The sequence below is a fragment of the Mixophyes fleayi genome, chromosome 4 (genome assembly GCF_038048845.1).
Source record: "Mixophyes fleayi isolate aMixFle1 chromosome 4, aMixFle1.hap1, whole genome shotgun sequence".
Classification (NCBI taxonomy): domain Eukaryota; kingdom Metazoa; phylum Chordata; class Amphibia; order Anura; family Limnodynastidae; genus Mixophyes; species Mixophyes fleayi.
In genome coordinates this window covers 20,472,950-20,545,038 of record NC_134405.1, presented here as the reverse complement: position 1 = coordinate 20,545,038, position 72,089 = coordinate 20,472,950, and the positions used below count along the sequence as shown (strand labels likewise).

The window sequence follows — 72,089 nt, the reverse complement described above, 5'->3', positions numbered from 1 at the left end:
TGAAATGTTTAATTACATTGCCCGGAGTGCTCCTAGAAATGCACTTCCAAGGAGAAGCACAAGACACAGGTGCAAAACATTAACGGGTAAATGTATTAACCTGCGATTGTAGAAAATCGCCAATATTCAGAGAGTTTGCCGGCCAAATTTAAAATGGCAATGTGTTTAAAACTAAAACAGGAAAAGCAGGAATATTCTGGCAAGGAAGAGAGGAACAGGCAAGGCTTATATAGGAAGTCAGAGGGTAGAGCTAGTACATGCTGTCCAGCAGCCAGAATAGCTTGGTCACAAGACTCCAGAAGCAGAAGTTCTGGCTTTGTATCCTGACAGTTGCAAGAAAAAAAAAAGTATTTACTTGTATATGTTGAGTCAGATGCATCTCCAGCTAAAAACCAGTAGCATCTGTTACGATCATCATCATTTATTTCATCATCATCATCACCATTTATTTATATAGTGCCACTGATTCCACAGCGCTGTACAGAGAACTAATTCACATCAGTCCCCTGCTCCATTGGAGCTTACAGTCTAAATTCCCTAACATACACACACACACACGGGTCAAATTTTGATAGCAGCCAATTAACCTACTAGTATATTTTGGCAGTGTGGGAGGAAACCAGAGCACCCGGAGGAAACCCACGCAAACACAGGGAGAACATACAAACACCACACAGATAAGGCCATGGTCGGGAATTGAACTCATGACCCCACATCGCCACCGTGTTGCCAATCTATTTGCAAAGTGCCACAAATTCCGCAACGTCTGACAGTCATCAAACAAATCACACAAATGCAAAATAAACGAGAGAGAGAGAGAGAGAGATGATCTTGACAGCTTACAGTGTAGAAGGAGGAGAAAGTAGAGACATTAGAAGCTAATTGGAGAGGTAGAGTGAGTAGTCTAGGCAAGGATATGGTGGTGAGGTGGGATTTCAACGAGTACTTGAAAGGTTGGGGGAGAGTCTGGTCAGGAGAAGCAGTGAATTTCATAAGTTGGGAGCAGCATGGGAGGAGTCTTGGAGGTGGGAGTGAGATGTGGTTATTACACATGAGAGAGGGAGATTAATTGATGCTGCAAGGGGTGGTAAGAGAGAAGATGGGATATTAGAGGAATGAGAGTAGCTGAATCACGGTACAGGGCAGAGGAAGTTGGTAGTAAATTAAGGAGAAAGCTAAGCTGGAGTGACAGAGGGAGTAATTGGTAACCGGGAGTATGAATGAGAAAGTGTAAAGGTTATTACGGTATTGTGGTGAAAAAATAATGAACACTTATGAGAGGTAAGTAACAAGTGTGGTTTGTAGGTGAAAAACAAACAGCAGCAAAGTAAGAGGTACAATATCATTGTGATAAAGCAGTTGTAACAAGCATTGATTGCAAACAGTTCAGTAGAGAGTGTCCAGGACATGCAGGATAACTGAAGCTCATAGAATAGTGTTCAATGTTGTCCTCCTGTTTTCAGGTGATGGGGTGGAGGACACTATAAATGCCCTGACTCCATCTTGGCACTCACACACTATGGGGCACCTCTTTCAAATTCTGTGGTCCCTTAGTAGTTATTGTCTGGAGATCACCAAACAATAAACACCCTACATTATAAATCTAATGCCAATGTGGGGGTTTATTAGGATAAGGGACATGTATTCTCACTGTAAATTCCTCAATAAACATAGGACAAACTATATACTTTACACAACTTATATTACCTCCTATGTAACTAAGTAAAACAATCAAATATATTCTAATGAACATACACTATATGGACAAAAGTATTTGGCCACACCTGTTAATTATTGAATTGAGGTGTTTCAACCAGACCCGTTGCCAGAGGTGTGTAAAATCAAGCACATAGCCATGCAGTCTCCATTTGCAAATATTTGTGATACAAAATGGGTCGTGGGACTTCAAGCGTGGTACTGTGATAAGATGCTACCTTTGCAATAAGACGGTTCGTGAAATTTCACTCCTGCTGGATATTCCACAGTCAACTGTAAGTGATATTATTAAAAAGTGGAAGCGTTTAGGAACAACAGCAACCAGACACGAAGCAGAAGACCACGTAAAGTCACAGAGCAGGGTCAATGACTGCTAAGGCGCATGAAAAGTCATCAATGCTCTGCTGATTCCATAGCTGAAGAGTTCTGAACTTCCACTGGCATTAATGTAAGCACAAAAACTGTGCAGCGGGAGCTTAATGGAATGGATTTCCATGTTCGAGCAGCTGCATGCAAGCCTCACATCACCAAGACCAATGACAAGCGTCGGATGTAGTAGTATAAAGCACACCGACACTGGACTGTGGAGCAGTGGAAACGTGTTCTGTGGTGTGACGAATCAGATGGGAGATTCTGTGTTTCACGGATGCCGGGAGAATGTTAACTGTCTAACTGCATTATGCCAAGTGTGAAGTTTGGTGAAGGAGGGATAATGGTATGGGACAGTTTTTCAGGGTTTGGCCTAGGCCCCTTTTCTCCAGTGAAGGGCAATCTTAATGCTTCAGCATACCTGTTATGATTCCTAGTGCATTCACTAAGCAGCAACAGAAGTATGAAACCAAATGTCTTTATTCAGGCAAAATATAGGACAAGGATTCTGTTCTGAGAATATGCAGATTTCGGAAACAGGATTAACAGGTGTACTCCAAACACAGTTATGAACAGGTGTGATTAATTGCAGGAAATGTCCACAGAAATAACAGGTTCCACAGAATGCAAATACAGTTATAATGCAGGGATAAGAATGGTGAGTTACCCAATGCCAGGATGCAAGAGTCTGGCCAGGGAAGCAAACAGAGGAGTACAGTCCAATGACCAGGGAGACACAAGCAGCAGCCAGGTATACACAATGAACTGCACAGAGCACAGCTTGAGGCAGGTATTTCAAGCTGTGGGACAGGTGCAGTTCTAATCAGGCATCAGGCAAGGAGATTTAACTCCTACAGGCATGGTGAATATTTCAGGAACAGAACAGCAGCACCTCTGGAGGATTTGAGGTACTGCTGCTAAATATATAGAATAGGCAGAGTCGTAACAATAGCAAGTCATTTTGGACAATGCTATGCTTCCAACTTTGTGGCCACAGTTAGAGGAGGTCCTTTTCTATTCCAACATGATGTAACCCAGTGCACAAAGCAAGGACTACATGATGTAGTCATCAAACCATGAAAACATGGTTTGATGAGTTTGGTGTGGATGAACTTGACTGGCCCGCAAAGAGTCCTGACCTCAACCTCAATGAACATCTTTAGGATGAACTGGAATGGAGATTGAGAGCCAGGCCTTCTCGTCCAACATCACTTCCGGACCTCATAAATGCTCTACAGAATGAATGGGCCCAAATTCCCACAGAAACACTCCATCTTGTGGAAAGCATTACAAGAAGAGTGGAAGCTGTTGTCTCTGCAAAAGGGGGACCTACTATTAAAGTATATGTATTTGAATACAATATCATTACAGTCCCTGTTGGTGTAATGGTCAAGTGTCCGAATACTTTTGTCCATATAGTGTACATTATAAAACACTATTGGACTTTAGGCTATATGTGTCTCTAATTTCACTCTATTTATTATGAGTTCTCTGTGAATAACCTTTGCTGTCACCAATTACATTTCTTTGGAAACTATGTTAATGATTTTTGCTATTGTAGTTAAAATCTCTCTGAAATGTAGTCTTCTCAGGTAAATGTTCAACTGGCAAAGAATTGGTTGTAATGTTGGTAACTATAGGTGAGCTCTATGTGAGTTTTGTGCAAGTACCATTTATCTGTTTTAATGAGTAGAGGTGGCTGTGGCTGGATCACGTAGAAATATTTTATTACAGAAATTATTTCAATTAGTGGCGCAGGCGCCAATTTATGTAATTGCAAATGTACTGATTTTTGATACTGTGTTATATTTCTGTATCAGAAATGTACTGATGCTTGACACAATAGGCAAATGTTGGAGGAAATTTGATTTGTAACTTCTGAGACAGTATGTCATGATTTGGTTTTGTAACGTTTCTATAGGAAATCCTCATTAATTAGACCTTTTTCATGTGAAGTGGCAAACACTTGTTTTAGCCTAAATGCACGGCAAGAGGTTGTTACCTTCCTTTCATGTGTAGTTTTCATCCTGTATCTTAGAACCTGTCTGAATAATGCAACCAACAAGTTTTAGGATATAACAAAATAGTGTAAATAGTGTTAACTTTACATTGCATTTAAAAATCGAAGTTAAAAGAACATCTCATATCCTGATGTTAATCTTTGAATGAAATATTTCATACTTCTTGGGCCTGGTTGGAAAAGTGGGCTGGTTTACCCCATGTCAGGCTGTGTCCAAAACTGTATAAAAACGAGCACTCTCTTACCATGAAATGCATTATACCATCTGTACTTCTGGAGATCACTAGTACCATAAACTAATGTATGTAACTGTCCTTATTAGGACTACTTGAGCTAATAAAACATCACTGCTTCAAGATCCTGTTTTGACGCCTACTTACCTGCGACAATTACTGTGACCTACAGATTAGACCAATGTAATCCGCTATCCGGCTGTTCTGAGGTTGGGACCCAACATTCCAGTACCAACGCTCTGCCCGCTACCTTGCAGCTCTGGCCAGTGTGATAGGACAGGGGGAACCATCCACAGCAACCCTAATCTAAAGGAAGAGGTCAGAGGTGCCCATCAAGGGGGTACACCGACAGCGAAAGTTACTCAGAAGGAACCGGTTCTAGGCACCTGTGTAAGGGCCTAGTGGTGACAGCAGACTTCTCCTACTGTGACAGAAGGGGTGCGATTTGGGATAAAGAAAGGGGACGGTGGCAAGGTAAACCCAGCCAGTCCCCAACAACAACGGAGAGGGTGGCATAGGAGGTCCAACCTGTCACAAAGCTCAACAGCCTCTTTTATCTCTTGAACGAGGTAAACAAACTGGCAACCTGTAAGTCTGCCAACGGATCTCAAGGTTCCCCGTGCTACTCAACATAAAGGTTGTGTCCCATTTCAAAATACACCCATAGTCAACAAGCAACGGATCTTGAGGGCAGCACGATGGCTTAGTGGTTAGCACTTCTGTCTCACAGCGCTGGGGTCATGAGTTTGATTCCTGAACAGGGCCTTATCTGTGTGAAGTTTGTATGTTCTCCCCTTATTTGCGTGGGTTTCCTCTGGGTGCTCCGGTTTCCTCCCACACTCCAAATAAATTCTAGTAGGTTAATTGGCTGCTGACAAAATTAACCCTAGTCTGTGTGTATGCGTTAGGGAATTTAGACTGTAAGCTCCAATGGGGACAGGGACTGATGTGAATGCCAAACATTAACTGTACAGCACTGTGGAATTGGTGACGCTATATAAACAAATGGTTATGATGATAATTTATAGTAAACAGAAAGGTGTCCTACCTTTGACACCAATCAGAAGATCAAGAAGCCCAGAAAGAGAGTCTGTGGCACCTGTAAAAGAGAAGTTCACCCCAAAACGCAGCCACCCTCCAGCCATATGGGCAAGTATAGGTGGCCTGTATCCATGACCTGCTATCTAATACCGATGAAAACCCATTGACACATATAAACAGGGGTAAACCCCATAAAGGACCAAATCATACTTGCATCTCTGCCGGTTCTGCAACTATTGCTGGTGCTTCACTTGTACTGAAACCATCAGACCTCTTCTGGCCTATGCCATTTTAATAGAAAATATCTGAGGCACCAATTTACAGAAGAAGAGTAAGATATCAGTGGAGGCATTCTCAGTCACTGTAATCAACTCCACATAATATCCACCAGTCTATGACCTGGTGCTTAAGCTGCAGTTTTGTGGGCCTAGAAATCAGCATCAGAATAAATAACCCAGCATACCTCTGTGAACTGTATATTCCCCATAGAACATTGAAAGAGGGATGTTCATCCCAGTCATTACTTTGCTGATAACAGAGTGACTTCTCTTCATCACCAACAACACTAACTACAGATAACCGATCGAACTCTGATTTGTATTTCTGTGCTTTTCCCATAAAAGGGGGGCTCGCGTGTGGTCCTATTTTAATATTTCAGTGCTGAATAACACTACCTTAAGGGTAACCTCAGTGCACTGTAGACCGAAATACAATGGGATACAAGGAATACTACTGGAAGCTGTCCGTGACTCCTACAACACCACATCAAGAGGGGTGGCCATCCTGCTAAAGAGAAGAATATAAACAATCTATACCCAGAGCGACGATACATAATTATTGATGTGACACTGTGATAGGATGGACTGCCTGTTGCTGCTGGGAACCGGCTGAGCTCACTTTGCCACCGTTCCCTTTCGTTATCCCAAATGCGCCCTCTAACCGCAGTAGGAGTGGCTTACAAATACTGCCAACACTGGACTCCTTACCGGCATCAGGAACCAATGTAGAAATCCTGCATCTTGTTTTAGACAAAGAGGAAATCTAACAGCAAGTCTAATTAAACCTTCCTGTACCTGCAGGTGTTGGACCCTCATACATCAAAAAGTCTAATTAACATGAGATTACCATGGGTCCTTCCTTTCTACAGACAGTTGCAGAATACACATTTCCTAACTTATGAATTCCCAAAGAAAAGTTTTTTTAAAAAAAAAACAAGTCATTTCCCTACACCAAAATACACAAAAGTCTTCCTCAACAAATGCTTATTGCATCAGGTATATACCTCAGAAATAATGCATTTCCTTTAGCAAAGTTAAAACAAAAACGAATTTCCTCCCCTAGTCTTAGAAATAAAGCTATTTACTTAACCAAAATACTCACAATATCAAAAATAACTACATTTGAAATTATATAAATAAGCGTCCTGCACTATTTCCTTTAAATATATTTATACCATAAGTTACTTATAAGTGATCCAGTCACAGACGCTGAATACAATCAGGCTTTGTAATCGATATGCAATACAAACAAACAAACCATTTTTTCTATGTTGTAGCTAAACTTTATGGTGCTGATAAAGATACATCAGTCCAACTCATAAGTGCAAAATGCATTTTTCCATACTGTGCAGGCACAGTAAAATAGCATACGTCTAAGTCTGATGATCAGCAGGGATCCTGCACCACTATTAAATAAATCAAGAGCATGCTTGTGTTGTAGAACTACATGTGCCAACATGCCCTGGAATCGAGAGTCCACTGGGACTTGTAGTGCATCTTTAAATGGTTAATAAAAAAAATAACAGACACACACACACACACACACATAAAGGACCAATACACCATTCAAAAAAAGCATTTACGGTTTGTATGGGGGTATATCCATTTAATTTCCTCACCTAATTTCAGGGCGGCAGACTGGCATCTTCTGGAACACCAGCAGACATTCCATTGGTTAAAAAATTAGAAACCTCTTATTGCACACAGATTAAAATAAAACTTTTTTCTTTTTTATTAAAATAAAGTTATTTTTTTTTTCCTATATTTTTTTTGTAATTGAGTCTGGAGGCCCAAGTGCTGGATTCCATCTCCAGTGCACATGTGTGAGTCAGAAAGTCAGCTCACACATGTGCAGTTGGACCCCAAAATGACCTGACGAGTAGAAAACCAGTGATTTCCCTATAACTAACATAACTGATGCACCAGATATAGGTCTATTCAAGCCAGATATATCCAAATGCAACAAATTATTCTCAAAATGTTTAGGACACAAAACCCAGAATAAATCAAGAAGCAAAGAGTAGGAATCGTTTTGCGACGTTGCAGGATTTGCGTGCCAAGCATTATTTCAGGTTGGCGGTCACACTCAGAGGAGCCGCCACCACCACGCTGTATGTGTGAACAAACACTTCACAAGTCAGTTATCCGGCTAACTGGGATGATTTTATTGTAATTCAACACACAAGTAAGTGTCAGGGTGGTGGTGACCCAGTGACTGGAGAATGAACACAGTGATAATGGTGCACAGTATAACAATCCGATATGCAAACAGCAGTAACTGCAGATTGTTCAAATGTCCATGTAACAGAACAGCCAGAGTGCAGACTGTGGGTACAGCAGGTAACTCACATAAACCCAGAAATAGCCAGGAATCCAAAACAGAGTCACCAGAGCATAGAATTTAACAGGATCTCCCTAGAAGACTAAGAAAATGCTGATAGAGGCTGTGACTCAAAGCTTGTGTCCATGATAGACTACAGTGATCTGGTCCAGACTGCAGCCAGGACCAGGGGAATTAAAAAATCAGGTTCCTTCTGGGTAACTGTCGCTGCTAGTGTACCCCGCTGCTGGTGAACCTGGGCTGGTACTCCTGACCTCTTACTATGAATCTGGGTTGCTGTGCATGGATCCCCCTGGCCTATCACACTGGCCAGAGCTGCTGGGTAGCGGGCAGAGCGGTGGTACCAGAAAGCTGGGTCCAAACCTCAGAACAGCCGGGAACGGATTAGAGTTGGGTCTAATCTGTAGGTCAAAGGAATTTCAGCATGGAGAAGTTTCCAAGCAGGTCTTTGAAGCAAAAGATGGTTTATTAGCTCAAGTAGTTCTAAAAAGGACAGTTCACACACCAGTCTGTGATACTAGCGATCTTTCCAAAAGTATAGATGTTACAAGAATGATACATTACATGCTCAAACAGCTCACTTTTTATACAGTTCTGACATAACTCCTGGCAGGGGGTGAGCCAGCCAGCTGATCCGAGACTGTTTCGCAACGTCTGAGCTATTTTTAGTATCAGGATATGATATGACTTCCCAAACATGGATTTACATGCAATGCAAAGCTAACAATATTTACACTACTCTGTTATGTGTTAAAACTTGATGCTTGCATTATCTGAGATACATTCAAGCCAGACAGAAAGGCAGCGGCCCCTTGCTGGGTATACAGGCTAAAGAGGTGTTTGTCACTTCACATAAAAAGACTTACTTAGCATTTCTTGCTATCAGCAAACAGACTTGCTCTAGCAAAGTTACAAACCCAAATAATGACACTTCCATACAAAACACATCCCAATGTAACACGATAAGTGCATTTGCAATTATATACATTGGTGCCTGCACCACTAGTTGAAATACATTTCTACAATAAATTATTTCTACATGATCCAGCCACAAATAAGTTATTTATAAGTGATTCAGCCACACTCACAATGTGGAATATTTTCTAGAAAGCAGAGAAGAGTGTACACTATCATAAATAGAGGCTACACAGCGACAACTGAAGATACAGCACCACCTATTGTCCCTCTAGTATAGTCACCAAAATAATACTTAGCCTATAGCTGTTGTTATACTCCAACAAAGATCGTTCCTTCCTAGAACTGCACGACAGAATGTTCTCTTTGCATACACATATAATACATGGGTAAAAATAAACAGGAAATGAAAATTTACCTGAACAGCTACTAAATATATCAAGATCTGGGGTAACCCTGTGTTTACACAGGGGTTAGAGAATAAAAGATTCATAGAGTAAAGGGGCAAGGGCATAGCATCAATTAGGGATGCAACAATTTACGCATTTCAGCAACCAAAATGAAAATGTTTTCTAAGAGACTCTTTTTTAAGTATGTACTTGCAACTCCACCACTATGTAATAATGCACAAACAAACCAACCTGGCCACGTCTTAGAAAATTTACTCCACTTTCTAAAATGTAACAAATTCACAATTAAATATTTATTCAAGGACTTACATCATTCCAATATTGAAAAAAAAAAAAACTTGGCAATATACTTATGAAGTTGGATAGAATATCCCAAACCTGGGGGGCCCCAGAAAAATTATTAAAATATTTTGAGATGAAACAGCACCATTCAGCAAAGCTACAAGCGCTATATATTAATATAATCAACAGAGCCTATATTTCCTGAGCTCAAAGAAAACACTTGTTTGATAAAACAGACACACACCTGAAGTACAAGAGGGAACACTCTTCCTTCAATTGTAATTTTGGGCAATTTTGGAAAATATATAGATTTTGGAATATTAAATTAACATTTATAAAACACAACCCTAGGGCTTGGGTTAAAGAAAGACGCCGTTTTGAGAATTGGAGCTTGAGTCTCCGACCCGGAAAGATTAAAGACATTAAACCTAGTTTGGTTTGCTGAAGGTAGAGTTCTATACTTGTAAAAGACCTTGACCCAATTTATAATACAATCTCGGCCTCCCACTCGTCTCCTCACCCTTCCTGTTACAGCAACTTCTACGCAGGTAACCAGGACTGACAAATGGAACTTTCTATGACTTGTACTAAATGGACTGTTTTTGATTATTTTAAGCTTTTGGTTTTTTCTAACTTCTAGTACAATATAAAATAGGAAGGGAGCTGGGAGCTCATCCAATTAAAGATAAAAATCTACCAAATATCCTTTCTATACATTACGATGTTTCGCTGTGGCAGAAATATTCAACACCGAAAGGTGGTCTAACACAAACAGAACGCCACGAAAAATAAAAAATAAACATTCATGCAAAGTAAAAAATATTTTTTAAAATAATATTCTTTAGCAATGTCCAGAGATAATACAATACATCTATATAAAGATTCACTGCAGCACGTAACAATGTACACCTTTAGTAGCATCGACAGTAATGAACTTGCATACATATGTATTATGCCTATGGATGAGACAAATAAATAATAAAGCATTGTTTCATATATCAGATGTTGGTCTCCTTATAATTAGGAGTAACAAGATTTAAATAAAGTAGTATAAAATAATCCCCACTAAGAAAATAATGGGCTAATAACGCAATTGCCCTGATCCTTGTATCACTACTATCTGTGACACATAAAGTAGTAATATTTTAGTTATCAGACAGTGGCCACCATAAACTCTGGTCCTCTTAGAAAGTCATCCTCCGGCTTGCAATAGACAATATGAAGCCAATCTTTTGTGTAAAAATAGATAATATTTAAAGTATAGTGAGCTACTTTATTCAGGCTGCAAAATGGCGAATAAAAGTCACCATATCTATTTAGGATCCAATATGGGTACAATTGATATTGAGGTTATTCCACATAACAAGAAACTATGATCATTTTATTCTTCTAAAATGTAATTAAATCAGAATTATTTTGCCCTCTTCAAGACACGAATATGGTGATAACCACAACAAATCCTTTCCCATCACCCCAAAATAGAACCTTAAATAGTCCTCCACTCTTCACAATCGTCCTGTTTCATCTTCCAATAACCATTTGTACCTTCCTCAGCTGAGTGTGATGAACAGAACACTTAAAATTATAATTTTTTCTTCATTATAGACACTGATTTACTAAGGAACGCAAAACAAACGTGTTGTTCGTTTTTGTTTTTTCTTTAAATGCACGCAATTCGGGCATACGCACGTACATACTCAACTAAAAGTGGATCTGAAGATACTTCTCTTGTTGTACGAATCTAGGGGGTGTATTTACTAAACTGCGTGTTTGAAAAAGTGGAGATGTTGCCTATAGCAACCAATCAGATTCTAGCTGTCATTTATTTTGTACATTCTACAAAATGACAGCTAGAATCTGATTGGTTGCTATAACAACATCTCCACTTTTTCAAACCCGCAGAGTAGTAAATATACCCCTAGATCTATTCTGCTTCGACAGACAATAGACTGTATATGTACAGTACATATGTGGAATATAAAGTCCCAAGCGCACAGGGGAAAAAAAGTATTCAGTTACTGTCACTTGTTAATTATATAGACATTAATGAAAAAACATTAAAAAAAAGTTGCGTTTTTTCCATGAAATACATTTATCAGGATGTTACTAATGTCTTCTGTACATAAAATTCATATTTATACAGATAACATATTTTATTTTACAGTTATAATAGATGTATATCATTGATAAATTTGATATATCAGACAGCTATTGCCGGTTGTATGAGAAGTATAGTGTCATTTATTATAGCTTTTTATCACATAATAACATTATTTGTTACATTAGTTATATAGATAGCTATCGCAGGTAGTAGGACAAGTGTAAAGTGAGATCAGATTGATATTAGTTATAGTCAGAGTTATTGCAGCTTGTAGGAGAAATAGATAGTAATATATTAATGTACATAAGATAAATTTTGGTTTAATAAAGGACATGTTTTTGTATTTTTCTAGATTTTAGATTACATTTTACTTATGTGATATGTTTCCAACGTTTTTACAAGCAATTTTTGATCAATAAAACGTTTATTCCAAAGTATTAAACTATGTTAATGCTTTTTTTGACCACCCTCAGAGGTGCGAGCTAAAACTGTCAAATAAACGTTATTATATTGTAGTCAGAGAGGCGGTACAACTGAATAACCTTTTATAATTCCTGCCTTTCTTATGACTTTCTGCGAAGTGCGTTTCATTTGGTCATCGACACGAGAGAACAAGTGGAATAGAATAGCGGGATTTAAAAATATCCGCGTTAACCTGTTAAAAAACCGAGAGGTAGCGCAAAGTCGCCTGTAATTGCATAACCCCCAGTATTGAGTAGAGTCAACAGTTATTTCAGTCACAGTGAGTGTCTGAAAATATGAAATGTCCTAATTACATTGTGACCTGGATTCACTGTATATCTGGCTGCTATTATATATCATGTATTGCTCCCTATAATGACTGTGATGTTAGAGAAAGACTGAACACTGTATGTATCAAACATCTCTATCTCCTATAAATAACATAAGTAGTCAGGAAGAGGTAACCATTCCATAAGCATTACATACAGCATATCTGCAGTTGGTAAACATTCTAAAAGTTAGAGCTGAGCTTCTCTCCTGCTAACAAAACTGACCTGCAGCTCTGCCCTCCAATGCACTGACTGACCAGTGTCAGATCCTCACAGGCACCAGACTAGGGAGGAACTGCTGGTACTGGGCATGTGCAGCAGCTGTGTCCTGCCCCTTTCACATGCTGGACTGAATGCAGATCTTGTGGAACAGTGTTATTTACTACTGCTATCCTAGTAGTCATTCAGCCTGCTGGTTCTGGATCTGTGCTGCATAAAACCATTTATCAGGATGTTAATACTGACTACTGTACACAAAATGCATTGTTACAGTTGCTTTTAATTACACATGTACCGGCAGGCATCCGTGACCGTCATCAGTATCCCTCGGCACTTACATCTGACCTGTAGCTGGTGCAAGCGATACGACAGAAAAATACGGAACTTTGAGATGTCCAAAGCTTGAATCTGATGCTGCTGCGTGCGCACGAGCGTGATAGGCCCATACTGGTACATTGACTATGTGCATACGCCCAGTCCCCTCCCTGTTCCACTCATGAAACCGTAGGCTGTAGTAAGGTTCCTTTGCACTCGAAGATGATTTGGATGTTGCTGCGTTCACTCACTGGCGTATAGTCCGGTTGTGGACGGGCGCAGAGCGATTTTATGCAAAATACGGCACGAATTATGTCTGACTGTATATGACAAATGGTTTACTGCATAAATCGTGTACTATGAAAAATACCATAGACAGGATCCCATTCAATTTGTATCTGTGTATTATTTGTCTAATCATTATGTCTGGTCTATTATTTTGTTTTTCATGTATTACGTAATGTGTTATTGATAGCTGCTGTCTGTTTATTGTATACAGCAGTGGATCCCAAACTTTTTCAGTTCAAGGCACCCTTAGGGGGGAATTCAATTCCCCCCGAAGTACCGCAGCGCTAAAACTATTACCGTTATTACGGTAATAGTGCGCATAATTACCGTTTGCCAGGTTAATATTACCGTAATAACGGTAATATCTATAACGCGGCAGTACTTCGGGTGGAATTCCCCCCTTAGGGTATCCATATTTTTTTCAAGGCACCCCTAAGCAAAAATAATTACCAATTTGTCCCCCACCTTGCTTACAAATGGCCTTGGCCGAGGCACCCCTGTGAGGTCTCCGAGGAACCCCCGGGAGCCTAGTCACACAGTTTGGGAACCACTGGTATACAGTAAATGTCTGGCACTGAAAACCTTTTGTGGAACCTTTTAAATAAAAGAAAATAATAATTTAATGGACATATCTGTATAATATGATCCACGTGCTTTATTATGAAAGTCTCGCATATATTGTGTCATTTTATAGTACACAAGGATTTAAGGAGCAAAAAAAGTTGTTTAAAACAACCACAGGAGAAGCTGTTGAATAATCAGAAAAAAATACAAATCTTAAGAAGTCAGGACTCACTTGCTATGACCAGCAGCATGGAGAAGCTGTGAGCTAAATGGAAGTGTTTAGTTTCATTTTCTCTTTCAGCAGATTATGTATAAGGGGAGATGCTAGAAGGAATCATCATCATCACCACCATTTATTTATATAGCTCCACTAATTCGGCAGCGCTGTTCAGAGAACTCATTCACATCAGTCCCTGCCCCATTGGAGCTTACAGTGAATGCCAGCTACAGTCTGCAAAAAGGTATTCCTATTAACTATAATAATAGCAAATTAACTTTTATGTATGTTTTAAAAATATCTAACACTTATGAATTATTCCACACACCTATTGCTAAGAACCCTGGGGGTACATTTATCAAGCTGCAGATTTGAAAATGTGGAGATGTTGCTGATAGCAACCAATCAGATTCTAGCTGTCATTTTGTAGAATGTACTATATAAATGACAGCTATAATCTGATTGGTTGCTATAGGCAACATCTCCACTTTTTCAAACCCGCAGCTTGATAAATTTACCCCTGGTCATGTTTTACATGTTCAATAACATGAATGATGGCTGTTGGCTTTGGAATGACAGCGGTCTTATACACCACGTCAATGCAGAAATGTCAATAATACTGCTGGTGTTTCATGGAAAATGCCCCTGTTTCTCTCAAATCCCTTAATCCCAACACTAAGGGGTATATTTACTAAACTGCGGGTTTGAAAAAGTGGAGATGTTGCCTATAGCAACCAAACAGATTCAAGTTATTTATTTAGAACAATCTACACAATGACAGCTAGAATCTGATTGGTTGCTATAGGCAACATCTCCACTTTCTCAAACCCACAGTTTAGTAAATCTATCCCTAAATCCTTTGCGTTACCTCCTACCTGTACACCACTACGCAAGTGTCATACTGTGGAATGTCAATCCAGAAATATCAATAAAACAGCTTGTTTCATGAAAAACAACCCATCTTTTTGCATCAGTGGGCAGGGCCTGATGATGTATGTCATGTCATTAAGCCCCACCTCCATCGATATTTGGGAGTATGCCTGGTCTTCCTGGAGTCCAGGAGAGTAGGCAAGTATATTTATGAAACACCATGCAAAATGGCTTAGTTTAGTACCAGTTCACTTCAATGGTCAGTCTAGTGCAAACTGAGTTGCACACCTCCTTTCCATCTCCTTTCCACACTCGGGGCATCCTCTGTAAACTAAAAGAGCCTTGCATATTGCACCAGGCTGGTTCATGACATTGAGAGACGTATCCCTACTTAGCAAAAGCTAGAGCTGTCTCAGCACACTAGAAAACTGGTGCTCTACTAACAGCAATGCTGGAGTCCCTGGTAGCCTTCATTTTAATACCTTGGATGTTTTACTAGGCTGAATGATAACACTGAGCAAAGTCTACCAACTTCATAGTAGTTTCATATGTGACATACATGAAAACAATAAGCATAATAACAGGTACATGGGAACAATTGTGCAGATAAGAAATGCATGGATACAATTACAACAAATCTTATAGCATACAGAAAATATCAGCCTCAGACATGACAAGGGACATATGAGGTAGAAGGAGAGTGGACAGACATGAGACAAAAAGTAGAGTGGACCCTGCCTGTGAGAGCTTACATTCTAAAGGGGGTGAAGATCACAGTAGAATCAAGTGGGACAGTTTAGTCTAGGGTATGGACCAGTTAAGAGAGGCATGGAAAGCAATCAACCAAGAAGAGGTACATAATGGAGTAGTACTGAGGGACTAAGGACATGATGGCATGCTGGCAGTCGGTTTTAAGGGAGTTGATGCAAGACATCATTAGGGAGTGAATTGTTTCAAGAATGACCGGACCCTCATGGTGTGGGTCCCGATGGAGTAGGGACTTCAATGGAGCAGTTGCCAAGGTGGACAAAAGGCCTAAATGGTGGTGAGGCCAATCTGAATGGAAGTGGAAGCAGGGCAAATGTAACAAGGAGCACTGTTATGGAAATAATGTCTAAATTTAACTGAGATAGATGGAAGAGGCAGATAATGATGGGGAGAGGGTCTGATGAGGGAGAACCACTAGCAGGTAAGTCTGTGTGTGTGTGTGTGTGTGTGTGTGTGTGTGTGTGTGTGTGTGTGTGTGTGTGTGAGAGAGAGAGAGAGAGTATTGTCAGGCCTGGTGTAAAAGAGTATGCTGAGAGAGAGCCAGCTGGGTATTCATGCGGAAGGTGTGCAAAAGCAAGTGGGTCTGGTGTAGAAGACACTTATTATAGCAAGCCAGGTTCCACGTTAGGGGCAGTCCCCAGTAGTCACAGAATGCATTAAGCTGCAGAAGTGGACCACAGGGATAAGCAGGGAGGCAGTAGAAGTAAGCCACGGGGGTCAGCAGCAGGAGGGCCTCCTAAACAGCTCAAGGGGTCTCAGTTAAAAGATTTGGATCAGGTGGGGAAGCAGGTTCCAGGCTCCAGCAAACTGGAATCAAAAGCAAATCAACATTGTCTGGATAGTAGCTTCTGGTGAATTGCTGGAGCCAGTGCTGTCTGAGCCTCTAACCTGATAAGTTGTTCAGTTGTGCATAGGTCAGTGAGACCTGGTCCAAACTGGAGGATGATGGAGTTGGTGGATCTGGGAAGGTCAGACAGGCCAACAGACTAAAGCCACGGTCTAAAGTAGTAGTGTTGAGCCGGGTTGGGATCTGGACTGCAGCAGACACCAAAAGGCACTACTAAGGCTGGCAGGCAGTCTGCAGAGATAGTGTACAGAGCAGGGCCTGAGCTACGATAGATAAATGTGGGGCCCACAGGATGAAAAATTGTGTGGCCCAACAGAAAGCTTACCCAGGGCAACTTACTTAAAGCATGTGGAGGCCCCAGTTAAAATCCTCACACAGGCCTCTTTCTAAAACCTTGGGTGTTGTATGAAACTAATTGATGACTTGAGAAAAGTCTTCCTTCTAACTTAAAATATAAGCAGCCAGGTGCTCTACTGGCAATGATGGTTCAGTTTCCCAGGGATATTTCCTTTCAGTACCATGGTTATTGCACTCAGTTCATGACAATGGGAAAAGTCTCTCTACTTATTTCACGCATGAGCTGGCTAAGTGGTATAGTAGACAAGTGCTTGGTTACAGTGATGAGGGAGACCCTGTTTTGAATCCCATGGCAGATTAACTTTTAGAGCCTTGCATGCTACACCAGGCTGGTTGATGACATTGTGAAAAGTCTTCCACCTACTTAAAGCAGACGTTGTCTCAGTCAACTAGCAGCCAAGTGCTCTACTGGTAATGATGGAGGACTGACTTGAATGATAACTAGGACGGTTGAAAACATTGAGAAGTATCACCATTGACTTAAAGCATTAGCTGGCTTAATGGAATAGAATCCTGGTTATCCACTGGCAGTGATGGGGATGGCTTTGACTTGAGTCCCCAGGCAGAATTTATTTCAATAGTTTGGATGCTGCACCAGGCTGATTAATTACATTGAGAAAAGTCCCAACCCCCTCATAAATAAAAATTATTTCTCAGTCAACTAGCAGCCAGGTGCTCTACTGGCAATGAATGACCAGGCAGGCTACCCAGTTTCTATGATTGGTTGATACAAGTTTAGATCTACGCTTGCATCACTGGTTAATACTCGTTCCCATGTCAGACAGCTCAATTTGGTTCCTTTCGGTATATCTATCGTTGACTGTGGATAACTTCATGGCCGTATACAGCTTTTATGCAGTATTGGTATGCGGCACAGCCAAGAGGGATAGTTGTTTTCATATTGCTACACACCGCAATGGCTAAGTATGGGAGATAACTAGGCTACGCTTCAGAGTATATTCTTATTTTATGAGACTTTGAATTATAAATCAATCCATACACTAGTAGGCATAAGCTATACCCCCCTGTTGGTGCTATATAATTTGTGATACGCATTTCGCTCTTGGCTGATGTGATTCAAATTGGTTAATTATAGCAACTTATCTCAATGAATAGCGGAACTTGCGGCTATTCAACACTTTCGGGGTTGCAGAATTTAGCTAGGATCTTTGATCAGTGATTGCTAAGGCTCTTATTTCCGTTATCTAATCTACACCGATTTCTAATTTGGGGTCAGGCTCATCTCAATTTTGCTTACACTACAATGACTTCCATTTTGAAGATATAAGATTACATACATGCTAGACAAATACTATTACAATGGGACTGTTCCAAGGTCCAATTTTGACCTACTGCACTTTACACATTTTTATAACTTGGCTGGACCGCCATATTCAGTGGGTTGCTATAGTCTCACCTTACTGGAGATGACTGCTTAGGGTTTATCTCATTGTAAGTTTACATGACTGCATTCAAGCTCTTTCGTGGACCACATGGCAGCACTTGCATTCCAACCCAACCATAGGTTCAGTCGACTTAGAGAGGCATGCAGCTTTAGTCCACTAGGAGATGTTATATATTTTGGTGCACATGGAATTTTCTTCCATGACTTCAATTTAGGACACAATTTTAAGAGGACCATTGAGTAAATCGGCTTTGACCTCTGGAACCCTTTCACATAGGTTTGGGGCAGCTACCGCTGCGCCCTCCGAAGAATCTTCCATTAAGGCGATAAATCATTGAGGAAGAAGGGAGTCCGATAGTTACAGGGAATCGTAGCGAGGACTAACCACACTACACAGTATGGGTAGCTTGCTACACAAATGTTGATCGGAAGCACACAGATTAGAACACATTCATAAGTACACGAACAACCAATCGGGAATTTGAGAAAGGGTCACAGGCCCGACGTTGGCTGATCTGATCATTTCTCTTGTCAACTATTTACGGTTCTTAGTTGACAGACCGCAGAGGACTGTCGTTGCTACTCAAGGATGCTTCCCTCCAACGAATGGTCAATGTGATGCTATGGGACAAATTTAAGGGGGTTCATGGACTGTATCAGTTTGGACCTGCGTTACAATAACACCCAGACACTAGGTTTGTGGCGGATTATGCCGCGGCATTAGACGGGTCTTCCATCACAGCGTTACTACACATGAGGTGATGGAAGTCCAATACCTCCCAGACATGGATCGCACCTATTGGTTTTTGGACACCCTATTGCTGGGATTAGACCCTAAAGGGGTGAACTGGTTTAAGGCCAATGGGTACCCCCCTACATTTCAGTTGAATCCACTATGCAAGTGGTTTTTTAATTGTCGTGGGTCTTGACCCGGCTCTCTATTGCACCCATTCCTATAGGATTGTGGTGGCTACCACTGCAGCTGAAGAGGGCTCCTCCATCGCAGCGATTAAGTCTTTAGGGCAATGGAAGTCAGGTACCTATGCCAACTACAACAGGCCAGGAGTTTAGGGCTCCAAACGAACCGGCCATCCGCCCAGTCGCACTGTTTTCTCAATTGGATGGGACTCGGCCCCACAGGGGGACAAATGGTTGGTTTAGGCTGACGAGTTCTCCCTCACCAAATTTCAACTTAACACGTTGTTTCAGCACTCTTTGGAGTTCGTGGTTCTAGACCCAAGCTTCTAAGGCTAATGCTGCGACTGAAAGGGGCGCCTCTATCGCAGCCATTCATACTCTAGGGGACGATGGAATGTGGATGCCTACAAGAAGTACATTAGGCCCAAGTCCTAGGACACTGATCTGGCAGGGGCCTACTTATATTGTGTCTGACCCCCACCACTGTTGCCCCACTGCTCAGGCACGAGAGATTCCCCACTGCTCTGGCAATGGTCTGTTTATTCTGTGTGCGGCCCACTGTTTGGCAGGGGTCTGTTTGTGAAGTGTGGAGCCCACTGGTCTGCCAGAGGCTTCCTTATTGGTGTGTGGCCCACTGCCCTGGCAGGGGCCTGTTTATTCTGTGTGCGGCCCACTGCTTTGGCAGGGGTCTGTTTGTGAAGTGTGGAGCCCACTGGTCTGCCAGGGGCTTTCTTATCGGTGTGTGGCCCACTGCTCTGGCAGGGGCCTGTTTATTCTGTGTGCGGCCCACTGCTTTGGCAGGGGCCTGCTTATTATGCATGTGGACCACTGCTCCGGCAAGTAGAGCATTGCAGCCAGCGACTATTGCATATATGGTGCTTCCGCTGATTGGCCACAGGTCACTAGCTCTTTCGATGAAACCTGACTCTTGGCCCTTTTGTGTGGAGGGCCCCTTGACCTGCTTTGTGTGAGCACGTCATTGTCGAGTCCAGAAGGGGTGTAGTCACTCTATGTCAGAATTTAGCACCCGCCAATTGTAAAGGATTATATCCTGGGACCAGTGGTGTAATGGCAATCTGATCTTCCACTATTTGGTTTTGCAAGTAGTTTTTAGCCGACTGCTCTGCTCTCAACACCACCATATATATATTTTATGTTTAAATAAAACTGTGACCTTTTGCCAAATTTAAACTTGTGTCCGTGTGGTTATTTATGATAACAATACAGTAATATAAAGATATAAAGATGAACATACAAAGGAGGTTGGATGCATGAAAAGAGGGACATCAACACTATGCAGATTGTTAATTTTACAAGATGCAAATTTACAAATACAGCACAGTATAGTATTTCTTTAAAAATTATTGAAAAAAAACAAATAATTAAAACAACAATAGATAATAAATATTAAATTGTATATGAAGCTGAAAGTGCTACAACCCATTCTAGTTAGTATGCACAATGACTATGTTAAAGGACCTGTGATAGCGCCTCACATGCGCACGCTATCCTCTTATTCTGTTCTCAGATACACTCGCTATAAAACTCACACTTTTATGCACTTTTCCTTACACAGTGTTGCCGAACTCATTCTTTTGACCACACTAAATAACACTTAAACTTTACAGAATTATTTATCCAATAACCGCTGTATCTCAGCACTACTTCACACTATATATTCGTTATAAATAACCAAAACTCACAACATATGTATGTATTTAAATCAAAGTATTTTACTGTTAGCACAGAAAAGCTTGTATACACAGTTCACACATACATCATAACGTTGTTCAACAAAACATAGTATATCAATATAATATTAACCCTAAGTTCACCACCTTTTTCCTAACAATATCTTTGCTTTACATATGTATCCTTGATAAGAATTAGTATTTATATTATTGATTTAACTATCACAGATATCAGGCAATAGCTACACAGTCATATGTATACAAATAGTTACATCCACATTACAAACATGCATATAGCTTTATATGTATATACAAGTTAACCTGTGCATGATACTCATGCATTCTAGTCAAATCAAGCTACTTAAGGTGTTAAAAAGGTTCTTGTCATGCATTTGGGGCTAGGCCAGGCCTCCTCAGGGAAAGAGCGTTACTTCCCGACGTAAGCACCTTTTTTTAACGTGGTTTTGTCCACATGTCACCACCTCATCATTCTTCTCCATCACCACATCTTCATCGCCACATCCTTAATCTCCATCGTCTTACTGTTCTAAAACCTCTCGATACACAACGTTTCTGCTAAACACCTTATCGCTGTGCTCAATCAGTCTTCCTTGAAGGGCAGTATTTATAACCTGCACTTTCACATCACTGCTTCTCCGTACTCGTGAAAATGCGACATACAATTGTCCATGACCAAACACAGGCTCTGGTAAATAAATACCCACACGGTCAAGAGTTTGAGCCCTCAACTGGTAAATTTAGCCTTTACTACCCCTCCCACGGGGAAAGGGGGGATGATGGAAGTTAACTGACTTCACTATTATAATTTTTTTGTCAAATAATGTCAGTATACCAAATTTCAGGTCAATTGGATGAGCCCTTTCTGAGAAAATAGTTTTTTACACTAACACACGCCGTTACGCTTATATATATTAGATTATCAATGATGATTATCAAATCCTAGTATCCTGGATCCACTTCTTAGTCTGCAGTGTACGGAACGTTCCTGTAGTATAGAATCCTTTCCTGTAGCTTAGTGTAGGTTTTCTGTAGTATAATGTATCTTCTGTAGTAAAGTGTACCTATATAATATATATTTTCTGTAGTGTAGTGTCCCTAGTGTAGTGTGTAGTTCAATGCTCGTTGTTCCAGGGGGCAGGCAGGCAGCAAGAGAGAGGGGGAGTCCCAGGTCTGGCTTTTTATAGTCCAGACCCGAAAACTCCCAGCCTCCTCAGCAGCAATATGTGGTGATTCACCCACACAAACGTGGAACTTGTGGGAGTCCAGGGGTGAAGAAATCATCACCCCTGGTGATTTTCCCCACTGTGTATGTGCTGACTTGAGTCGGCACACTCAGTGGGGATTCTGCTATGCAACTGCGCATGCGCGACTCTGTACGTGTGCGCCCGTTGTGCGCCCTCACCGGGTCCCCATTCACAGACTCCTGTGTTAGACTGTTAAAGGGTTTTGGGTTTGATTGTAACTAAAGTGCTATTTGCATGGAGTTTGTACTCCCTATTTTTGTGTGGGTTTCGTCCGGAGGTACCAGGATCTTCTCACAGATCAATTACATACTAGTGAGATGATCGACTTCTGACTAGAGATGAAAATGAGCAACATTTTGCACAAATAGAGTTTTGTGGTCTATTTTGCAGAGGTACAAAATTAAAGGAACACAATCTTCAAGTTCTGCTTCAGCGTCACCAGTCCTCACTGTCCATGCTACTGTGTGGTTTAGTAGGACTGGGAACATTTGAGGTTAAATTCCACAGGCAAACCATGCTATTATAATGTCACTCTTGTATCCCTCCCCCCTTTCTACACAGTATCACAATGTTCATATTGGGCATTTTTGGAGTGCTCACAATTTACATCCTACACATCTCTTCTTCCATCCAAGACAGAATGTTGGGCACAGTTGTCATTTATCCTTATCCTGTTATCTACAGGTGAGGAACACCATAAAAATGCAACATCCTGGGCGAATGAGTGTCCTTAATCCAATAGAACCACGTCTTACATCTCCCCATATTTGATGACAAAGTATGGGTAGAACTGGTCATTGTCGAACACAATAAATATGTTGGGGTTTTTGGGTTTGTTCACACAAGAGTCATAGAGGAGGCTTGCAGGGTCCTCGGAATTTATAGCTGGAGGACGGGCGTAAGAGGATATGCCAAATGATGGACGTCCTACCAGCACCTTTCCGAGAAACATGAAGTGGTAACCATCAGAGTTGGCAGGAGAATATCTATGAGAACAGGTGGCATGTTTAGTGAAGTAGCAACCTTTACCGTAGGTAGCCCTATGTTTACCGGACACACGTGGATCAAAGTTCAGTTTACAAATGGCTTCTATTACGGTGGCATCTGTGCCATGGAAAAGATATCGTTCCAAACATCCTTTATCTATGTTACTATTACTTGCAGCCATGTGAGCCCTCTTCCTGTAAGACATAACCATAAATGACACTAATTAAATGCAATTATATAACCCATGTGGAAAAGTACTTCAATATACTAAAACATGTAAACTTTAATTATGATTCTACTATTCTGTTACAATTCATTCATTAACAATATTATTAACATATATTTCTTTCAACTTTCAAATTGTTCAAGTTACCTCTTCTTATAATAATATCTCCAGTCTGTGTATTACGTCTCTCTATATAATAACATATCCAGTCTGTGTATTACCTCTCCCTATATAGTAATATATCCAGTCTGTGTATTACCTCTCCCTATATAGTAATATATCCAGTCGGTGTATTACCTCTCCCTATATAATAATATATCCAGTCGGTATATTACCTCTCCCTATATAATAATATTTCCAGTCTGTGTATTACCTCTCCCTATATAATAATATATCCAGTCAGTGTATTACCTCTCCCTATATAATAATATTTCCAGTCTGTATATTACCTCTCCGGCACTGGCCTCTCACTCTGTGTTATTGCAGCCAGTAATGGCTGATCATTATGGGTCATGTTGGAAAATTCAGACATTAGATGAGCACACACACAGGCAGGTGACGGACCACCACGTTCACAGGTCATTATCTAGGTGATCTTTCTTACCTGAAATATTTCTCCCACTGGAAGTAGTTCTGGATCCTGGAGATCTGATGGATGATATACTTGTACTCCTGCATTGTCTTATGGAAGTAAGTGTATACATACGAGTACTCACTGTCTGCACATGTCAGTGGTTTCTGCTCATAAATGAGTGAGGTGTCAGTTATTAGCCAGGTCTCGGGGTACACACTTCCAGCAGTGTTTTGCCTGTTAGACTGTGCAGTTGAATTGGACGAGCAGACAGAGTCCAGGCAATTGGAGAGAGTCCTAAAACCGTCGAAAAGCATACACTGAATCACGGTTGCTCTCAGACATAGTTCCCTACATTTGTAGGTAATTTCAGGGACTCTTTGGTGCTGAGCAGGATGTTTATGGTCTGGTCTATGTACACATTCAAAGACTACATTAAAAAATATAGACGTTGATACAAGACAGGGCTTCTTCTCTCTATAGGAAGACAGACAGAAGGAAGCTGAGAGACTGGGGCAGGCGCATTTGGTGCCCTTCACCAAATGTGAGGAAACCACACATCTAACAAAGATAGAATTGAAACTAAACTGAAAGTTTAAATGAATAAAGGAGATGGTTATAAAGTGGAAGCTGGTTGGACTTTGTTGTGATGTATTTCCTGTTTCTGCCATACCCAGTTTCTGGGGTATCTGACTATCCGCAAATCTAGGAGCAGATTGCCTTTATGGAGTGAATCTTAAGATCGGCACCATAAAATGCACTTGGCGGATAAGTAGACGGCACTTGTGCATATAATGCAGCACTAGATCCACACTTGCAGTTCATAAATAACCCTTATTGTATACGAAACATAGTGCAGTTGTTTAAACTGTCGCATTAGTACCTTAACCTTGACTTTTTACCTCTTTGCTGTTTGCATATGGGAAAGTGAGTCCCCATTTCTATGGATATTAGAAGTCACAGAGTTCCATGCCATATATATAAGCACAAGGTTGTAGAGTGACTGCCTCTATAATGAGGACTTCTATACGTAACATAGGGAGTACATTATTCCTTATGATACACAAGTTTTCCTAACTTGGATATTATTTACATGGATTTTACATATGAATATCACGTGTGTATTATAATGGTGTTATTTAGTTTAAGCTTTTACCATTGCGCACAGAGTAGGCAACAGGCCCGCCACTTATTTGTACGGTGAGATTGTTAGGAACAAAATGAGCGCCACCAGTGTAAGAGATATAGTGAACGTGGAATCTCTTCATTTACACCTATGGAAAGCTATGCTTGATGTCTATGGCATGGCCTTAACTTACTGGAATTTTCATTGCTTGAATATTTGCAATCAAGTCTGAATATAAAATCGTGACTAGCACCACCCCTACCCCGTCCCCCCTTCCCCTTTCCCCCCTTCTCTTACCAGAGCTTTGATTTCAATAAAGCTGAAAACCTGAACACCGGTCGTTTCCTCATTCTCCTCTTGGTACCAGTTTCAAGGTTCGTTTGTACCATGTTCGTCAGATGAAGAGAATATTTGAAAAATTCTGTCTTACAGAACACCTCCTCACAACTGTCTCTCAGGCCATTCTTTATACACTTCAAAAATTTCTGCATGAGACAGATCAAAAAAAATGAGTCTCATTGGAAGTATGAAACGAGATCTGGGGGTAAATGTATCAAGCTGAGAGTTTTCCGGCGAGTTTGAAAAGTGGAGATGTTGCCTATAGCAACCAATAACATTCTAACTATCATTTTGTAGCATGTACTAAATAAATGATAGCTAGAATCTGATTGGTTTTTCAAACTCGCCAGAAAACTCTCAGCTTGATACATTTACCCCCTGATTTACACCAGTTTAGAGCAAAGTAGAAATGTCCGTGCAGCAGGGTTTTCTTACAAACATGACCCCTTCTTCTTTATGTCATTTCACTATTCTCAGCAAAACGTTAACTTGCTCTTACACTGCAACTCGAAACCCTTTAATTAACAATGTCCTCATCCCTCCCCCTGAGGGCGAGGCTATTTTCTGCTCCTCTGCAAACGCTGTCATGATGCTCCATAAATTCATGTACTAATATTATATTTTACAGTAGAGGAAACATTATTCCCATATGCTATTATGTATTTCTGCTAAAACACTCCATGATTTCAAATTATACTTGTTTGAAAAACAATGGGACCCGGCATCTGAGACAGAGAGAAGTTGTTGGGGTTATTTACAAGAATGATTGAAGCCGACAGCTGATTGGTTTATATGTTTCACTGCATATTTACACGGTATTACTTTGTTATCAATAATTCATGATAATAAAAGATAGCATAAAGTGCAGTGGGGTTCTCACAATCTGCAGGATATCTTATGCTGACATAGGTAGCTCAATATTTATAGAGACAACAAGTGAAAATAAACCTTAAGCTTTAGATTTCTATCTTTCTTACTTTATTATATTCCTCCCACACATCCTCTTTAGTTTCATAGTAGTACTTGTAGGTTGTATTAACCTGTAAGGTGGAAGAGCTGGTAGTGGGGAAACGTCGGACACGATCGAACACTTGGCTATCATGGATCATCATACAGGAGAGGACAATCAGGATCTCAGAACCTCTGGGTGGAGAGAGTAGGTGAATTATATGAAAAGAGGTGAAGGAGCTTATTTACATGACTATTATTATTATATTATTATCATTTATTTGTTAGGCGCCACAAGGTATCCGCAGCGCCGCACACAGTACTAACAGTAGACTATACAGGGTGAAACCATACAGAACAATGAACAAAAAGTACCAATACTTCAGAAACTCCGGCTAGTCATATGCAGTAAAAACGGAGCGGAAGAACAGGTATGGAGACAGGAGGGGAGGGGGCCCTGCTCATACGAGCTTACATCCTAAGGGAGGGTAAACAGACCAGGCACAAGAGGAGCCAGTTGAGGCAAGAGTTGAGAAGGGAGGACGAGCAAAGGGAGGAGATGGGGGTTAAGTAGATGGTTGGTAGGCTTTGAGGAAGAGGTGAGTTTTGAGTGCACGTTTGAAGGAGCACAGAGTAGGAGAGAGACGGATGGAATGAGGGAGGTCGTTCTAGAGAAGGGGACTGCACAGGAAAAGTCTTGGATTCTGGAGTGTGAAGAGGTGATAAGGGTGGAGGAGAGGCGGTGGTCGTTGGCCGAGCGCAGGGAGCGGGCAGGAGTGTGAATGGAGAGGAGGTTAGAGATATAAGGGCCAGTAGAGTTGGAGAGAGCCTTGTAAGTGGTGGTGAGGAGCTTGAAAAGGATTCTGTAGGGGAAGGGGAGCCAGTGTAAGGCAAGGCAGAGAGGGGAGGCAGAGGAGGAGCGGCGTGAGAGGAAGATGATTCTTGCGGCCGCATTGAGTATAGAGCGGAGGGAGGAGAGACGGGAGTGGGAGAGGCCAGTGAGGAGGAGGTTACAGGACTACAGGAAGAAGACATTGCCGTTGGAATAAAAGGATATGATAACATTCTTTACCACACTTACTGGTGTCTTCCAGCCACTTGCATCCTAGCAGGGTCACTGAACATCCTCTCCAACATTTGCTGAGCCACTTCTATCACGTTACTCCATGTGTTGGTATTTTTATCCCTCAGTTGCCATACGTATGGTAAGACTGTGTGATGTTGCGGCCAAAGAAACTGCAGAGGGCAGTTGTCAACCAGGAAGTTTAAGAAAATATCTATGTCATCACATTGGTGTATATTATATATGGGGTTCAATTTAAAATAAGTTGCCAATTCTTCTTCCCATGGTATTTCCTGTGTCTTCTGGACCACAGCAGAACTGGGTTGTATGGGTCTGGTCCCCTTTTCAGATTCCAGTTCACATAGAGTAATTTCTTCATTTCTAGGATTTAAGCCCTTAACCTCTCTTGGTCTAATGAATATCTTCTTATCGCGACGTCTAAACGGAGCCATTTCCTGCAGGACAAATAAACAGAGATACAATAAACATTGACAATGTATTACCTAGGGCTCCTAGTATTGTGAATGTTGTAGAGATATCCGGACATCTATATGACATGATCTTTACCCAATCCACTAAAGTCGACCTTTCCATTTGAATGATAAAAACACTGTAAGCTATTCCAATTAGGTCTAATCTAAGAACATCATTCTTCATTGAGTTGGACCACTCCCGGAGCACAATGTGGCCTGAGTACAGATGATGGTATCATGGTTTTGTGGGCAGTCACTTTCCCACCTCACTTCCCAACATGCCCAAAAATAATTAATTTCAATCAGATTATTATTGGCTATACTGTAATATCAGACCAGTTGCCAAATATCATCGATTTCATATAGTAGGAATCCCTCGGCGCAAGTCCTCTTCTTTCTGTTAGAGCTAGTGGGTGTGGTTTAATTGCATAAGTTGATAGAGCTGGTTAGTGCAAGCTCTATTTAACAGGTGGTGGTAAGCGATTTCATGGAGCTTGTGATTTCCACTGCTGTTTATTTCAACTGCTGTTTGATTTGAAGTGTGGAGTTAGATCCAGTAAGGAGTTGAATCCAGGAAGGGGTTTAATCTGGTAAGTGGCTAGCAAAGGTTAATACTCTCAAGTTCACTGTAGGCTATAAGAAGTTAGGTTAGCCATAATAAGATGAGTGGTAGCAGGCTTGATGATCTCACTCAATGCATATCTTGTCATATGTATGCACACTTGGAGCAAGTCTTCCAAGGTTTATACCTTTGTGAGAAATGTGAGCAGTTGGTCTCTTTTGGAAGCCCAGGTAACTGATCTAAAGCAGACCATTGCAACATTGAGATAGATTGCCAACCTGGAGCAGAGTTTACAGCTCACCGTTGATGCGTTAGCTGAGCAGGGTGAAGCAGAGACAGAGGAGGATGCACAAGTAGGCAGCTGGGTAACAGTTACTAGGGGTAGCAGAAGGAGGAAGAGGCAGGCCAGTTCTGAGCTAAGTAATCCCAGCAGATTTGCCAGATTGGATGAAGATACTGTGGGAGGCAGTTCAGAATTGGTAGAGTTGGATGAGACTGCTTCCTCTAGCAAACAGGGGAACGGTCTATCCAGCATAGAGGGGACCAAAGTTACTCAGGGACCCAGGCAGATTGTGGTGGTAGGGGGTTCAATATTAGGAAGGTAGATAGGGCAATCTGTTACCGGGACCGTGTATGCCAAACTGTGTGTTGTCTCCCGGGTGCTCGGGCTCGGCATATTGCAGATCGGGTGGACAGATTGTTGGGAGGGGCTGGGAATGACCCGGCGGTTTTGGTGCATGTTAGCACCAATGACCGAGTTAGAAGAAGAAGGGGTGTCCTAAAGAATGATTTCAGGGACATAGGTCACAAACTTAAGGGAAGGACATCCAAGGTAGTATTTTCGGAAATACTACCTGTGCCACGCGCTAGTCCAGGGAGGCAGCGGGAGATTAGGGAGGTTAATGCATGGGTAAAAGATTGGTGTAGGAAGGAGGGTTTTGGAATCTTAGAGCACTGGGCTGATTTCTCCGTCAGTTGCCATCTTTATTGTCGAGATGCATTGCACCTGAATGAGGAGGGGCTGCAGTGCTAGGGGAGAGGATGGTTAGAAGGTTGGAGGAGATTTTAAACTAGGCTCCGGGGGGGAGGGGCAAGCAAATATTTATGGGATAGACATTGAGAGTAGTAAGGAGGAATTTAACAAGAGTCAAGGGGTGGAGAGGGGGGAAAGGGAAGCATAGCCGATATGGAGAGGCCCTTTTTAAAGCAAAAAGAAATACCTAAGGGAGGCAATAGACTTAAGTGTATGCTTGCAAATGCAAGAAGCCTGACGGGTAAAATGGGGGAGTTAGAACTAGTAGCAATGAATGAGCAGTATGATATTATAGGTATAACGGAGACCTGGTGGGATGATACACATAACTGGGCAGTCAACTTAAAAGGCTTTTCTCTCTTCAGGAGGGATAGGGAAAATAAAAGGGAAGGTGGAGTATGTCTTTATATTAAGCCAGAATTAAAACCAAGTATTCAGGAAGTTATATACGAGAATATTGGTGATAATATAGAGGCATTGTGGGTGGAAATATCCAGTGGAGGAAAAAGTTCAGAAGAGTTGCTGATAGGGATATGCTATAAACCGCCAAATATTAGTACGTTTGAGGAAGCCCAACTTCTACAGAAAATTGAAAAGGCTACACAACTGGGTCAAATTTTAATTATGGAAGATTTTAATTATCCGGACATTGATTGGAGTACTGAGACCTGCGGTACAGCTAGGGGAAATATGTTTCTGAGCACGCTAAAAGACTGTTACATGTCCCAATTAGTAGAGGAACCAACTAGAAACCGGACTATACTGGACCTAGTAATAACAAACAATGTTATCATAATATGGTCTCATTTAAAATTGGTTTCCAGAAGCAATGGTATAGGGGATCAACTAGGACTTTAAACTTTAGAAAGGCAAAACCAATGTGGCTAAATAAAAAGGTAGGGGACGAAAAGCAAAGGAAGAAGCGTGCATTTAAATTGTTTAAGTCTGAATGGTCAGAGAAGTCCTTACGTAGGTACAAGGAATGTAATAAAACATGCAAAAAGGAAATTAGATTGGCTAAATTAGAAAATGAAAGGCAAGTTGCAAAAGAAAGTAAGACAAACCACAAAAAGTTTTTTAAGTATATAAATGGCAAAAGGATTAAAAAAAATAATATAGGACCCCTAAGAAGTGAGATGGGTGAATTGATAAATGATACTAAGGAAAAAGCAGAGGTATTAAACACTTTCTTTTCTTCAGTATTTACTAAAGAGGAACAAATAGTAGGAGCAATACATAAAAATGGAAATGAAACCATACCATTAATTAATACTTGGTTGTCAGAAGTAGAAATCCAAAGGCGACTGAAGAATATTAAGATAAATAAAGCTCCAGGTCCAGATGGCATACACCCAAGGGTCCTTATGGAGTTAAACTCGGAAATAGTTAGACCGCTCTTCTTAATTTTCAGAGATTCAATCTCATCAGGCTCAGTACCAAGGGATTGGCGAATAGCAGATGTGGTGGCGTTGTTTAAAAAGGGGACGAGATCGCAACCAGGGAATTATAGACCTGTAAGCCTGACATCAATAGTGGGGGAAATACTGGAAGGTATTTTAAGGAATAGTATTCAGGATTACTTGGTGCGCAATAAAATTATTAGTGGGAATCAACATGGATTTGTGAGGGATAGGTCATGTAAAACTAATCTAATTAGTTTCTACGAGGAAGTTAGTGGGAACTTAGACCAGGGCAGCACAGTAGATGTGGTCTACTTAGATTTTGCAAAGGCCTTTGATACAGTGCCACACAAGAGGTTGGTTTACAAAATAAGGGAACTGGGTCTAGGAATCAACATTTGTACTTGGATCGAAAACTGGTTAGAGAATAGGGAACAGAGAGTTGTGATAAATTGAACATTTTCTAATTGGTCAAAAGTCTTAAGTGGAGTACCTCAAGGTTTCCGTGCTGGGGCCACTCTTTTTAAATATATTTATTAATGACCTTGGTGATGGTTTAGAGAGTAAAGTTTCTATTTTTGCAGATAATACTAAACTCTGTAAGGTAATAAAATCAGAGCAAGATGTAACTTCTCTACAGAGGGACTTAAATAAACTGGAGGATTGGGCGGCCAAATGGAATATGAGGTTTAACAGATAAGTAAGTCATAGTAAGGTCATGCATTTAGGGATCAAAAACAAGAACGCAATCTATAAATTAAATGGAATTAATTTAGGAGAATGTTTAATAAAAAAGGATTTGGGAGTGCTCGTAGATAGTAGATTTAGCAATAGTGCTCAATGTCAAGCAGCAGCTGCAAGGGCAAATAAAGTATTGGCATGCATGCAAGGGAGAACAGTGTAATTTTGCAACTGTATAAATTGTTGGTAAGTCCTCATCTTGAATATGCAGTACAGTTCTGGGCACCACTCTATAAAAAAGATAATTTGGTACAAGAAAGGGTTCAGAGAAGGGCAACAAAATTGATAAAGGGTATGGAGTCATTAAATTATGAGAAAAGGTTAGCCAGTTTAGACATGTTTACTTTAGAAAAGAGGCGTCTAAGGAGAGATATGATTACTATGTACAAATACATTAAGGGTCAATACTGAGAACTTTCATGGGAACTTTTTACCCCAAGGACTATACACAGGACACGCGGTCACCCCCTAAGGTTAGAGGAGAGGAAATTTCACAACCAGCAAAGGAAGGGGTTCTTTACAGTAAGAGAAGTCAAGATATGGAATTCATTGCCAGGAAAGGTTGTGCGGGCAGATAGATATGTTTAAGAAAGGGTTAGACAAATGTTTTGCGGAAAAGTGCATCCAGGGATACGACCGTTAATTAAAATGAAGGATAGTAGTGGCTATAGGGTAAAAATAGGACTGCAATATTGGGTCTGGGGGGATTTTCACAATTGAAACAGATTGGCGGTTGCTTACTCTGGATCAATTTCAAATATAAGTCAGGGATCGCAGGAGATCCAAAGTAGGTTGAACTTGATGGACTGGTGGTTTTTTTCAACCTCATCAACTATGTTACTATGTTACTATATTATGCCACATAGTTGTGCACTCAGTTCCTATTATGCCTCACCATTGTGCCCTCAATTCATATTATGCCACAGAGTTGTGCCCCCAATTCATATTTTGCCATAGTATTGCCCACAATTCGTATTATGCCACACATAAGTACCCACAATACACATTATGCCCCACATAAGTGACCCCAATTAATATTACACCACATTAGCCAGCTGTATCTGCGACTCACCTCTCGCACAATTCAGCAGCTCTGCAACGGGACCCAGGAGGAACTGCTGCTCAATTTCTACAATCTTGTCTTGAAAGTGAAAGTGGCTCCGATGTGCCAGTCTACACGGCGCTACGGGTGCTGGAAATATATATGGCATTTATTCCGAAATTCAACCAACAACATAAAAAAAATTAAAAAGTCTTAAAAAAAAAAGACATTGGAGTATTCTTCTAAAAGACCTGATTTTAAACAATTATTTACCTAAATATCCCAAGATTATATACCATGGAACTTCAAATGTAAAAAAAAAACAGTTAATCAAAAGTGCGTATAAAGAAAACGGCCAATCTAGCCTAATCACAGAATTGGCCTAATCCCAGAATTCATGTCACAGAAAGGGAAAAAATTAAATATTAAGAAATTTATTGCATGTAATGTCATTTATCTATTGCAATATCAATGTGGTAGTCAGTATGTGGAAAAAATCATCCGTCCACTAAAACTAGATTAGCAGAATATAAATGCAATATCAAAATTGTTTTAAGCAAACATTCAGTTTATGTCAACTTTTAAACCACACATAAGTGTTCTGTTAGCTCTTTAGTCATATTTTTGTGTTTAGATTTGGTAGAAAAATATTGGTAAGGTGACCTTGCCAAGAAAGAAATAGTTGGATTTTTCAAATTACAAACTGTACAATCAGAAGGTTTAAATGTGGACTTTGAATTGAAGTGGCAAAGAAAAAATAGCTCAGGGTAAAAAACCCCAAGCGCCTGTGTGTAGGATGTATTTAGAACAAAAAAACACCAGTAAGGGTTATTGTAAAAACATTTTGTTGTAGATAACGATATATAGCAACAACAAACAAAGTTCCTAGTGGACTAAGATAAAACACTGGTACATAAAATACATAACAATATAAAAGCGTATAACTTGCTCAATGATTATGCATAGGAAAGAGGTCCAGGAAAATAATGGAATATGAAACAAGTAATCATATTACTAGTCCTCGAGGTGAATGGGGCCAGCAAGGAAAAACATAAGCCAGGAGCCAAAGTCCAATGTTGAAGTGGCTAGTATGTAGGCACGAAGACATAAAAGTGTCCATTCCGTTTAAGAAAGTGTCCTTATAATGTCCAATAGATCAATAGTTCCACATAGGTGCATAAATACTGATAGATAAATGCAATAAGAATGAGAGGCAAATGACCAAAGTAGCAAAGGCAAAAAACAAGTCCATGGGAGAGGGTATGCTGAATCCACTATGTGGACATAGCAGTTTCCTCCGTCTTCAGGCTGAATGGAACAATGGATTACCAGATCTTGGCAAACAACAGGTAAGTAATAATGAAATGCAGCAAATAACTTAACTGAAACCAGGAACAGAGACACATGCAGGTAATCCAGGAACAGAGGCACATGAGCAGGCTAGGGACTTCAATGACCAGCAAAGGATTCAGGAATAAGCAGGCATATATAGGCCACAGACAGGTGTGATGATTAACTAGCAGTGCAAGTTAACCCCTGATAGTAGGAAAGGCCAATCAGCAGCATCTCTGGAGGATCACAGGTACTGCAGAGTAATATACACACAGGGAACAAAGCAAATCATAACACAGGATAAAATGCACACAAAGAAACAAGGCAGATCATAACATGTATATTGTGTGATTATAAAGAGAAAAGTTAATTTACTGTTGAAATGCGACAGAGAGTATCGGTTGCTGTTTGACGAGACAAGTTGGACAGCCGATGATCGGTATGCACAGCAGGTATACTGGTGGCGAAAACAAGAGGTTTTCGCAGCACGCCCAATAGTAATGGCAAAGTTTATTGATAGTATCTCTAAGCGGTGCGATTGGACCGCACGGTACAGCGTGAAACCGTGATTGCGACTTGGGAGAGTAGCTGGAGGAATTACGTTGGCAAGGTTGGGTAAAACCAGTGCTACCAGTGGTAATACACTGTTGTTGTTCAAAGCATGTGTTGCAAAGCGTTGGAAAAATTCCACATGGGTGCTAAGCAAACGCTAGAGATGGTCAATGGTGTGCTGTCTAAGGAAGGGCCAATTGGTTCGGCGAGGTTTCTTATGTTTAAGAAATGTGGTGCGTACGCGACGGAGTACTGTGACAAATGGGTCAAGATGCACAAGGATTGTGTGAGACCTTTTCCAAAGCTTGGTAGTTTCGATTCAGAGATGTTGAGTAATGTTAGAGATAAGATTTGCTTGATCAAATCAACAAAAAAGAGAATTAAAAACAATGACTGCTTAAAGCTGTGGCAACTGGAAGGGAACACGTAGCAAGGCAGAACGTGCATACCAGAAGGAAGTGTTGCGAAGCGCACGTGCACACCGGAAGGAAGCATTGCGAAGCATGGAGAAGTGAGCGCAAGCTCGCCCCCGCCGCCCTATGCGAATGGGGGAGTAAGTACAGCTGATACCAAAAATGTTAAAAATATATTGAGTAATTTATATCCTGTTTTAAACCAGTTTAAAGGTAATGTTTCTGAAGAAGGCTTTGGAGGGACTGCACACAGGACCACAAGCTTACAACACACACAGAGATATGCAACAGTGAAGTGTTATATGTCACTCACCGGACCGTGAGTGTCTCTTCACTGGTGCGTGGCTCTCCAGTATTCCTGCCAGCACCTATCCTGAACCGCGGCCGCCCGCCATCCTGATGGTCTGCGCATGCGCAGTTCCTAAGAACTCTTCTGACCTTTGCTTTTAGTTAATTGGTTGATCAGGCAACGCTCCCTATTTAAAGCACCTGTGTTCATTACCTCGTTGCCTGATCTTGGAGTCTCATTCCCAGTGAGTCTCTGAAGGTGTTCCTGTGTACTTCTCCGTGTCTTCAGCTTCCTGCTGATTCCTGCTCAACTCATTGCCGGTTTCCAGACCACTTCAAGTCTCCTGTGTTCTACTATGTCTTCAGTTCCCTGCTGATTCCTGCCGATTTCCAGACCGCTTCAAGTCTCCTGTGTTCTACTATGTCTTCAGTTCCCTGCTGATTCCTGCCGGTTTCCAGACCGCTTCAAGTCTCCTGTGTTCTACTATGTCTTCAGCTTCCTGCTGATTCCTGCTCAAGTCATTGCCGGTTTCCAGACCGCTTCTACCTGCAGTGTTATACTCGTGTTTGCTATCTCCAGTGATTCCTGCATTGCTCATCGTTGTTCTACCCATGTCAAATTCTCTGTCTGTGTGCTGACCCGGACCCTGATTACCGCTACCACTCACCTGTGGTTTCTTTACTCGTGCTGGCGTGCAGCCGCTCAGCTGTTCCTGTATCCTCTCGTGGACAGCCTGCTCAACTGAACCGCGGTATGCTTACTTTCTATTGACTGTATTCGTTTACTGCATATCCGCTTGGACTGTTCTCCACTTACCCACAGAATCCTCTATCTCCCTGAGACTGTGTTATTACTCTGCATATCTGCTGGGAAGTTTACCTCTTTGTTCAGTCGTGAGATACATATGCTAATTGACCTTCTGCTATTAGCCTGGATTCCAGTAGTGAATTTGTCTCTGTCAAGCAGCGCCTGCCACACCAACATAGACTTGTGCATATTGTTTGGGATCAAGTTCCTTGTGCTCTCAGTGTCTACATTCTATGTTTCCACTCATCGACACCTGTACCTATCCCCACCTATAGCACTGGTACAACTTGCTGTACGCAGACCACTGACTCCCAGTTACCTACCTGCACCAGTAACAAGTCCTCTCACTACAAGCAGTGGTACAACTTGCTATATGCAGACCACTGACTTCCCCGCTACCTACCTGCACCTGGACAAGTCTCTTCACCATAAGCAGTGGTACAACTTGCTGTACGCAGACCACTGACTTCCCTGTTACCTTCCTGCACTTCTTCACGTCCATCAAGATCCTCGTGTTCATATCTACCTAATCATTAACCAGATTGCTGCTAGTCATTGACTTTTCTATTTGCATCCTCTCACCATCTGCTGAGTCATATGTTCCGCTAGTCACCCTGCTACCAGAGGACCACTGTGTAACCCACACTACTCTGGTAAGATCATCATCTGGTGATATCCTGGGCAAAGACTCCTAGTGCCCGTGACATTATAACTGCCCTAAAGAGGGACACATAATGAAACACTGTAGAGAAAAAAGATCGAGGGCACCTAGAGGGGAATTGCATAGATACCCACATAGGAGACACACACAAGAAAAAACAGTTACACATCAAAGCAGCAAATGCTTTGCGGGAGAGTGATAGCCAGCGTTAGGGGTCAGGTCATACCTGTAGTCTACAGCCAGTTAGGTTAGCTGAGAGTCTTAGGGAAGAAACTACAATGACAGTTAAAATAGCTGGTACAAAACAAACCTTTCTTGTAGATACAGGGACGGTCAGGTCAGTGATAACCTCTCTTTTAAATCTACAGGTCACTAACAAATCCGTTCCACCTATGGGAGTAATGGGGAGAGTGCTACAATACCCTTTTACTAAACCCGCAGAGGTTACTATCGGGCCTCTGCACACCAAGCATTCATTTTTCTTGGGTGCAGCTGCTCCTACTAACTTACTGGGCATGGATTTGTTGAGCAAAATGTGATGTACTGTACCCCTGATGGTGTATTCCTAGCCATACCAGGGAAGGTTGCACATGAGGTACAGGACATGAACACCCCACAAAGGTTAATGTTACAGTCCATCTCAAGTAAAGGAAATGTTACTGCAAATACCGGGTTTCCTATGGACCAAAGATGGACAGGACACTGGATTGATGGCAAAAGTAGCTCCTGTAATGGTTAATCTGAAAATGGCAGGCAAGCCCCAAAAATCCTACAGTACCCATTAAAACCAGAGGTGGAACTATGGGTGTATACTGTTATTGAGAGGCTGCTGCAACAAGGGATCTTAATTCGAACATCCAGAATAGCCAATAGTCCCATTTTCCCAGTGAAGAAGAGTGGGGGGAGGGGCTATAGATTAGTCCAGGACTTAAGGGTTGAGAGCCAATTCCCCGTAGTACCCAATCCAACTGTCATCCGTATGCAGATTCCACCGTCTGCCAGTCATTTCACTGTCATTGATCTGTGCCTTTATCTCGGTCCCTCTTCACCCTGACTTTCAATATCTTTTAGCATTCTCCTACAAGGGGGTGCAATATACATGGACAAGACTTCCCCAGGGGTTCATTGACAGTCCTAGTATTTTCTCCCAAGCCTTACATGACTGCTTGCAATCCTTCAAACCAAGAAATGGGTCTGTTCTAATTCAATTTGTGGACAATTTGTTGTTGTGCTCTAATTCGTTTATGTCATGTTTACATGATACTAAATTGTTGTTGCTTCATCTTTCACAAACAGGGCACAAGGTTGCAAAGGACAAGTTACAGCCATGTCAGACTAAGGTTAAATACTTGGGACACTGGGGCTAAGATATTTGACAATGGACAGAATCCATGCAATACAACACATGACTCTGCCACAGAACCAACAGCAAATCCGTACCTTCTTGGGGATGTGTAAATATTGTAGATCCTGGATCCCGGGTTTTTCTATTCTGGCGTTACCATTGCAGGAGTTAGTACAAAAACCAGAAGAGGTATAGAGGAAACACATGTATAGTAGGGGCACTCACTATTTATAGAAATATAAAACTTAAATTTTATTAGTTCATTTTAAAATAATCTGATTATCCCTAGAGATTACCTGAATCACGCTAAAAAGCGAAATCGCTGGTAAAAGCGAGTCAGCGAAACGCGCGTCGGCGTTCGCCTCGCTGAGTGCAATGAAACAATTCTAAATCACGCTGCTATCAAATATAGGAATAAGATTAGGGAGGTTATTATGTCCTAACAACAGATAGTCAGTTTAGAATATGATACGCTGATCCTAATTCTCATAGCGTGAGCCTATAATAGCTCAAGAGAGATTATGTTATTAAACATTAAATAGGACATACGTGAGGCTGCGATATATCTAGGATGAGTGGTTGATTATATCTAAATGCCTCTCAACATTCTCACGTTTCATGTTAACTTTGTCTAATGACTCCGGGAATTCAAGGAGTTATTATCCCTGTAGCAACAATAATGTGATACGTTGCTGTCTTATATCCTTTTAGCTATAATAAGGTTTATTAAGTTTATTAATCATTACTGTTGAGGTCAACAGTGAGTTTGATGCATATCTTGCTTGAATACCCAATTAGTTAACCATAATTGAATACAGTAGGAGGATTTATATTATGTCATGATACCCAGATCCAATGGGTCTCACTTAAGGGAGGCAAGATATCTATTCATTTATATTTAATCGATTAAAGATCTTAATAATCTGGTTATTTTGAAGATGCCTCTACCCAGGATTTATTTCCTTTCCTCCTGGTGTTAATTCAATCTGTTTAATCATATGATCCTCTATAACCCGTATTCAACAATAGGTATTTCAGCAGCGTGAGGAATATACATTCCTTTACAATACTTATTAAAGATTAATAGAAGGATACTTTTCATTAGCTCAGCGAGGACTGGCAGTTTTTTCTGCCATTTTAATATTAATTTCACTTTTTCACACTCTACACATTTTGTATAATTTTGTTTTTATTTCGCTACTAGCGTGATTCAGGTAATCTCTAGGGATAATCAGATTATTTTAAAATGACTAATAAAATTAAGTTTTAGATTTCTATAAATAGTGAGTGCCCCTACTATACATGTGTTTCCTCTATACCTCTTCTGGTTTTTGTACTAATTATTGTACATGTGTAGGGTGCACCAATCCAGTTATTCAATAAATATATTATATAAGTGAAATAAGACTGGATATTTGATTTTCTGGTGCGCTGATATTCTATCCCATTGCAGGAGTTAGTCTCATTCTCAAAACCTGAGCGTGTTACACACACAGAGAAGTCAGAGCAGGCATTCTTTAATCTTAAAGATAGTCTGACTAGAGCACCTGCCTTGGGAATACCTGATTATGAAAAGCCTTTTGAGCTATACTGTACGGAAGCTAATGGTTGTGCAGCAGACACTGTGGCAAGATCACTCCCAACGTGTTTAAGAAGTGTGGCAGCAACTGCTCTTCTGGTAAGTAAGAGCGAGGATGTAGTATTAGGACATGATACAACTGTCTATACACCTCATGCAGTATCTGTCCTGTTGAATTCAGCCCAAACCAGACATGTCTCTTCAGCTTGGTTCACAAAGTGGGAACTAGCTGTGATGGCACCTGCAAACATCACCATCAAACGGTGCAATACTTTAAATCCAGCTACATAGCTACCATATGTGCATTGAGATGCACAAAGGGTGGAAGGAGAAGCGACTCTGGTTCGGGATGAGTTTTGAAGGTATACTGATACACATGATTGTATGGAATATCTGAACCAGACTTTTATTACGAGACCCGACATACGTTACACACCCTTACAAAATGTAGATTTTACTTTTTACATGGACAGGAGTGGTCATGGACAGACTGAGACGGGAGAACTATGCACCGGTTACGCTGTTGTAGACGATCAGAATGTTGTAGAAGCTGAACCATTTGGCCCACCTCACTCAGCCCAAGTGGCCAAACTAGTAGCACTAAGGAGAGCGTGTGAGTTGGCTGAGGATAAGTCAGCTAATATATACACTGACTCTAGGTACGCCTTCGGGGTAGTACATGATTTTGGGGACCTTTGGGGTCTTAGGAACTTTACGACAGCAGGAGGCACACCAGTAGCACACTCACATCACATAAAATGACTCTTGACAGCGATACAGTTACCCAAAGCAGTAGCCATCATAAAATGCAAAGCCCACACATAAGAGGAAGACCCGGTGTCAGTGGGCAATAGCAGGGCGGATTAAGCTGCCAAATGGGCAGCAGGGTTACCTGTAACTGTGTCCATGGACAAAATTATGGTTCTTTCAGACATTAGACACTCAGAAATTGATTGAAATGCAAGATTTGTGTTCCCTACAGGAAAAGGAGGTCTGGAAGGCGAAGGGATGTGGTCAAGAGTCCTCTGGACTTTGGAGAGATGGACAAGCTAGGCCGTGGCTCCCAGGGCATATTACCCAGGCCTGTCTGAGGCAGCACATGGTCTGACTCATCTGGGTAAAGAAGGTATGTGTAAGCTGTTAGAGTATACTGGTGTGCACCAGGCTTTTCTTATTAAGTCGGTGAGAAGTCAATGTCTTGTCTTACCTGTTTGAGGAAAAATGTCGGGAAGACAATACCAACTGAGCCATCCCATCTCCTAGAGACGGACCTTTTCAGGTAATACAAATTGACTATATCCAATTACCACCTTGCAGGAATTTCAAATATGTATTGGTTTGTACCGATGTGTTTTCAAATTGGGTAGGGGCATTTCCAGCTGCCACTAATACTGCTGTTTTCACTGCTAAGAAAATTGTTCAGGAATTTGTATGCAGATTTGGTATCCCTAGAATCATTGAAAGTGATAGGGGCACTCATGTTACCGGTGATATCTTTCAGAACATGTGTAAACTTATGGGAATCAATAGCAGACTTCATACTCCTTATCGGCCACAAGCCAGTGGCAAGGTGGAAAGGGTAAATGGTACCATTAAGAACAAACTGAGTAAGATAATGGCTGAAACTGGGTTGGCGTGGCCAGAAGCTTTGCCACTAATCCCCCATAGCATCATAACCACTCCCAGACCTCCCCTAAATCTGTCCCCCTTTAGATACTTTTTGGCAGACAACCTTATTTGATCATATGTCCGCAGGATGATTTGAAGTGCAATAGTGAAGTGACTGTGCAATATCTCATAAAAATGAGCAGACAGCTAAAACAACAACAACTGAAACTGAAAATGCTGTCACCTGGTATGCCAGAAACAAACTGTCTGTCACACGGCGCTTATTCGGCTTCCATAAACAAAGACTAAGACACTCACCTGTGCCTCATTAGCAGCCCTCAAACCCTTAGTCTGATCTGCACATGTGCAGACTGAGCACCTGTCTGTTGCTGGCAGGATTCCTATTGGTCTCAGGTTCTGGCTCTAAACTTGAAAAGGCACCTCCTCCCATTCCTCTGGGCCTGTTCATCAAGTTACCTGGCTGTTTAGGTTCCTACCTATTCTGTGTGCTCTCACCTGGATCGTCAGTGCCTCTGCTGTGTTGCTGTTCAAAGGCTATATTGCTCACCTGGATCGTCAGTACCTCTGCTGTGTTGCTGTTCAAAGGCTATACTGCTCAAACTGCACTTACCTCTGCTGTTTTGCTGTTCAAAGGCTATACTGCTCACCTGGATCGTCCGTACCTCTGCTGTGTTGCTGTTCAAAGGCTATACTGCTCAGACTGCACTTACCTCTGCTGTGTGCTGTTCAAAAGCTATACTGCTCAAACTACATCTCCATGGACTGCACCACTCAAGATCATCTACTCCACATTTGTCTCGGTGGCTCAGTGGTTATTACAGGTCGTATCATCTGAGCTGCTTGCTCTTACCTACTCCACTTTGTTGCTGGACTGTTACTTGTACCTCCTGTATCGTGCTCATATACCTCATATACCTGCTGTATTACCATCTCCACTTTGTTGCTGGACTGTTCCTGCTATCGCTATATTTGAATACACTGATTATACTGCTATATTGTATGCACTCATACTGCATTGCTGGTGGTACTGCTCACCCTGTTCCTATGTTCCTTGTGCTTAATTACCAAGACTTTCTGTGATCATTCAAGCATCATTAAATCGCTAATTGTACCTTATCCTGCATCTGTTGTCTATTCGCTGTCTGGGTATAGAACTGACATTACCAGTGTGCCTACTTCACACCAGTTACTATCACTCCCCCAAGAGTCCAGAATACCAAACTTTGACACTGTCATGATGTTGAACCTGGGAAATATGTTAGGATCCACAATTTCTTATGCTCAGATTGTTAACAGACTATTGGGAAGAACCGTACCAAGTGTTGATGACCAGTACCACATCTCTGAAGGTTGCAGAAAGAGACACTTGGGTCCATTCCACTCACTGCAGGAAAGTCAGCAGCCCGGAGAAAGTATGAGACAAAGCCGAGACCGACGACACAGATCTGTCACTCGCAAACCTGTTTCGGGAGACCTAAAGCCTGCAGCCAAGACACTTGAGCCAAGGACGTTGCCCAGACTATCATCCCAGCAATGGAGTGGCGGTTTTTGTTTTTCTTTTGTTCCGGGATTTTTCTTATTTTTACTTTTTTCAGGACATCTTATTTTTGTGACGGAGAATGGGTCTGGTAGTTATACTGATGAAGTGGAGTTGGAGGAAAGGTTGATAGAGCCAACAGTGCAGCCCATTGTCAAACTCGGTTCAGGGGTTATGAAATGATCTGCTAGCTCTGGAACTCGGCGGTAGTGTGATGGGCTATTGTCTGAGGAATATTGTATCTGTAAGTAATGTGTCTCCCTAGTTGAAGAGAAGTGCATCCAGCGATGCCAGTCCATTAGTAGTGTGGATTTGTGCGGGCATCCTCTGGAGGATTATCACTCCCTAGTGGGTAAGGTCTTAAACCAAACAGAGTGCTGGGTGTGCTCTCATGTGCCTCAGGGACAGCATAACATAGGACTAGTACCGTTCCCCTCGATTACAGGGAGGGAGGTTCATAGACGGGAGGTATAATATCACTAGGTCCCCTAGTCTAAAGCTTCGCCAATACTCCTTAGATCGGTCTTTGCTGTGTCTTAATATCTCACATGTAAAAAGACTGGAGAATTGGAAAGCTGACCTACCTGATCAGACAATGGCTCGCCACACCACTGTTGATGGGAGACTCAAGATCATCATTAGCCAGGAATAGTGATGGACATCATAGACTAGGACGTATTAACAGACATAAGAAAGTACTCGTTGGGAAGGTTCCTCTAAGTTATTGTCAAAATGTTATCCATGACGAAACTTGTCTTGAACAGATGGAGAGAATGGGTATGGGTAGTTTCGTCAAGGCAATTATGTCCTCCCAGATGATGTTTATTATGTTTGTGGAAGGCAAACGTATTCCTGGTTAACTCCGAGTTCCAAGGGTTTGTGTTTTCTAGGTAAATTGGTTCCCAGGGTCATGAACATTACACATGATGAAATGATTGATATCCATAGGACTACATCACGTCCATACATACACACACACAGTATGAACATCGTGGCAAAAGAAATATGATTCCTGGTGGAGAACCCTTAGCTACAAAATTGATTAGAGAAACCACTGGTTTCCAAGTTATGGTTGCATTAGATCCCACCGGGATCTCTCGGGGAACTCTAAATTTTAGGTATATTCAGGACCTAGCTAAATTGATAGACAATATCACTGAGATGTATGATGACACTTTCAGGTATACTGGTAAAGAGCTACAGGCTTATAAAAAGGAGTTGGTGCAACATAGACTGGTGATGAATTACCTCACGTCTATTACTGGTGGATACTGTGTGACTTTGGCCACCCAATTTGGTGTCAAATGTTGCACGTACATCACCAGTAATACTGACGCCCCCAAGGAAGTTATAGACTGTAAAATGGACTGCAAAGTGGTTCTCTGGTCTAGGAGAGTGGGCACAGGAAATGGTTGCTCGTACATGTAAGCTCCTTATTCTTATACTTGGTGTCATCTTAGTAATTGGCTTATGTGTCAGATGTGTATCTACTGTGTGGAAGTGTGGAAAACAGTCTACTGAGGAAAACACTGAAAGTGAGACTGTAATGGTGGTGAGGAGTACAGGTGTCATGGTCAATGAAGAACTGCTGTATAATCCTGAAATCGAAAGCATAATTAGGTGATAGTTTTGTGAACTATCAAAGGGTGGAGCTGTTGAAGTCAAATAATTGGATATGGTCATTTCAAATTAATATATATCAATCTGATTGTCTATATCTGAAATTATGCGAGTAGCAGACTACGGCGTGAAGGAGCGTAATTAACCTCAACACGTGCGGACATTTATACACACATTTACATGAACACATACACTTGTAATTAGTTCATATTAAAAATAGATGCAACACATAGTTATTTATAATGAAATGTAGCCGAGTTTATAGTTAAATATTAGAATGTTATATACACTTTATTGAGATCTAAGGTTCACGTTACAGGAAACACATATTGTTTGATATCATTCTAATTCCCTATTCGCAGACGTCCGGTTCTATTGGCTAAGATATCGCTCCTTGCGTATGCAAGTTATGGATTATAGGGAATACATTATCATAATTGTATTGTGTGTGTAATGTAAATAGACCAGTTTGAACTAGCTTTCGGCAGGAAGATTAGTATGCATCTACTGGAGAGCTGACGCCCACCCTTGGAGGGCATCGTTTGAACTGGCTAATGACCTGCATTACACTGGACCTTCCTGAAGCCTGAACCTATGAAAACATGCCAAATCATCTGTATTGTTTTCACTGTATCACTGACTATATATAAGCAAGAAGTCTGGGCCCAGCAGACACTCTTCTCGACCACAGACTTCAGGACTGAATGACTGTATGCTGGATCTAGGGGGCCTGCGTATGTATCGGCTGTACATATGTTATTGAATTGTATCCTGCTGCTTTTTGCTATTAAATTGCATTGTGCTTTGGAACCACACAATTTGAAGTGGACAATCGTCATTGGTTACCGACTAGACGCACATAACATTATATTTCTCCAAAAAGCCTGGCGCTACCCATGATTTGCAACATCTACAAAACCGGACTTATAAACCACCAGACAACAACGGAGAAAGGACACCGACATAGTTAGCATTGGGAGCTAAGGAACGAAACTTTCCCAAATCCAGACCAGACAAAGCATCCACAAACCTATCAGGAGACCCAGAAACATGCCTAGGCATAAAAACCATGTTACAAGTTAAACAATAAACAATCAAATGTCTCAATAACCCAAAGCAGGTGGGGAGGTGGCCTTTTGATTATTGCTAGCAAATTATCACACCAGGAATTTATGCTCTAATCTCTAAAGGCAATGACCCCCCAAAACCCTTGCGACCACATGTGAAACAAATTAAGCATACCACTTAACTCAGCCACTTTCTAAATTAGAAGCTTACAACACCTTGCCAGAGTGTCAATGTCAATACCTAGGCACGATAACTTCACCGTCAGGCCCTCCGACTTGCCCGCCGCTAGAACCAGTGACAATGCACCAATGAAGAAAACACTAAAACATTCACAATATAAGAATAACACAGGACATCCCATAGGCAAACATTTGTCCACATAATAACCTCCCGATAAACGGAGACCCCATATATCTAAATTAAGATGGATGCAATGGCAAAATTCTAAAATGCAGCCTTGATATCAAGCTTCGTCTGAAATGCGCCAGCCCCACAATGCTGCACTTACGTCCAAGCGCCCTCAAGGGATTGATCCACCACCTAGCATTCAGATTCTGCACTCACATCATTCACAAACATACCATGCGGGTGTGACAAAAGTTAGAGCAGCCTAAATTTGCCCACTTACTTCCACGGCACCTTGCCCACAGGCGAAAACATCAGGCCTCGTAACGGAGGGAGGGAAAAAGTGGCCATACATTCTACCCCATGACACCTCCTTGTTCATATTCTCCTGCACAATTAATGGCATCTCCATAGCTTATTCCAATTTCTGGGTGAACCAGCGTGCACTTCCCCACTGACTGGCAATTGAAACCCATTAACAAAGTCATCCCGCAAATATTTGAGGCCGACCCACTGGGGTACCAAGCCAACCAGTTGCTGAATTCAAACAAAGTAATAGGTGAAAAAGCCTTAACGAGCAGGAGCCCCTGAGGTGGGTCTGTCAGTGGTAATTGGGCCACTCGTCTTATTGCATTCTCTGCTAGGTTGTCCTTCACCGCACGCGACACAGGAATGTTTCACAGTGACCTCCATTGCAAGCAGGACGAAGGACGGCCCATATCCATTCTGGTGTTGCCTCTGCCCCGTCACAACCATCTCATGCACTCCCGTTCTAGGCTGCTTTACATCCAGCCACACTTTCACATCCTCACATGCAAAATCCAACCAACAACCATTCCTGCTTTCTGCAAAATGCTTTGTCATAACGCTTCCATATGTTATCTCTACAGTGAATTAACATCCCCTAAAACAAGTATATGCAGTTTATAACATTCATATATTTCTCTGGCCTGCTCTCTAGGTACCAAGCCGCAAACACCAGGATGCCCTCAACCAATGCAAAATAACTGAAAGGCATCCTCACCGATACCAGAGCGTGACCTCGCTGCTGCCGAAGCATCCTCACCTTGCAAGTGATGGCACACATCACCAATCCTCCCGTGCGAATCTAACCACGCACCCTGCACCTAATGTCCCACAGGACGACTGTATTAGAACAGTGCATCACATCATCAGCCGTTATTTTGCCTAGGGAGCTTTTACTTGCAACTCTGGCCCAGCTTCGGATGACGATGACCCCGGAGCAGGAGTGGATGGAGCTTCCGCATTAGAAGCGCGTCTGGACCCGTGTCCCAATGCCATATGCCCGTCTGAACCTGCAAAGGTGGAAACAGAAAGAGAGCTCCCTGGACAAGGAGCAACAGTTCCTGCACAAATTGCCGTGCCGAAGTATGCCCTAACAAATTTGGTTCAGCAACCACCACCGGACCTGATTGCTGAACCGAGTTAACTAAATTTGGCACAACCGTGAAGGAAGAGATTCGAGAACCCGCCAGGGAGGGCGCATGACCCTGCCCTGAACCCGGACCACCAGCCATCATTTACACGTCGCGAGTACCCAATGGCACTGAAGGGGTTAACGCAGATGCCTGCGTTCACGCAGACCCTGTGAAAACCAAAGCCCCGTAGCTGTGGAAGCAGAAGCACTTGGGGTTAATGCTTGAGAACTGGGACACATACGGAAAAAAAAAATAGAGACCATAAGCAGAGAGGGGGAGGGGGGTAGCAAGCAAGAAGCCAGGAAAGTGGGCGCAAAAATGGGTAAGGTAAAAAGGGGGGGGGAGCTTTGACTATGCGGGACCCAGCCGAAACTAATGCTTTGCCAGGGAAAGGAGGGATGAGAGAAGGGTGGAAGGGTGTATGAATGGGACCCTGACCCACGGACCAATAAGACATCTGACCAATGAAAAGGGGGGCAGGATGAGCTGAGGGGACAGAAGGACAATTCGGGGCATAACACATTGCGAGCCCACTGCCTATTGCTGGTGGGAGACCCGGGAGAGAAGGGGTAGACACCATCCGGTGGGAAGGGTTTGCACCCATAAAGCAAGGAGCCGAACTGAAAGGAGGGGCAGTAGTCGTGGTGGGAAAGGGGGAGAGAAGCTGAGGAGGAGAGAGGAATTGTGTAACGGGGATGGGGGAAGAGGGGGGATGAAGGGATAGTGGTTAAACATGAAGACAAGTAGGGGGCAGAAGAAAACTGCAGCTGTGGGGCCACAGGGGGGGACCTAGAATGATAAGAGCTGGGAACATCAGGGCAACAAGCAGTAGGGGGATTGTTGACCACTTGAGGAACAGGAACTGGGGGGGGCGCCTTGTGCACTTGCCCCTACTCCATGAGGAACCTGGGGGGCATTCATTCAAGGGGAGGGGGACTGGGATTAAACTGGCGCTCGAGGGGGGGGCGAACACTGCCAACAATTTAAATAGCCACCAGGGACACTGTGCGCAAACACAGCACCGCATATGCGCAGACGATTTTTGAGACTCCGAGGTCACGGCAGATCCCCACCCACTTGTCCAGAACCTGGTAAGCGAGGCGGCGGAGGACACTTCCAGTGGCGAGTCCTGTACCTGGACTCGCCGCTTAGCACTGGCCGGGGGCACTTGAGTAGCCTCTAAGAGGCGTGGGGGGGAACACGGCCCTCTTAGCCCGAAGCATGATAGACAGAAATGGGGGGAGGGAAGGTTAAGCAGGGGAAAATATAAAATGGAAGAGAAGGAAAAGGGGATAAAAAAGGAATGGGGGATTAAAGAAAGAGGTAAAAAAAAAAGGGGGACAAAACGGAGGGAAAGGTGGGAAAGAAATATAAAACACAGAAACAAAATGCTGGAAAAAGAGACAAAAAGAAAATACAATAAAACAATGGAAAACACTTGCACAATATAAACTCACCAGACCAGAAGGGCAGGATATACTCACCAGCAACTTTCCAAACGGTCAAGAAGAAGATAACTATATTTACCTATTAACTTTTTCCCAGGGATAGCCCCTCCCTACTGCTCACCACTGATTGGCTGAACCTTGGTCCCATCCAACATACTAATTTAACTCTTGCTATACTCAATATTTTTCTCTCTCCGTGCAACCTCAGAGTTTACGTTACTTTGGGCCAATTCCTGCCCTCTGTTATTCTTCACCTCTCGCCACTACATTTGAAGAACTGTGACAAATGTTGCACAATAAAGAAGTAAAGATGTATTTTACTGTGTAACTATGCCTCACCCAGTGTGATATGTGGTTCTATCAGAAACCTAAATTGTTTTTAAAAAAAGTGAAGACTAGATGACTCCTATTTACTGATAATATTATGTTGCTGAGAGTGGTTTTCTTTTGTTATGTAGGGGTTTATGTATTAAGAATATGTGGTGTCAATGAATGCATATTTAAGCATCACTTAAATGCACAATGCTGGGGCCGCTCTGGGACCTCAGCGAAGTCCGCCCTCTAGTGCATACCACAGCCGAACACTGCCGGTGAAAGGAAGAAGTGCTGTGCGCATAGTACTTTCATGGTAAGGGATACTGCGAAAAAATGACAGGTAATGCAGTTTTTTTCCAATTTTTATACTTTATAATAAGGGCACTGCAAAACTGCAGAATGTCGCAGTGCACTTGTTAATATAGGGGGCCAGCGATAAGAAACGTTAAATAGATTACGGCAGGGGTAAGCTCTTCATGCATTTAGTGATGACCATTTTATTAAGGAGAAAACTGCTGTTTTCTTCATTCTGACCATTACTTAGTATTAAAATGAGATGTGTAAGGCAATCATACAAATCATACAAATAAAGAATCATTAATAAGACCAAACAATCTTACATGCACAGATACAGTGTATACAACAAGTGGTTTAAAGTATTTGTGTACTACTTGCTACATCCAAATACAGTGGTATGTTTACAGTGGTATTGTTTTATATAGGTGATATGTGACAACCTGCAAAAAATAATCTTTCAAACAGAACATATACAGAAGTGGTAGTTGCTCAATCAATTTATAGGCTCGTAGCAGGTGCTTGAAAGGGTGGAGTTATCCTAAAAGGAACAAACACACAGAAAATTCCCCCAGCACACTGCAATAGCCAACAAAAGACCTGCCATTTCTACTGTAGATAAAAATGCAAAAGTCTTAGTTGCACACATTTGCAAATGTATGTTAAAGCCATCCACCACTCCACCGCTCTTTTGCTAATAGGGTGGTCCTAACTCTAAGCAGTGAGAGTCCCATATATTTGGGCAATACATATATGTGTTTTTAAATTGAGAGCTAACTTACCAGAGGTACCCCAGAAGCCTCCAAACAGAAATTCGGTGCCAGTACTATCCCTCAGCTACTGACACCAACATGCCTCTCAGACAAACAAAGAAGTGGTAGTTGCTCAATCAATTTATAGGTTCATAGGAGGTGCTTGAAAGGATGGGGTTATCCTAAAAGGAACACACAGAAAATTCCCCCAGCACACTTTAAATTGATTGAGCAAATTTCACTAATAAAATAAAAATTCAATGAACATACCTGTATAATATGATCCACATGCTTTATAATGAAAGTTTCGCATAGATTGTGTCATTTTCCAGTAAACAGGGATTTAACTAGCAAGAAAGTTGTTTAAAACAACCACAAGAGAAGCTGTTAAATAATCGTAAAAAAAAATAGAAGTCGGAGTTCACTTGTTATTATTACCTAGAACACGGAGAATCTATGCAGCAAGATAAATTGAATTTTCTAGTTTCATTGTCTCTTTCAGCAAATGATGTATATAAGTCACAGCTTTTTCATGATGGTGTAATTAGGGGTTTTCCAACAACATACAAACAGCTAGAACAAACAGATACGAACATGAGAGGCATGAGGGGCTTTTAATCCTCTGAGATAAACAAAGATTTTATTTGTATTTCCTGGTTTTTACGTTTCTCTTAAGTCCTGTTTGCCTAGCTCAGAGGAACAGCTGGACTGCTAGATCTCAGGCTGACCATCGGAAGTGATGATTATATCTGAAGGCTTGAATATATTGAAAATCTTGTAAGCATATACCCATAAGGGTTGTGAGTGTGTGATGAACACGGGTGATACAGTGAGAATTTTCCTCACTTTTTTTTTTAAAATTCTTTATTTTGGATGGTCAGTCAATAAAAGGCGTGTACAAGATGAGGTAAAACGTTTACAATGTATACACAGCAGGATATTAACATTGTAGTCAAATCCAGCAAAGGCGCCCTTCGATATCTTGAAACATAAATTGACCATATTTTCAATTTTTTTTTATTTTGTTTAAGTATATGAGCCAATAATACAGAAGGTAGAATGGGGGGGAGGGGTGAAGGAGAGTTAGAAGGGAAAGGGGGGGGGAGACCACAAAGGCTGATGCAGGAGTGTGATCGAGAAGAGGGTAAAATGTAAATGTTAGAGGATCAGAAGATGGTGGAACAGGAGCAGAGTCCTGATCGCCGTACACAGGTCATGACGAAGTCTTTAAGGGCCAGAGGGGAACGAACGTTCTGCAAACTGCCAAGGAGCCCACACTTGGTTGAAAGTGGAACCTCTATCATGTAAGTAGTAAGTGATCTCTTCCATGGCTGCTACATGCCATATTTGCTTTTTAAGGGCAGACAGAGATGGGGGAGAGCTGCGTTTCCAACTAAGGGCTATAAGGGATTTGGCGGCTGTAAGGATGTGTGCAGTTAGTTTTTTTAGAAAATTTATCAAGATCTGTGGGAGGGTAACAAAGGAGAAAAAGCCAAGGGTCCTTCACCACAGGAGCCTCAAATAAAGTGTTGATAAAGCCACGGATCGCGTCACAGAAGGGAGTAATAACTGGACAAGTCCACCAGATGTGTAGCAATGATCCCCTGTGGCCACAACCCTGCCAACAGTCAGGCAATGAGGAAGGGAACATTGTATGAAGTCGGGTGGGGGTATAGTACCAACGATAATACATTTTATAGGATGTTTCTTTTAGGTTGGTCGATTAGCTTTTGGATATCCCCAGTCTCATGTCCTCCCAGGCCTGCTCATCTGGGGGTGGGCCAAGTTCCCTCTCCCAGTCAACTTAATGTGAGAGTTGCGGGTGGATAGTGGATTCAAGAAAGATATTATAAAGCTGTGATATCATTACCTTATCCATAGGGTGGAGTTTGCAAAGGTTCCCGAATGGGGTGAGGGGGCATAGTAAGTATTCGGTTGGTAGGGATCGCAAAAAGTGGTTGATTTGAAAGAACTCGAAAGGGTTAAGCATTAGAACTGGGGGGGGGGGGGGGGTGAGGCTGAAGTTCTGCTAGTGTGAGCCATTGGCCTTGTTTTGAAAAATCTAAAAGGAATTTGAGGCCAGCCTGGGTCCAAAGGCGGTATCTTACCTTGGAGAGGCCAGGAGGCAATATAGGATTAAATCAAATGGGAGTCAGGGGGGAAAGGGCTGATGTGAGTTTTAGTTTAAAGGAGTAAGAATCCCAAACCTTGATGTGAAATTGAGTGTTTGGAAGTCATTTGGAAGGGGGGGGGGACGGTGTATAGGTGGTAGACCCCATAGCGGGGTGGAATCAAGGGGGGCTATATATGCCGCCTCTAGGTCAAGCCACGAGGTGGAACCCGAGGGGGCATATGATGCAACAATTTGGGAGAAATGGAAAGCCAGATAATATAGCTTGATATCGGGTAGTCCCCTGCCGCCACCAGAGATGGGCTTTTTCAGAACATTGAACGAGACCCTTGGGGGCCTGTGATTCCAGATGAACCAAGTCAGAGCTTTCTGGATACTAGATAGGAGGGTGGCGGGGACAGCAACTGGTAGGGTTTGGAAGAGATATAGCCATTTGGGTTTGATATTCATTTTGACTGCTATGATCCTGCCCAGCCATGAGATAATAAGACGGCTCCAGGAAATCACATCAGATTGTGTTTTGGAAAATAGGGGTGGGAAGTTTTCCTGGTGAAGGAGGTCATATTGAGATGTAAGATAGACTCCCAAGTATTTTATTTTCCTGGTCTGCCATTTGGTTTTGTGTAATTTATTTTATAGTTAGATATCACACTGTAGGTCTGGAGAATCTTATAGAGGTTGGGGAGGGAAATGGCCAGCTGAGAAAGCGAGAGCAGGACATCATCCACAAAAAGCGAAACTTTAGAGTTAATGTCCCCCACCTGCATGCCCCCAATGTTGGGGTTAGATCGGATTTGAGAGGCCAGTGGCTCAATCACTAGAGCGAAAATGATGGGAAAGAGAGGGCAACCTTGCCTTGTACCATTCTGAATGGATACCGAATTTGAAGGTGTGAAGCCAAAAGCCTCAAGAGCTGCTCTCATAAAACCCCAGGAGATCCTATCAAATGCTTTTTCAGCACCCAGAGAAAGGACTATAGTAGGGGATCTCCTGGTGTTTGCAATATGGATAACATCAATGGCACTCCTGGTGTTATCCCTTGCCTGGCGTCCCGGGATAAATCCTACCTGGTCGTAGTGAATCATTGATGGGAGGAATTCATTTAAGCGATTTGCCAGGATTTTAGCGTAAATCTTTAGGTCCAGGTTAAGGAGAGAGATGGGTCTGTAGCTGGCGCAATGAAGTGGGTCCTTTCCTTCTTTTGTGTCCACTACTATTGGCTTTGAGCATTTCAGGTGGGAAGGGGGTCCCCTGAAGGGCACCATTGTATAGGGAGTGCAGGTTGGGAGCAAGCAAGCTCAATTTTTTTTATAATAAGCTGCTGTAAAGCCGTCGGGGCCCGGGGATTTGCCACTTTTTTGTGATTTAATAGCAAGTTGGATTTCGTCTACTGAAATTTCTTCATTAAGGTGTTGGAGGGCTTGAGGGGATAGTTTAGGGAGTTTAGATGTAGCAAGGCGGTTGGATTGCTGTGAGGAAGGGACAGGGGTAGCTGGAAGGTTGTAAAGGGCTGAAAAGTATTGTTGAAAGGCTTCTCTAACAGCAGCGGGGTCGTGGAGGAGTTGGTCGTTGGAATCACGGATCAATATAATATTTTTGTGGGTCCTGACTGATCGCAGCCGCGCCGCTAGAATTTTGTCCGTCTTGTCCCCTTTTTCATAAAAGGATTGTCGAAGCCATTTAAGGCGCTTGGCTACCTGTTTGGAAAGGAGGAGAATTAGGCTTTGGTCTCGCAGAGAGCTAACAAAGTGGCGGGGTCTGGAGCAGTCTTGTGTTGGGCTTCTAGTGATTGAAGTTTAAGGGATAGATCGTTAGTCACGGTGAGGGTTTCTTTTTTCTTCTTAGAGGCAATGCTGAGTAAATGTCCCCTCAGGACTGCCTTATGTGCCGTCCAGAGAGTAGTTCTAGAAATATCCGGGGTGTCGTTGAGTTCAAAAAATTCTTTGAGGCAAGCCCCGAGCTGGGAGAGTATATCTGCGTTATGAAGTAAAGAGTCATTAAGGCGCCACGTCATGGGGCGGACTGCAAGGCTGCAGAGGTCAATAGAAATAGGAGCGTGATCAGACCAAATCATCGGGTGAATTTGAGCCGCCTGGAGGTTTAGTGCCAAGTCATGGCTGAGCAGAATCATGTCTATGCGTGAGTAAGAATGATGGGGTGGAGAGTAGTATGTATAGTCATGCGCGGTCGGTTCTCGCACTCTCCAGGAGTCGTAAAGAAGCTGAGATTTTCCGTAAAGGCAGGGGGTGCGGCCACAGGGGTGGAACGGTCCAAGGAATGATTCAAGACAGTATTAAAGTCTCCCGCTACGATAAGATCTCCCTGGCGCAGGAGGGAGACTAAGACGTCTAGTTTGGAAACAAAGCGATTCTGGTGTTGTTTAGGGGCGTAGACATTAACCAGGGTATAAAGTGTGTTATTAATTTTGCCTACTAAAATAAGGTACCTACCCTCTCTGTCTGCCAGGGAATCAATGGGTTTGAAAGTAAGATGGCGGGCAAATAAAATTGTGAATCTCCGTTTTTTAGTTGAGTGATTGCATGCATGGTGTTGTATCAGGGTATGCTTTCGAGCGGAGCTCGGGATGGGAATTGTGTTGGAAATGTGTTTCTTGTAGGAAAATTAAATCACCCGAGTAGAGTTTGAGGGTAGTAAAAAGCTTACCTCTTTTCTGAGGGCTGGGCAACCCCTTAACATTAGGAGGAAAGAGATTAAGAGAGAGCTTGGCATAGTGTGGTCGATTAAGGGAGGGGAATGGTTTGTGAAAGTGGGCGAGGGGGTTAAGTCTGAATGTTTCATGAGGTCGATTGGGGATAGGGAAAGGTTAGTGATAGGGAAAGGGGGGGAAGGGCAGGGAGTGGGACACTTGGCAAAAAAGGCCGGGACCAATGGTGCCGATATCGGGAGAGGTTACTATGTACTGGGGGAGTACATAGTTTAGCAAAGGAGCTTACAGCTCCAAGGGAGCGCGGCGAGGCATCCAACAGACGCATTGCGTAGATCCAAGCCGACGGATCAGGGGGGTGTATCTGAACTAAAAGTTTTGCAGAGGGATTAGATGTGGGTAGTGGGCGAAGCAACCTGGGAGGAAGGTAGGGATAGCAAAAGTGTGGAGCAATGTAGGTGGTGTGAATTGAGGAGAAATGAGATAGAAGGGGGGAGGGTCATGAGCTTAGGGGGGAGAGGGCAAGGATAAAGAAAAAAATGAGTGTGAAACAAAACATAACAACGTAAGCAAACATTTTATAATAAGACACTATAAAGTAGTATCAGGTGGCACTGCAATAAAAGTAACATTAATAGCTGGTCGGGAGGTCCTGTGTAACAATCCCCACCCGAAACAGGTCAGGTAAAAGAATGACGCAGAGGGACTAGGTAGGCATCACCATGGACAATCAAGTGGGTTCTATGGGGCGGAGCTGCATAACAGGGACACCCAGCAAAAATGTTAAAAAACAGAACTAAAAGAGAACACAATTCGTTATGGTATAGGGAACCTCAGGTCGAGCGGCCATCAGCCCCAAAGGGGGGAAAAGACCGACCGGACCCGGGGCACCCAAATAACAATAGGTAAGATCAACATATCCGTACGATAGTAAAGGAAGCAGCATGTAAAACAATCCAAAAGGGGTAAGTATGGTAATATCAGGTGGTGTTCCAGTGTGGGCCACTCTAATATTATAAACAGTACTACAACAATATGGCCATACATTTTAGAGTTGAGCAAGGTAAAGTGGTATGGTATGGTAATGTCATAAAACAAAAATTAGTAAATAGTCGGGTGGTCTCGTGCAACAACCCACTCCCACCCCCCCCAAACAGGTCAGGTGGGTGAGTGCAGCTGATAGATTAGGAAGGTATCAACATGGACAATCAAATGGCACATGTTGGCACCCAGCAAAGATGTTATGGAACAAAACTGTAGATGAACATGAGGCAGTGTGGTTTAAGGGATTCCGAGTCCAGCGGGCCCAATCCCCATAGGGGAGAAAAGCCGTCAGGAGCCAAGGTTCCCCAAATAACTTAAGAGAAGTCTAACAAACCCGTATGGGTAACCTATAAAATATTAAATACAGCAGATATCGTAAAGTAAGGTGATGTTCCTGTGTAGACCCCTCCGGTTTAATAAACAATACTGGAAAAGTGTAGGAGGATTCACAAGAAAGTGAGCCTGATAGCAAGTAGTGTGGAAAGATGTGGGGCTTAGAACACCAAGCAGGTGGGAAATCAGTGTGGAGCCACAAAGCAAATGGATGAGGGGGATCCCACTAAGGGTGGAGATCCAGAGTTATACACAGGCTTTCTCCAACATGCGGCATTTAGGCCGGACATCGGAGAAAGAAAAGAGTAGCAAGGAGAGGAGAATGGAAAAAAAAAAAAACACAGAAAAACAAAACCTGACAGGGAAAATCAAGTCTGGGAGGGTACATCAGATGGTGGTGATGAAACCGGTACGGTGGTCCATTCGGTACTGGGAGCTTGACACGACGAAGGTCTTGTTGCTCTCTGAAGAAGAGGAGATGATTCGGAGGGGGCTGGAAGATCAGTAGTAATTCCAAGTTTTGGAAGCAGCGCCTGGGCTTCAGAGAGAGTTCTGGCAATGAGCATCGCACCCTGATGGCAAATCAGAATACGAGAGGGGAATCCCCAGCGGTATTTGATTTGTCGTTGGCGGAGAAGAGTGGTGATAGGCTTAAAGTCTCTTCTTTTGGCTAGAGTGGGGAAAGATCTTGGAAGATTTGAAGGCTAACGTTGTCAAAAGTGAAAGACTGGAGGCGGCGGATTTCTTTCATGATATCTTCTTTCGCCATGAAGTAGTGCATTCTAAGGATGACGTCTCTAGGTTGGGACGGATCCTGGGAGCGGGGTCTCAGTGCCCGATGAGCTCTATCTAGGAGAAGATGTTCCTCAGGAGTCGAAGGGGAGAGCTGATAAAAAAGTTTTTTGAGGTAAAGGTCCAAGTGGGCGGGTTCAATCTGTTCTGGTATTCCACGGATTCTCATATTGTTGCGTCGTGTGCTTGATTATCTTGGTCTTCTTGTTCTTCTTGTAATTGGGCAATGTCTTGGCAGATTTGATGGAGATCCATTCCGACTGATTGTTGGTGGGTCACCACTTCCTCCACTCTGTGTTCAAGATGATCGGTTCTACCGCCTATGTCAGCAATGTCTGCTTTTAGTGAGTGAAGGGCTTGTACCGAGGCTTTGACATCTTTCAACTCTTTGAGGAGGGATAGAAAGTTCCGGCGAGTCATAGGAGCAGAATCCTCAGTGTCAGGATCCGAATGCGAGTGATCACTGGATCTGGCAGGAGTTTTCTGTTTGGAGAGGTAGGGGAGGAGATCTCCTCCTGGGGGCTTCTTCCCCCCTCTAGGCATCGTGATAGAATAGGGAGTCAATAAATTGCAGGGATAGTGGAGAGAGGATATTGGTTGATTCACTGTAAGTGGTTCAGGGGGTAAAAGGGCATGGTTAGCACCCAGACATACGCAGCTCGTAAGGTGGAAAGATTGTAGGGGAGCGTGAGAGCCCCCACATTGTAAGGAATTTAACGGCCAGGGCCTCACTTATCAGGGGGGTCCACCACACAATGTTGATAGCAGACAATGTATGTTGATGAGTTGAACTACGGTTAAAGCAGAAGCTACCAGGTGGAGGATACACTGAAGGTTGCTGCTACTGTTTTCCTGATATTATGCAGGCACTGAGGAGAATTATAGACAGATAGGTATTATTTCTTAAGATGTTATAGACCACAGTGTTATGCACATTTTGTCGCTATCCAATAACGATTGTCGAATCTCGATTTGTGTTTCCAACGCACAAATATTTATTCTCAAATAGTAGCAGAATAATTCAAGTGAAATAATAGTAAGTACAGCCATTACTTATCGCAGGCACTCTGGATCCAGTGAACAGTCATTCAGTCCTGAAGTCTGTGGACAAGATGTCTGATCTCTGGATGAAAAGCTCCTGCTTATATGCAAACAGAAATACAGTAAAACAATGCAGATGGTATGGCTTGCTTCTATTGGTCCAGGCTACAGGAAGGTCCAGGGGATTGCAGATCATAAGCTGGTTCAATCTAAGGAATCCAAAGGAGGGGGTCATCTCTCCAGGGGATGAGCTCTGTTCTTCCCGCCACAACTCCAATTACAACCAGTCTATTAGCATTTTACAGTCAGCATCATATTAAAAGTTTATACCCTAACATCAATAACTAGAGTATGCAATGTGCAATCTCTTCGCCGAATGCACCGGACAGCTTCTGATGTAAAGGGGATCAATATGATATCAGACATGACACGTTTCCTTTAACCTGAACCATGTGTATCACTAATATGCATATAACTTATATTATTACATATAAACACTACTATATTTTGACATAAATAACTATGTGTTGCGACTACGATTAATATGTACTATTTACAAATGTGTGTGTTTCTGAAAATGTATACAAAAGTGTAAAAACTGTTATTGCCACGTGTTGCGGCTGGAAACGACCTTCCACGCCGTAACGTGCTCTACGCATAATTTCAGACAAAGACAATCAAGTTTGCTCGATATTAATTGAAATTACTTTATCCAATTTGCTGACTTCGACAACAGTGACAGAAATTCGCCACCAGGTGGCAGCACTGGTTTTAAGGTAGGGTCAGACAATTTGATTGAATAGATCTTCTTGACCAGATGAGGTTGAATACAATTGGGTTGGAGAGTGGATCTTCTTACACACTACAGGAGTGTGCTATTTTGTTGTCGATCCAGACAAGGAAAGGAGATATTGGCTCACCGCCTGGTGGACCACAGAAGCAGGCCAATTCAGCTCAATGGGAGCAGGTCAGGAGAAGTAGGTCCCAACTCAGTTGTCTGCATCCCGGCTGCACATCTCAGCAGGCAAGCCCCGAATGAATCCTAGAGCCAATGGAGGGCGAGTGCCAGTTGAGCAATGCAGGGCTTAGCAGACCAGTCCAGAGGTCCAGTGGAGGGAATTGTTTCTGGAGCAAGATGGCGTCTGGGCGGCCCGAAAATCGATGCCGCGGGTTAGGTCTCACGAGTGCTGGAGGACTTGGGAGCGCAGAGGACACCCGGGATGGATCCGGAGCACAGCGGTGGGTGCCGGTAAGTAGCGGGAGTTAAATTACTGTGAATGATAAACATTAATTCTACTAAAAAAATATGTTACTTAGTTATATGTATTATGCTGTGCACTACAACTTACTAGAATAACTATTGTTACTTTAAAAAGGACCTACAAGTGAACTCACCTGCTGAAGACTCTTACTGTTGCCGCCAGTTGACAAATAGGTTGCTAAAGGCAAGCTCTCCTTAGCAACCTCTGAAACCATGAAAACAATCGATCAGCAGACTGTAGGAGGAGAGAAAGCATATATAACTACATTATGCAGACGCTTCTTCTATCTCTAGACCATAAGACCACATTTTGGAACTGATTTAAAGTAGTCACCTCCATATACTTGATAATGATGACTGTCGTTTAAGTAAAAAGTAATAATGAAATAAATATGTATAATAATAATAATAATAATATTAATATTGTTATAAATAATAATAATATTGTATGGAAGAAGCTCCCACTTTCTGTCTCCGGTAGGATAAATTTAATTAAGATGATGGTGCAGCCAAAGTTTTTATATATACTCCAGCAGTCACCTGTATATATTCCACCCTCCATTTTCCGATGCATTGATAGCTATTTGATTTCATTGGTTTGGGGAGGGGGAAGGGCTAAGGTCAAGCTCAGCTCGCTGTATAGATCCAGATCTTCTGGTGGATTTGCACTTCCTAACTTGAAATTATATTATTTTGCCTCTCAATTGGTCCACCTTAAGGCATGGGTTTCGGACCCCGATTACCATGAGCTACATTGGGTGTTGGTACACCAATTTAATTCTAATCACACTCCCTTACAGTCACTGCTGGCGGGGCGGCTTGGTATGCGGGCTCCTCCGCTCCTGATTCAGGCAGTTAAGATTTGGACAATCTGTAATAAAATAATGAAACAAACTGACATTGATCCACATACTCCTATCTGGGGGGCAAAGAAAATTGAGAAGTTGAATACAGTGAAGAGGGCCAGGGAGTGGTCTCGGTTGGGTGTGGTGTCAGTAGGTCAGCTTTATGATACAAATGTACTTAAATCCTTCAAACAGTTGGTTGGGGAATTCTCTGTACCCAGAACAATGTTTTATTCTTACCTTCAGTTACAACACGCCCTAGACACACAATTTAAAGGGGAGACTTTGGTGTTTGGGGTGGATCCACTGAGGAAACAATTACAGGCCTTGGGTTATAGAGGTCTGATCTCTCGAATGTATTCATGTCTTCTGTATGAATCCACTGCAGATGATTTGGATGGTTTGAGGAATCAGTGGGAAATAGATATTGGCCCTTTATCAGACAAGGAGTGGGAAATGGTTACAGACAGTACTAAAGGTTATACTTCATCATTAAAATTTCAACAAATACAGGTGTTTATCTTACACAGGGCCTACTTTACCCCTATTAGATTGGCAAAATTTCGCCCGGATGCTACCCCTAACTGTCCGAAATGCAATTCGATCAATGCTAACTTTTGGCACCTTCTATGGGAGTGTTCATGTATACAAATCTTCTGGCGAAGGATCAGGAGATGTATTCAGGTTACTGAAATTGAAGTGTCTCTTAGTTCACCGGCCACTTGTCTCTTTGGGCTCCGTTTGAAGGGGAAAGTTAATAAACTGACAAAAATGTACATTTCACAGTTATTGATGTTGGCTAAGGTCTGTATAGCGAGGCTGTGGTTGGCCCCGACGAGTCCCACGATTAAAAATTGGAAGGCACTGGTCAATACCACCATAAGGCACGAGAGATTTGTTTATACTAGCAGACAGGCTCTGAAGGAATTTGAGAATATATGGTACAGATGGTTAGAGTCTCCATTCTATCCTATGTCATCTAGTACAGATGCTCTATCTACTTAAATGTATGGCTACCGCAGTTCTTATATTAAGTATCTGAGTCCATGTAATAAACCCTGCATGTGTAACATACTTATGTATAAGCATTTACGATGTATGATCCTGAATGAATATAGCACATTTATTATTATTATGCTTTAATGTAATCCTGTAAATTCCGTCATTTAATTCCGATATGTATGCGATTGTTTTTCTTTTCTTTTTGTTGTTTAGTATGTTTATATCTTAAAAAATTTCAATAAAAATACTGGATTTAAAAAAAAAAATAATGAAATAAATAATTTTTAAAAACGCCCTTGCTCCTTACAAGTGTAACCAGTGGCAACCAACACCAGGCTGTGCTGGTCCCACCATAACAGAAAGTCATAATGTCAGCTCCAGCCTGATCACAAGCCTGCATTCCATGCAAGACCACCCTCATGGCAACCCAGCAGCCTGGCTCAGTAGCACTGGGTTCTTCCCAACCCCAATGGGCTGTTGCGACCAGTTAGAAAAACATTTGTGGCAGTATAAGTCCCAACAAACTTTGGCAGTCATTAGCTATTTTGACATGCTGACACTTGTAGAATTACAAGTGCCAACATCATCATCATCAGTAATTTATATAGCGCCACTAATTCCGCAGCGCTGTACAGAGAACTCATTCACATCAGTCCCTGCCCCATTGGAGCTTAAAATCTAAATTCCCTAACATACACACAAACAGACAGACACAGAGAGAGACTAGGGTCAATTTTTGTTATCAGCCAATTAACCTATTAGTATGTTTTTGGAGTGTGGGAGGAAACCGGAGCACCCGGAGGAAACCCACGCAAACACGGGGAGAATATACAAATGCCACACAGATGGGCGGGAATTTAAATCATGACCCCAGTGCTGTAAGGCAGAAGTGCTAACCACTTAGCCACTGTGCTGCCCAGCATGCTCTGGCAACCAGGACCTGCTGGAACACGTAGTAAAAACTACCTATTTTAAATTTAGGATTAATACAATTTGTTAATTTTATGTTTTTACTCTTACTCACTCAAACCCCTTCTTTGCCACTTTATTGTACTCTTAAATACATAATGTGTATTCTTGTCTTCTGTCCTGCAGTAATCTAATGAGCAGGGGACCCTCATAAATACACCCCATGTGGTCTATGAAAGAACTTGAATGAACTTCATAGACCACAAGGGTCCTATATGACCAATAAGAGATAAACTACTCTGACTGGCTATTTGCAGACGGGCCCTTTTCATTCATTTGCATCTTGGCTACAAGGTTCTGTGCATCTTATGAAGAGGTTTTTTCCCCCTCCCTATTGGATTACTACGGAAAGAACACAAGAAGATACATGGAACTTTCAGCATAAAGTTAATACCACCCTATTCTGACCAGGTGTCACGAGCCGCGGCGGTGTCACGAGCTCGCTTCCTCCATTGCCCCTGCGTCCCGGCCATCGTCATGACGACTGGGACGTCACTTCCGCATTGTCCTGGCCATTGCCAGGGCAACTGTCGGGACGCTCTCAGACTGCAGCACCGCGTCCTGGGATCTAGAGCAGCAGGCCGCGCGCAACCTAATTAAAGCTTATAGTCCAGCTGGGCTGATTATTTCCTGTGTGAGAGTATAAAACAATTAATAGTTATTAAGATGTACAAATATATGTGTGAAATACCTTAAAACTATACTTCAGATGCAGGACTACGCCTTGAAGAAAAACAAGTGTTTCCTATGGAACAGACAATAGCAGGATGCCAGACTGAAGGAAACGGCCGGGAGGAAAACCACGTAGTACTGAACAAAGGATGTTGCCTTATATGTATTATTGTTGCAAATAAATATTTGCTGAGCTAAAGAGATTTCCTTATATGTACTTGTTAACCAGTTAATGCTGGACCCTAGGTATAAATAAAGGGCCAGTCTGAAAAGACCGTCAGAGCTGATTTTGAAACTGCAACACCTTGTTTGTGTTTCACTTCTTCACTCTCCTGTCGACAGAATTATGCCAAATAGGAAATCAGGTTATCAGAGATCGATAGTAGGGGCACCAAGCCTCGGTACCCCGACACCTGCTGCACAGAACGTTTCCCATTGGCCTAAATCAGTATTTAAGGCAGGAAGGGGCAAAGCCTACCTGCCGCTTATAGTCCCTGCTACTTGCATATTACCCTGCTGTATTCTGCTCCATTGCTTGCTATATTCCTCTTTTGAATACCGTTGCTGACCTTTGCCTGGATTTTGACCTTGTGGATTGTCTGTGACCCCTGACCCTTTTGCCTGGATTCTGACTCTCCGTATTGCCTGTGACCCTGACCCCCTAGCCTGGACCTCTACACCGCCATATTGTCTGTGACCTTTAAACCTCTGGCCTAGACCTAGACGCTGCTGCTGCCGGGTACCATTATACCTTGCCAGTATTTTCACTCCACCTCTGTGTAACACCTGCGCTACATTCTCAGGTATCAGCTCCTACTACTAGAGTACAAGACCTGGGGGCATCAGAGTACCTGTGAGCGCATCTAGCTATATGGGAAAAGCGGTTCCTATAGGCGAAGACCTCTGAAGCGGATCTAGGAGTTGATGCCTGGGGGCGTGAGCCATAACATTATAACCGGCCCAAACACACACTAGGAGTGAGTGAACTGTCTATATTCGGTCCTATGAAACCTAGTCCAGCTCAAGTGTTGGCAGGACAAATCCAAACCTTGTCCCAAATGGTCCAAGATTTGTCTCAGCGGCAGGCCGCCCAAGAACAGGCATCAAGAGCCTCACAGGCCGCTCAGCCTTCTGTGGTAGAACCAAAGATGAATTTGCCAGATCGCTTTTCAGGAGACCGCAGTTTCTTCCGCAACTTCCGTGAAAGCTGCAAACTCTATTTCAAATTGAGGCCACTCTCGTCTGGATCACCACAGCAAAGAGTGGGGATAATTATCTCCCTCCTACAAGGAGATCCTCAATCATGGGCATTCAGTTTGGATTCCAATAGTCCTCAGTTGCAATCAGTGGACGCGTTCTTCGAAGCTCTTGGTTTGATTTATGATGACCCGGACCGAGTGGCTTCTGCTAAAGCACAGCTACGATACTTAACGCAAGGACAACGTTCCGCTGAAGAGTATTGCACTAACTTCAGGCATTGGTCTTCGGACTGTAAAAGGAATGACCCAGCCCTTCGTAGTCAGTTCCGGTTGGGCCTCTCCAAACAAATTAAAGATTCCCTTGTCCAGTACCCTACAGCAAGATCTCTTGAGGAGCTCATGCAGCTCGCTATCAGGATCGACAGAAGATACAGAGAAAGGAAAGCTGAGAGGGAAAATCCTTCATCTTACTCTCCTTTGCCATCTCAAACTGCCCCCATCGATCAAGTTGAGCCAATGCAACTGGGAGCATATCGGCTGTCGTCTGAAGAACGTACCCGGAGGCGTACCATGGGCCTCTGTTTGTACTGTGGAGAAAAGGATCATCTGTTCCGCACCTGTCCGGTCAAACCGGGAAAAGACCAGGCCAAGTGAACATGGAGGGAGTACACTTAGGCCTACAAGCCATCTCTCCAAAAAATTCCCTACAAATACCTGCCCAACTCACATATGGTGGACAAGTTATTTCTGTTCCTGCATTCGTGGACAGTGGAGCCCAGTCCTTGGGTTTCACAGACGTTGGATTCCATAATTGTTGTGTACGGGCTGGATGGGAATCGTTTGAGTCACGGTGAGAATCATCATCGCTCTCCTCCTCTGCAGTTAAGGATAGGTGCTCTTCATTCCGAAACTATCTCACTTTATTTGATCCATTGCCCCTCAGTACCGTTGATCCTGGGTCATCCCTGGTTTGCCCTCCATAACCCCTGTATCGACTGGACTAGGGGTGAGATAGAGCATTTATGAGCCCATTGAATTTTCTCTTGTTTGTCTCTGCCTATTAGGATCACACGTACTGGTCCCGAGAAATTACCTTTTCCTTATCATGAATTTCTGGATGTCTTCTCAAAAACAGAAGCAGACACTCTTCCTCCCCACCGGGAGTACGATTGTACTACAGACATCATCCCTGGTTCGAGGCTGCCCAAGGGAAGATTGTATGCATTGTCTATCCCGGAGACCCAAGCCATGAAATCATATATAGAAGAGAACCTACAGAAAGGCTTTATTAGGCCTTCCAAGTCACCTGCCGGGGCAGGTTTTTTCTTGGTGGCTAAAAAGGATGGCGGACTGAGGCCTTGTATTGATTACAGGAGCCTTAATAAAATAACCATCAAAAATACCTATCCCTTGCCATTAATCTCAGTCATCTTTGACCAACTTAAAGGAGCTAAAATCTACTCAAAAATTGATCTGCGTGGAGCGTATAATCTGATTTGTATCCGAAGTGGTGATGAATGGAAAACGGTCTTTAATACTCAAACAGGCCACTATGAATATCTCGTCATGCCATTCGGCCTCAGCAACGCTCCAGCAGTCTTCCAAGATTTGATCAATGACATCCTTCCAGAATTCCTGGGCTCCTTTGTAGTGGTCTATTTGTATGACATACTGATTTACTCCCGTTCATTAAAACATCATCGAGAACATGTAGAACAAGTACTTCTGAAACTCCGTCATCATCACCTATACGGCAAGTTAGAGAAATGTGAATTCGAAGTCTCAAAGGTTACTTTTCTGGGGTATGTTATTTCCCCTGAAGGCTTTTCTATGGATCCTACGAACGTACAAGCTATCCTTGACTGGGTGCAACCCTCGAATCTTAAGGCCATCCAAAGGTTCCTGGGATTTGCTAATTATTACAGGAAATTTATCAGTTCTTTTTCTATTCTTGTTGCTCCCATCACGGTTCTGAATCGCAAAGGAGCTGATCCGAAAATCTGGCCATCTGCCGCAGTATCTGCTTTTGAAGCATTGAAACGTGCATTTGTGTCTGCTCCTGTTCTGAGACACCCTAATCCAGACCTTCCATTTATCGTTGAAGTTGACGCTTCAGATGAAGGAGTGGGAGCCGTTCTATCTCAAAAAAACCTTGAGGACCGCCGCCTTCATCCTTGTGCGTACTTGTCCTGAAGATTTTCTTCTGCTGAAGAACATTATGACATGGGCAATTGAGAGTTACTAGCCATCAAGTGGGCATTGGAAGAATGGCGCCACTGGCTTGAAGGAGCAAGACATATTATCACTATTTACACTGATCATAAGAACCTGTCTTACATCGAATCAGCAAAAAGGTTGATTTCCAGACAAGCACGGTGGTCTCTCTTCTTCTCCTGTTTCCATTTTATCATCACCTTCCGGCCTGACTCGAAGAACCTTAGGGCAGACGCTCTATCTCGTAGTTTTGTCTCGCATCAGACTCCTGTCTCAGAACCGTGTCCTATTGTCCCGCCTCGTCTGTGCCTATTGCCTTCACGCAAGAATTGGAGAAAACCCTCCTACAAGTTCAACCACAGGCACCTCCCGAAACCCCGGCAGACAAACTTTTTGTACCCATTCATCTCAGGAAGGCTGTTCTTTCAGAATGTCTTGACAACCAGACTTCTGGACATCCTGGTATTGCCAAGACTATTTAAATCCTCTCCCGAGTTGTCTGGTGGCCATCTATGCCAAGGAATGTCAGAGAATACATATTATCTTGTGATCTTGTGCTCCAAAAACAAGATTCCTCGGAAATCTCCTACTGGTCTATTGTTACCCTTACCAGTCCCAGTCAGATCTTGGACCCACTTGTCCATGGATTTCATTGTCGACCTACCTCCATCTTCCGGATGCAACACTATCTGGGTTACTGTGGATCGGTTCAGTAAAATGGCTCACTTTATTCCTTTGACTAAATTGCCTTCAGCTCGCTCTCTAACTTCACTATTCATCAAACATGTATTTCGTATTCATGGCCTCCCTGAAAATATTGTGTCCGACCGAGGATCTCAGTTCATCGCAGCCTTCTGGAAATCGTTCTGTTCCCTGCTGGGTATTAGTCTAAGCCTGTCATCTGCTTACCATCTGCAGTCAAACGGACAAACTGAAAGGGTGAATCAGTCCTTAGAGCAATATCTACGTTTATATATATCTAAAAGCCATGACAACTGGGTGGACCTGCTTCCTTGGGCTGAGTTTGCCTATAACAATGCATGCCATTCTTCATTCCAACACTCCCCTTTCTACTGCAATATTGGATATCATCCCAGTGCCAATTCGTTGTCCTCTTTGTCTGCTGGTAAACCAGCTGAACCTAGGTCTACGGCCACCCGGCTTAGGAAAATCTGGAAATTAGTACATCAGTGCCTACTCCGAGCCTCCTTTAAGTCCAAAGTCTTTGCTGACCTTCACCTTTCTACCTGCTCCTTCAAGATGGGAGATTTCGTGTGGTTGTCTACCCAGAATATCAAACTTTGCCAACCGTGCATGAAGCTAGGGCCCAAATTTATTGGTCCTTTTCCCATCTTGAAACAAATCAACCCAGTGTCTTTCAGGTGAAGCTTCCAGAATTATTAAAAATTCCCAACACGTTCCACTGCTCCCTGTTAAAACCCGTCCTTTCCTCCAAGAAGTTCGGTCACCGACGGCCTTCTAAACCTCAGCCTCTATCTATCAATGGACATAAAAAATTTGAGGTCGAGAAAATCTTTGAAAGTTCAGGGCCAAACTCTTTTTTTTGTTCATTGGAGGGGCCCTGAGGAACGGTCCTGGGTACCACAAAGAAATCTACATCCTGACAGGCTACTTATTGAATTCTTTAAAAAATTCCCCGCTAAACCGGGTTGTCGGGGTTTCTTGACCCCTCCTCACGAGCCACGGCGGCTCCTGGCACCGCCGCGACTCGCTTCCTCCCTTGTCCCGGCCATCGTCATGATGACAGCCGGGACGCGGGTGTGTTTTCCATGTGAAGAAGCAAATATGTTACACAGTGAAAAGTGGAAAACCGGGAATCATACCCAGATCAAGTTACTGCCCCTATGAGAAGCATCAATGTCTGCCTACTAAAAAAATGAATTAGGAGATTAATTTAGTTACATAATTTAGGTTACATAGGTAAAAGCCTGGAACAAGTATTATTTTAGGAGAAAATTTGAAAAGTTGAAAACTAACAAAGGAAATGGTCCTAATGTATTAGTAGGATATACTTGTAAATTATTTTTTTCTCTCTAACAACCCTACATGTTTTCATTTACAGACCCAGAAACCTGCAAGACTGCCCCAGTCTGATTTTGCATGAAGAGTTACTAAAATCAGAATGTGAGTGTACCTATAAAAGGATCAGTCACAACATTGGAAACACATTGACAATTGAAGTGAATAACATTGATGATCAATTGCACCTGTCAAGGGGTGGGATATATTAGGCAGCAAGTTAACAGTCAGTTCTTGAAGTTGATGTGTTGGAAGCAGGAAAAAAGGGAAAGCGTAAGAATCTGAGCAACTTTGACAAGGGCTAAATTGTTAGGTCCGTCTGATCAAGTGGCCTGAGAGGCGGAGAATTCAAACTTCCCCACTATTTGTTAGGTCCATCTGATCACGTGACCTGAGAGGCAGGGAATTCAAACTTCCCCACTATTTAGTCTTCAATCTGACACTCTCCTGTGTCAGAGCAACAAGTGTACTTCGCGTCTGGCTGCTCCTGATCCCTGTGCTTTCCTTGTGCACTTCTCCCTGTGAATACTGGCAACACGAACTGGCTGACCTTCTGTGTACCAAACCGACTACAGTTCCTGACTCCTCTCATGTTCGTCTCCTCGTGCCTCTCTATTAGACAGCAAGGTATGTCTGGCTTCCTATTTCTTACAGTTAAGCTGTTTAATATCCAGATAGTCAAGGCCTTTTACTGTGTTCCCAGAACCGTTCACCCTACTACTATCTCTCTACCACGCCGGTCGGCTTACCTAGGGGCCACGACCTGCGGGCCTCCGGCAGCTAAAACCATCCGCCTTGCTGCGGTTCTTGGAGAAGACCGGGGGTCCGTTAGACTTCGCGCCCTGGGAATGCCAGTGCCAATACCGGTTGGTAGTTGTCTCCAGTGAGACGTAACAAAGATTACATACATGCTAGACAAATACTATTACAATGGGACCGTTCCAAGGTCCAATTTTGACCTATTGCACTTTTAATACACACTTTTAAATAACTTGGCTGGACCGCCATATTCAGTGGGTTGCTATAGTCCCACGTTACTGGAGATGATTGCTTACGGTTTATTTCATTGTAAATTTACATGACTGCATTCAATCTCTTTAGCTTTTCGTGGACCACATTTTAACACTTGCATTCCAACCCAACTATAGGTTCGGTTGACTTAGAGAGGTATGCAGCCTTAATCCACTAGCAGACGTCACATATTTTGGTGCACGTGGAATTTTCTTCCATGACTTCAATTTAGGACGCAATTTTAAGAGGACCATTGAGTAAATCAGCTTTGACCTCTGGAACCCTTTCATATAGGTTTGGGGCAGCTACCGCTGCGCCCTCCGAAGAATCTTCCATTAAGGCGATAAATCATTGAGGAAGAAGGGAGTCTGATAGCTACAGGGAATCGTAGCGAGGACAAACCACACTACACAGTATGGGTAGCTTGCTACACAAATTTTGAGTGGAGGCACACAGATTAGTCCACATTCACAAGTACACGAACAACCAATCTGGAATTTGCCAAAGGGTCCCAGGCCCGACGTTGGCTGATCTGATCATTTCTCTTGTCGACTATTTACGGTTCTTAGTTGACAGACCGCAGAGGACTGTCATTGCTACTCAAGGATGCTTCCCTCCAACGAATGGTCAATGTGATGCTATGGGACAAATTTTAGGGGGTTCATGGACTGTATCAGTTTGGACCTGCATCACAATAACACCCAGACACTAGGTTTGTGGCGGATTATGCCGCGCCATTAGACTGGTCTTCCATCGCAGCGTTACTACACATGAGCTGATGGAAGTCCAATACCTCCCAGACATGGATCGGGCCTATTGGTTTTTGGACACCCTATTGCTGGGATTAGACCCTAAAGGGATGGACTGGTTTCAGGCCAATGGGTACCCCCCTAAATTTCAGTTTAATCCACTATGCAAGTGGTCTTTTGATTGTCGTGGGTCTTGACCCGGCTCTCTATGGCGCCCATTCCTATAGGATTAGGATGGCTACCACTGCAGCTGAAGAGGGTTCCTCCATCGCAGCGATTAAGTCTTTAGGGCAATGGAAGTCAGGTGCCTAAGCTAACTAAAAAAGACCAGGAGTTTAGGGCTCCAGACGAACCGGCCATCCACCCAGTCACACTGTTTTCTCAATTGGATGGGACTTGGACCCACAGGGGGACATATGGTTGGTTCAAGCTGACGGGTTCCCCCTCACCAAATTTCAACTTAACACGTTGTTTCAGCACTCTTTGGAGTTCGTGGGTCTAGACCCAACCTTCTATGGCTACTGCTGCGACTGAAAGGTGCGCTTCCATCGCAGCCATTCATACTCTAGGGCGATGGAAGGTGGATGCCTACAAGAAGTACATTAGGCCCAAGTCCTAGGAACTGCTCTGGCAGGGTCCTACTTATATTGTGTCTGACCCCATCACTGTTGCCCCACTGCTCTGGCACGAGAGAGTCTCCACTGCTCTGGCAATGGTCTGTTTATTCTGTGTGTGGCCTACTGTTTGTCAGTGGTCTGTTTGTGAAGTGTGGAGTCCACTGCTGTCACGAATTCTGGAGAATTTAGTGAGTCCTGTATACCTGCAGATGACAGATGCTCAAACTGGGGCGCGGAGTCTAAGAGTAGGTGTTTTTCACCATGACCCTAGGAGAGGACATGGGCTTAGACACACCTATTACTGCAGGTCACGGTTCCCAGAACAAGTGATGCAGGAATATAGGTGGAGCCAGATATGGAAGGAATATGACAATAACAGGTAAAGTTCACTTAAGACAATAACAATGAGGAAGTTAGTTGAAACGATGAGAAGAGCAATCCAATGGAAACCATATTGATTAAGAAGCAGTAGATCCGTTCAGACGGTAACTCAGAGCAACAACAGCAGAACCACTAATACAGTGACAGTTCAATAGAAGCAAATGTGATGAAGAACAAGCTGATCCGTTTAGGTGGTAACCCAGAGCAACCGCAGATGAGATACTGGTACAGCAGCAATTCAATAGACACAAATATGTTGAAGAACTAGTTGATCCCATTAAGTGGTAACTCAGGACTACGGTAGAAGAATAGCTGGTATGGCAACGGTTTAGTAGAAACGGAAATAATAACAGAGTTAGCTGATCCGTTTAAATGATAACTCAAACAACCACAGTTGGATTGCAGCAATAATTCAGTAGAAACAGCAATAATGAAAGGCTTGGTTGATCAATTTAAGTGGTAACACAGGTGACAGCAATTGAGTACTGATACAGCCACAGTTCAGTGAAACAGCAGTAATGAAGACTCAGCTAATCCGTTTAAAGAGTAACTCAGGTAACAGTAGTTGATATACAGATACAACACAGTTCAGTAGAAACAGCAATATAGAAAACAGATCCGTTTAGCTGGTAGTTCAATGCAGCAGGTGACGGAGGTTCCAAGTGAAGTTAGGAGTTGCAATAGTAAAGCGGAGAAGTCCAATGAATGAAGCTGTAGATGAGACACTGAATGCAGCAGTGGAGACCTGATAAGACGAGAGTTCCAATGAAGGCACCAGAGATTAAACACAGCAGATCTTGAAGCAATGATGCACAGAAACCACGGGTAAGTCACACGAGGAGAGCCCAATCCTGATAAGAGTAAGTAATTTGAAGAACAGGATCCAGAGAGCAGGAACTGGGAGGTTTAAATAGTGCTCCAAAAGCCAAAAGGAGTTAGTGGGAGGTAATGAGAGAATAATGATTG

The 72,089-nt window shown here is 42.6% G+C and overlaps 1 pseudogene; it reads right to left on the bottom strand.

The window, feature by feature from the left end:
• Positions 1-22,951: 22,951 nt before the first annotated feature.
• LOC142149703 (protein mono-ADP-ribosyltransferase TIPARP-like) lies at positions 22,952-50,266 on the bottom strand (annotated as a pseudogene).
• Between the last annotated feature and the right edge of the window lie 21,823 nt (positions 50,267-72,089).